Here is a 72,089-nt window from a genome sequence, read left to right on the forward strand (position 1 = left end):
GAAGTTGAGGGGTTGCATAAGTACACTATCATGTCATCAGCAAATACTGATGTTTTTACTTCTTCCTTTCCAATTTGTATCCTTTGATTTCCTTTTGCTGTCTAATTGCTCTGGCCAGGACTTCTATTACTATGTTGAATAGGTAGAGGGAGAGTGGGCAGCCTTGTCGAGTCCATGATTTTAGTGGGATTGCTTCAAGTTTCCGACCATTATGTTTGATGTTGGCTGTTGGTTTGCTCTATATTGCTTTTATTATATTTAGGTATGGGCCTTGGATTCCGGTTCTTTCCAAGACTTTTAACATGAAAAGGTGTTGGATTTTGTCAAATGCTTTCTCAGAATCTAGTGAGATAACCATGTGGTTTTTTTCTTTGAGTTTGTTTATATGGTGGATTACATTGATGGATTTCTTTATATTAAACCATCCCTGTATCCCAGGGAAGAAGCCTACTTGATCATTGTGAATGATCGTTTTGATGTATTCTTGGATTCGGTTTGCAAAGATTTTGTTACAGCTGATAAACAAGTTCAGCAAAGTGGCTGGATATAAAATTAACTCAAACAAATCACTAGCCTTTTTATATTCAAAGGAAAAATATGTGGAGAAAGAAATTAGGAAAAAGATACCCTTCACAATAGTCAGAAGAAACTATGAAATACCATGGTGTGATGCTAACTAAGCAAGTGAAGGACCTGTATGACAGGAACTTCAAACCTCTAAAGAAGAAAATTGAGGAGGATCTCAGAAAATGGAAAGCTCTCCCATGCTCATGAATTGGAAGGATCAACATTTTAAAATGGCCACCTTACCAAAAGCAATCTACAGATTCAATGCAATCCCAATCAACATTACAACCAAGTTCTTCATTGAGTTGGAAAAAGCAATGTGAAATTTCATTTGGAATAACAAAAGACTTAGAATAGCAAAATCCATCCTCAACAACAAGAAAAGATCTATGAAAATCACTATTCCTGACCTCAAGCTATATTACAAGGCATTTGGGCTGAAAACTGCATGGTTCTGGTAAAGAAATAGGCACGTGAATCAATGGAATAGAATAGAATATCCAGAAATGAGCCTTCACATGTATGGTCAACTGATTTTTGACATAGGAGCTGTAAACATTCAAAGGAAAAAAGGAAAGCCTATTCACCTAATGGTGTTGGTCCAACTGGCACTAAGAATGCAGAAGAATGAAAATAGACCCTTTCATATCTATTTGTACAAAGCTCAATGAAAGTGGATCAAAGATCACCACATTAAACCAGTACACTGAAACTATTAGAGAAGAAATTAGGGAAAACCTTAGGACTCATAGGCACAGGAGAAAATTTCCTGAACAAAACACTAATGGCTCCTGCTCTAAGATCAAAGTTTGACAAATAGGACTTAATGAGATTGCAAAGTTTCTGTAAGGCTAAGGACACAGTCAAGAAAACAAAACGGCAGCCAACACAGTGGGAAAAGATCTTTACCAACCCCACATCAGATAGAGGCCTAATATCCAAGGTATACAAAGAACTCTAAAAGCTAGACACCAGAGAATAAAACAACCCTATGAAAATATGGGGTACAGACTTAAACAAAAATTTCTCAATTGAGGAATATCGAATGGCTGAGAAACATCTAAGGAAGTGCTGAACATTCTTTGCCATCAGGGAAATGCATATTAAAACAACCCTGAGATTCCACATCACACCAGTCAGATTGGCCAAGATCCAAAACTCAGATGACAACAGATGTTGGTGAGGATGTGGAGAAAGAGGAGCACTTCTCCACTGTTGGTGGGGTTATAAACTGATACAACCACTCTGGAAATCAGTCTGGTAGTTCCTCAGAAAATTGGACTACCTTAAGGTCTAGCCATGCCACTCTTGGATATGTACCCAAAAGATGCTCCAATATCTTACAAGGACACATGTTCTATCATGTTCATAGCAACTTATTTATAGTACCCATAAGCTGGAAAAAGCCAGATGTCTTTCAGCAGAGTAATGGATACTGAAATTGTCAATTTACACAGTGGATTACTATTCAGCTATTAAAAACATCGACTTCATGAAATTCTTTGGTAAATAGAGGGAACTTGAAGTTATCATCCTGAATGAGGTAACCCAGTAACAAAAGAATACTCTTGTTATGTGTTCACTGATAGGTGGATACTAGCCCACCAAAAAAAGCTCAGAATTCCCAAAAAATAATTCCCATAACACTTGAAGCTCAAAGAGAAGGAAAGTCAGAAGATGGATGCTTCAGTTCTAAGAATGGAGAATAAAAGACTTATGGGAGGAAATAAAGGGACAAATAGGGGAGCAGGAAAAAAAACACAAAACCCACAAAAACCATGAAGTGAAGCCTGTACAATATGAAAACAGATAAAGTCCTTGAACACCATCACACACCAGCTCCAGCTCATGGATGTTTTTAGGAAGACATGTGCATGTTGAGTGAGTAGACTTTAGTATGTGTTCTGCACTGCATCTTGCCAAGAAAATCAAGTTAGATCTTGTGATTAAGCTTTCTATCTTTTTAGCTGTGCATAGCCACTGTGATGGGTACTTTTGCCCAGCAAGTTGTTACTCTAGATAGCAGAGACATTTTTGAAGTTATTGGAAAGCAGAAATCTCAGATATATATATATATATATATATATATATATATATATATATATATATATATATATATATATATATATATATATATATATATATATATGTATATATATATATATATGTCAATATAAAGATTATTTTTACTTATAGAAATGTTGTTGGTGATTACAAATTACTACTTGAGCTCAAAAGGATTGCTCTTAGTAGTAGAGGGAAACTAAAACATTGTAAACATCTAGCTATATATTTCAGTGCATATTAAGGTATATAGATAAAAATAACAACAATAAAAGATAACCAAAATATCAGTGTGTAGGTAGAATGAAAACATTGAATAAAGTTTATGCCTATACTTAAGACAACCAGTTCTTTATAGTTGTCTGGTTAAATATTCTTAGCTTTCAATGTTCCTGAATTAGAAAGCAACAAACTTTTGAGAGAAAAACTATGTATATTTGGATGTAGCTGTACATATTTACAATTGAGACATTTATCAAATTGTAGGTGAGTGAAAGTATAACCCAACACTGCTTTTTAAATAAATGATTCCAAAAACGATATTAATAAAATAAGACACCAAATAAAATGTTAATAAGTCTAGAGAGTGGAGCCTGGCCTATCTGCCACCCGGAACAGCAGCTCGTAGAGGCTGAGCAACTGGTGGGTGGGAGACCTGGGCTGCCGGGGAGCAGAGAGATCTCTGGGGAGTGCACACGGAAAGTGCACCCCTTGCCTTGCCCTGCCCTGCCCTGCCCGATCCAGCAACCAAGAACAGAAATTTCGAACTTCTGTTTCCACCCGGAGGCGACTTCAGGATGCAGAGCAGAGCCTGGCCCATCTGCCATCTGGAACTGCGGCTCGTAGAGGCTGAGCAACTGGTGGGTGGGAGACCTGGGCTGCCAGGGAGCAGAGAGGCCTCTGCGGAGTGCACACAGAAAGTGCACCCCCTGCCTTGTCCTGCCCCAACCTGTCTGATCCAGTGACCAGGAATAGAATTTTGGAACTTCTGTTCCCACCCGGCAACTCTGTGGCATAGAAAAGGGCTCTACCCATCTGCCAACTGGACCAGTGGAGATCCAGGGACACAGACCAGATACATGGGAAGGGCAAGAACATATCACTGACAACAAAATGGCAAGATGAAAGTGAAAGAGTATATCCCAAGGAAACCAAGACACCCTGGCAACAACAGAACCAAGCTTTCCCATAACAGCAAACATCAGAATTCCAAACACTCCAGAATAGAAAGACACAGACCTGAAATCATAGCTCAAGATGGTGATAGAGATACTTAAACAAGAACGGGAGGAAAAGCAAAAAAATTCACAAGCTTTTAAATAGGAAACAAGAAAAACACTCAAAGAACTCAAAGAACTAGAGGAAAACAGAATCAAAGAGATGAAGGAATGGAAGAGGGAATTTAAAACGGAAACTGACACCATAAAGAAACACAAAAAGAGATAACCCTAGAGGTAGAACACCTAAAAAAAAAAAAAAATCAGGAATCACAGAAGCAAGCATTTACAATAGATTACAAGAGATTGAAGAGAGAATCTCGGGGGCAGAAGACAACATTGTAAAAATAGACAAAACAGCCAGAGAAGATGCAAAAAACAAAAAGCTCCTAACCCAAAATGTTCAGGAAATCCAGGACACAATGAGAAGAGCGAACCTAAGGATAATAGGAATAGGAGAGAGAGAGAAGAGTATCAACTAAGAGGCACAGAAAATATCTTCAACAAAATCGTAGAAGAAAACTTCCCTACCCTCAAGAATGAGATGACCATGAGAATAAAAGAAGCCTTCAGAACTCCAAATAGGTTGGACCAGAAAAGAAATACCTCCCGACACATAATAGTAAAAACATCAAGTGCCCAAAGCAAAGAAAGAATACTAAAAGCAGTAAGGGAAAAAGGTCAGGTAACATATAAAGGCTGGCCAATCAGACTCATAACCAATTTCTCAACAGAGTCTATGAAAGCTAGAAGAGCCTGGACATACATCATGCACACCCTAAGAGAACACAAGTGCCAGCCCAAGCTGCTATACCCAGCAAAACTATTAAAAACCATCGATAGAGAGATGAAGATATTTCAAGACAAATCAAAATTTACACAATATCTGACCACAAACCCAGCACTACAATGAATTATAGGTGGAAAACCCAATACAATGAGGGAAAATACAGCCTAGTAAAAACAAGAAAACTCCTAAACTAGAAAACTAAAAGAAGAAAAAGACACAGACACAACTCAACCCACAAAAGCAATAATGACAGAAAACAGAAACCACTATTCCTTGATATCTATTAACATAAATGGACTCAACTCCCCAATAAAGAGACATAGGCTATCAGACTGGATACATTAACAAAATCCAGCCTTTTGCTGCATACAGGAAACTCATCTCAGAGACAAAGACAGACACTATCTCAGAGTTAAAGGTTGGGGAAAAAAAACTTCTAAGCAAACAGCTCCAAGAAGCAAGCTGGAGTGGCTATTCTAATATCGAATAAAGTAAATTTCCAACCAAAAGTTATCAAAAAAGATAAGGAAGGACACTTTTTACTCATTACCAGGGAAATCAGTCAGGAGAAACTCTCAATCCTTAACATATATGCTCCAAATAAAAATGGTCCCACATTCATAAAAGAAATCCTACTAAAGCTCAAAAAATACATTTCACCCCACACAATAATAGTGGGAGATTTTATACCCCACTCTCACCAATGGACAGAACATGGAAACAGAAACTGAACAAGGACACTGGAAAACAAGCAGAGACTTTGAACGAACTAGAATGAATAGATATATACAGAACATATTATCCTAAACTAAAAGAATACACCTTTTTCTCAGCACCCTATGGTAACTTCTCAAAAACTGACCACATAATTGGACACAGAGCGAAACTTAATTGATATAAGAAGATTGAGATACTCCAATGCATCCTCTCAGATCATCATGGTCTACAGCTGGACTTTAAAAACAACAAAGACAACAAAAAGCCCACATACACATGGAAACTAAACAATGCTCTGTTAAACGATAGCAGTGTCAAAGAAGAAATAAAAAAAGGAATTAAGGATTTTCTAGAATTCAAAAAAAACAAAAAACAAAACAAAAAAAATACCCAAACTTATGGGATGCAATGAAAGCAGTACTGAGAGGAAAACTCATAGCCCTAAGTGCTTCCAAAAAGAAACTGGAGAGAGCTTACATCAGCAACCTGACAGCACAGCTAAAAGGAATAGAACAGAAGGAAGTAGATATACCTAAAAAGAGTAGATGGCAATAAATAATCAAAATTAGGTCAGAAATAGACCAAATAGAATCAAAAAGAACCATTGAAAAAATCAACAAAACCAAAAGTTGGTTCTTTGAGAAAATCAACAAGATTGATAAACCCCTAGCAAGACTAACTAGAGGGCAAAGAGAGAGTATACAAATTAACAACATCAGAAAGGAAAGTGGGGACATAACAACTGAAACTGAGGAAATTCAAGAAATCATCAGATCATACTACAAAAACTTATACTCCAAAAGATTGGAAAATCTGGAGGAAATGGATGAAATGCTAGACAGATACAAGATCCCAAAGTTAAACCAGGACCAAATAAACCATCTAAATAACTCTATAACACCTAAAGATATAGAAGAAGTCATCAAAAGCCTCCCAACCAATAAAAGCCCAGGACAGAAGGGGTTCAGTGCAGAATTTTCTGACATTTATTGCGGACATAACACCAATACTCTCCAAACTATTCCAGAAGACGGAATCAGATGGAATACTATCTAACTCATTTTTTGAGGCTACAATAACCCTAGTACCTAAACCACACAAAGACCCTACAAGGAAATAGAACTTCAGACCAATCTCACTTATGAACATTGATGCAAAAATACTCAACAAAATCATTGCAAACCAAATCCAAGAACAAATTAAAACGATTATTCATCTTGACCAAGTAGGCTTCATCCCTGGGATTCAGGGATGGTTTAATATAAGAAAATCCATCAATGTAATTCACCATATAAACAAACTCAAAGATCAAAATCACATGGTTATGTCACTAGATGCTGAGAAAGCATTTGACAAAATCCAACACCCCTTCATGTTAAAAGTCCTGGAAAGAACAGGAATCGAAGGTCCATACCTAAACATAATAAAAGCAATATACAGCAAACCAACAGCAAACATCAAACTTAATGGCGAGAAACTTGAAGCAATCCCACTGAAATCAGGGACTCGACAAGGCTGCCCACTCTCCCTCTACCTATTCAACATAGTACTGGAAGTCCTGGCTGGAGCCATTAGACAGCAAAAGTAGATCAAGGGGATACAAATCAGAAAGAAAGACAAAAAAACATCACTCTTTGCTGATTACATGATAGTGTAATTGAGTGACCCCAAAAATTCCACCAGAGAACTTATACAGCTGATAAACAAGTTCACCAAAGTGGCTGGATACAAAATTACCTCAAACAAATCAGTAGCCTTCCTATACTAGAAGGACAAACATGTGGAGAAAGAAATTAGGGAAAAGGTACCCTTCACAATCATCACAAAAACTATGAAATACATTGGTGTGACTCTAACTAAGCAAGTGAAGGACCTGTATGACAAGAACTTCAAACCTCTAAAGAAAGAATATGAGTAAAATCTAAGAAAATGGAAAGATCTCCCATGCTCATGGATTGGAAAGATCAACATCTTAAAAATGGCCATTCTACCAAAAGCAATCTACAGATTCAATGCAATCCCCAACAAAATTCCAACTCATTTCTTCATGGAATTGGAAAGATCAATGTGCAATTTCATATAGAATAACAAAAGACTTAGAATAGCTAAATCCATCCTCAACAACAAAAAAACTTCTGCGGGAATCACTATCCATAACCTCAAGCTATATTAGAAGGCAACTGGGTTGAAAACTGCATGGTTCTGGTACAGAAATAGGCATGTGGATCAATGGAATAGAATAGAAGTTCCAGAAATGAGCCCTCATGTACATGGTCACCTGATTTTTGACAAAGGAGCAGTAAACATTCAATGGAAAGAGGACAGCCAATTCACCAAATGGTGTTGATCCAACTGGCACTCAGCATGCAAAAGAATGAAAATAGACCCTTTCTTATCTCCTTGTACAAAGCTCGAGTGTAAGTGGATCAAAGATCTCCACATTAAACCAGATACACTGAAACTATTAGATGAGAAAGTAGGGAAAACCTTAGAACACATAGGCACAGAAGAAAATTTTCTGAACAAAACACCTATGACTGAAGCTCTAAGGTCAAAGATTAACAAATGGGACTTAATGAAATTGCAAAGTTTCTGTAAGGCTAAGGAAATCATCAAGAAAACAAAACGGCAACGAACAGAATGGGAAAAGATCTTTACCAACACCACATCAGATAGAGGCCTAATATACAAGGTATACAAGGAACTCAAAAAGCTAGACACCAGAGAACCAAATAACCCTATTTAAAAAATGGGGTACAGAGCTAAACAAAACGTTCTCAGTTGAGGAACACTGAATGGCCTAGAAACATCTAAGGAAGTGCTCGACATTCTTAGCCATCAGGGAAATGCAAATCAAAACAACCCTGAGATTCCACCTCACACCAGTCAGATTGGCCAAGATCCAAAAATCAGATGACAGCAGATGTTGGCGAGGCTGCGGAGAAAGAGGAACACTTCTCCACTGTTGGTGGGTTTGCAAACTAATTCAACCACTCTGAAATCAGTCTGGCGATACCTCAGAAATTTGGATATAGTACTACCTGAAGACCCAGCTATTCCACTTCTGGACATATACCCCAGAGACACTTTAATACACAACAAAGATATATGCACCACAATGTTCATAGCAGCTCTATTCATAATAGCCCGAAGCTGGAAAGAACCCAGATGTCCTTCAGATGATGAATGTATACAAAAATTGTGGTACATTTACACAATGAAATACTACTCAGCCACCAGAAACAATGACTTGACCAAATTCTTAAGAAAATGGCTGCAATTAGAGAATATCATCCTGAGTGAGATAACCCAGTCACAAAAGAACAGACATAATATGCAGTCACTGATAGTGGGATGCTAACCCCAGAGGCTTGCACTCTCCCAGAAACAACTCACAGACTGTATGAAGTCCAATTAATAAAGAAAACAAAAAAAATATTTACAAAACAAGAAGACTTTTACTATTTCCATGTTGCATTTTGTTTTGCATGTACTTTACACTCATTGTAACTATTAGGTTTTCAATGCATACTGTCAAGCCCTTGAAAAAATCAAGTACTGACTAAAAATATATTCACATAGTTTTATGTAAAAATTATTTTAATATCTGAAAAAACAGTACTGACAAAAATGTATAATTTTAAGCAAAAAATGTTTAAAATCTGTACATTTATCTTTGTTTTGTAAAATAAAGTCATTTAAAAAAAAGTCTAAAGCATAGGTCAAGACAATTGTTAATAGAGGCAATTCTTTAGTTCCAGGGAAGAACATACTATCAGCCATTATCTACAATAGCCCTCGAATGTGTGGTATACATTCATGAAGACACAAATATACATGCATAGGAAATAAAATAAATCATAAAATAAATTAAGTCATAAAGTCAATTTATGATAAACATTGTGTATAAAATATAGTATGATAAATGGAGATACTCAGTGTAAGTACTAAACATCTGTGAAAATAAAGCCCACACACATTTACACATAAGTGTATAAACTTAGGAATAAAACCAAACAAAAGTTTCCTTCAAAACAATGATGTAGATGTCACGGGATATTGTCTAGATACCCAATGAAAGAGCAGCACATGTTTTAATAGTCTCCTATAAATTTACATCTTTTCTTTCACAGGATTACAGCAGCCTCCAACCCAGAGAAACAAGGTTGGAAAAACCACAACAATTCTTAGACATTTTTCTGCAACAGTCATCAGGTCTCCATGCCAGCCTTACATTCTTGTCTCATTTCACAGGCACATCCATACTACTTAAAGCATTCTTCCAAATGTTACCTTTTTTCCCTAAGAATCGAAGTAATCCCTGACAGTATTAGTGATGATGTGTTATGCTTGTACAATAAATCCTAACATTGTAGACCTCTCAGAGCCTCTACCTATCAGCTGACTGAGACAGAAGCAGATACTTAAAGATGGGCATTGGACAAAGGTTGTGGGTCCCTATGAAGAGTCAGGAGAAGAATTGAAGCCCCTGAATAAGATAGTAACGCCAAAGGAAGACTAACAGCATCAATTAACCTGGGCCACTAAAAGTTACCAGGGATTGAGCCATCAACCAGGGATCATACACTAACTGCTCCTAGGCCCCAAGGACATATCCCATGGAGGGTTGCCTTGCCTTCTCTCAGAGGAAAAGGATGTGCCAAATCCCCCAGAGACTTGATGCACCAGAGTGGGGATTTTCTGGGGGAATATACAGCCTTTAGAAGTGAATGGTGGTGGGAGGGAGAGGGAGGGAGAAATCCACTGAGAGAGTTACCTGGATGGGGGCAGCATTTGGAATGTAAATACTTAAATACATTTTAACAATATTTTTAAGGTTAATAAGCTACCAAAATCTTCTTGTTTACTAGATAAAGAATGTCATATATATATATATAATAAAGTTTATCCAATTTTTTAGACAAACTCTATTAGACCAACCACTTGAATAGTATGAAGTGTCCTTTTTTACATTTTTTGTTTTTCCTATCAACTTTTGGTTATATAAAATAAAAGTCAATTTCATTTATGGAATATATTTAATCTGGGTAATATATAAATAATATTTAATAGTTTTAAATGTACAATATTTCAAAATCTCAAGCAGAGCTGTTTGTAAAATAATTAGTGTAGTATGTTCTAGTTAGCCACTATGAAAGACACCGAATCCAGATATTATATTTATATGGTGTAATGAGCAGGTTTTGAATCTATTCTAATTTACATTCTAATCATATGTCCCTTGTTACTAATTGTTCCCCGGGCCACCTGCTCATGATCCATCCCTTGTTTTCAGTGGCAGCCTCCTTTCTTTGTCTCCTTGTTTTTCTTCTCCTTGGTCTCTTCTGAGACACCCTCACTAGATTACCAAGTCCCACCATTTTCTCCATACTGCACAATTACAGGTTGTAATGTTTATTAACTAAATAACTTTAAATTGGGAGCAGAGTTTACATAGCATCACTTGGTGTACAAGAGGACCGGCTTACCAGAGGCAACCAAATCTTGTAGAACATTATGTAATATATGAATAAATAACAGCACAAGACCAACCCCACTAGCTTTGTTGGCAAATTACTGTAATCCCAGCACTTGAAGCCAGAGCATGTGGACCTTTGTGAGATCATCAAAGTCTATAAAGCAAGTGTTAAGACAGCTAAGAACACACAGGGGTTCTATTTTAACCCCTTATCCAAAAAAGAAAATATCTGTTGAATCAGCTGATAAACTGAATCATGATGGGAAATATACAGAAGATATAATGACAAGGTTTCACATTTAATCAGCACTACCCAAAGGTTTAAAACATTAAAATATAAGTCAATTGCAGGTAGCCAGTGTTGGGATTCTGTAAACCCCACCTCTCAATTACCTGGCAGTAGCCAGGTATGCTCCGCCCCAGTGACCTGACACTATAAAAGGGGCTGCTTGCCCTCTCCCCTCTCTCTCTTGCCCTCTCTTGCCTCTTGGCTCTCTTGCTCTCCCAGCCCTAACCCTCCCATTCCCTTCCCCCCTCCCTCCACATGCTCATTGTGGCCTCTACTTCTCTCTCTCTGTCTTTCTCTCTCTGTCTCTCTCTCTCTCTCTCTCTCTCTCTCTCTCTCTCTCTCTCTCTCTGCTTCTACCACCCTCTTAACTCTCCCATGACCTGAATAAACTGTATTCTGTACTATAACATTGTGTGGCTGGTCCCTCAGGGGAAAGGGATTCCCAACATGGGCCACTCAGAGGCATCTCCCTTGCCCTCAGTCCTCGCTGCACCTCCATGGCCCACATGTCCCCATGCTCTTCATCCTTCCCCTAACATTGGTGCTGAAACCTGGAAGGTCATCTTTTCTTTACAGCCAGCACTGGCTGTTGTTCTTGCTTCTTGGTTCTTCTTGAAGCAGCAGAGAGCAAAGAGGGTCTCCAGGGGTCAGACTTGGTCTTATAAGATACTTAGGGTTGATGTATAATGATGTAATCTCTACCTGTCATAAGTCTGAACGACTATGCTTCAGTAGAAGAACTAACTGCCTTCTGAGTTTGTGTGAAGAGAGAAACTGTTTAGCACCTCATCAGAGGAATTGAGTAAAGTAGAGGATTGAATAAAGTAGCCTTTGTTTTATCTATGCTGCTAGTTGAAGTTGCAGGGAGGAAGATGGCTACTTTGAAAAGTGATTTTAGCCTTTATTTCTAAGTTTTCACTATAACGTTTTCTATAAAATTTCTCTAACAAAGGGGAGAAAAGGACTTTCAAGAAAAGGGGGATAAGAGATTTCTTCTGTCTTTGTCTTCACATACATATTTCTGAATACATGATCCCATGTTAAAAAGTTCATCACAACTTCACACATAGATTCAAATTATAAATCAAATAATAATTTTACAACAGAGAATATTTACATTCATATCCATTATGAGTAATTTTCTTGTTAAACATTCATCACCTGTCATAAGCTCAACAGGTTAGTGGAGGGTTAAAAACCATAACTTTTGTGAATAAGTAATTAGTGAGGTTTTGTATAAACAAACCCAGTCAATATTTTATCTTCTGTCTTTGCACTTATAATAATAAATCATTAGTTTATTTTTGTGACCTTTGGTTAATGGTTTTACAACCTCTTGGAATTTGCTCTGAGTTGTAGATGTCTACTTGCTATCTCAGGAAAAATTAAATAGAGCATTTAGTTAAATACATTATCATATCTAATTTCCAGATTCCCAGATATTAAATAGGTGACATATACCTATAGCTAAAGTGCATAATTTTTTATTTATTTATCTTCATTTTTAAATGTCTTAAAATGTTGTGGTTTTATGAGTTTGTTATAAATCATTACTAAAAACAAATTACAGTATTTCTTTTGGAAATAAGATGCAAGGATTCAGAAGAAAAAAAAAAGAATAGGCTTGGCAATTTATAGTATAATAGGCATTGTGGTACATTACATTTTACCAAGACTGTGATATCGCTAAAGATATGAATCATAATTAAAAAGTGATATTAGCAAAATATAATCATTTAAATAAGCCATTAAGTAGCTTACTAATCACAAAGATAGCTTTCAATCAAATCTATGCATGTATACCTCTATGCTCCAAGCATTAAAAATTAAATATTTTGTTTTATTATTGTGTGTTAACTTATAAATTGTGCATGTTAAATTTCAAGTATCTTTATTTAAACCAAAAGTTATTGTTACTTTTTTTTTCTTATAGCTTAATGCCCAAACTCAAGTTAAATTGATTTTGGATAATTAGCTAACTTGGAGTTAAAAAATCACTATTATTGTGGTTGGATGGTTTTAGTTTGTCAATCATTTTAAATAACTTAGAAATTCTGCATGACATTTCTGAATATAAAGTAATGAGCAAACCACGTAAACATGGGAATATTTGGCATTATAAACTTTTGGTCGCCAACTTACTGACTGACTCTTTGACATCTTTGTTTCTGAGACTATAAATCAAGGGATTTAACATAGGGATGAAGACCATATAGAACACTGAGGCTACCTTGACCATGAGCCAAGAGCTCTTAGTTTTAGGTACACAGTAAAGAAAAAGAATTGCTCCATGGAAAATAATAATGGCAGTCAGGTGTGAGGCACACGTAGAGGAGGCTTTACTATGTCTCCCAATGGAAGGCATCTTCATGACAGTGATGAAGATAAAAACATAGGAAGTAAGAATAATGACTCGGCTACTTATTTCATTAAATGTGGCAGAGACAAAAATAATATCCTGACTAATGTAAGGGTCACTGCAGGATACAGCCACAATAGCAGCATGCTCACATACAAAGTTATTTATGATAGTAATTCCTTGAAATGATAATCTCAGCAAAAAAAAAAGTGTCAGAGAACAGATTAAACCCCAAGAGTATGATGCACCCACTAAAAAGGAACACAGCTTTGGGGACATGGCAACAGTGTAGAGCAGAGGATTACACACTGCAACAAATCTGTCATAGTCCATCACTGCCAACATGTAGGTTTCAGTCATGACAAATGTACATGCAAAGAAGAACTGCAGAATGCAGCCTGAGAAAGAGATGGTTCTGTCTTCTGTGATCAAGTTTTCTAACAGTTTGGGTGTTACAACAGTAGAGTAACAGAAATCTACAAAGGAAAGGTGACTAAGGAAATAATACATGGGGGTATTTCGGAGCTTTGTACTGAGCCTGATGATGCCAATCATGCCCAGGTTTCCCAGCACAGTGATTGTGTATATGGTCAGGAACATGAGGAACAGGGGCACCTGTAGATCTGGGTATTCAGAGAAGCCCAAGAGAATGAAATCACTGAATAAGTCTGGTTTTCTTGATCTCTGAGTTAAAATAGAAAAATTGAAAGAGAGAAGCAATTAAATAAAATAGGGTAACAAAAAGTGTTTGGAGGTTTAAGGATTACTCACAAAAATCCGTATAATATTTTTTAACAGTAGTTACAATAATTTAAATGCAAATCACAAATTTGTAGGAAGCTGTTGTTGCCAATAGATGGCGCCAGCTTCCCGCCCATTGTTCAGCCTACAAAAACCTTTCCCCTCGTGTTGCTTGGCAACCACATAAGTCACAGCCCAATCTCGAGGCACGTGAATGAGCTAATGGAGGATGCACCAATCAGGTAGCAACACAAGTCTCTTAGGCATTTATAAGCAGTGCATTTCTCTCCCACGTGGGAGATAGTGGAGAGATTGCGGGAGACCCCATGTGGAGAGATGGCAGAGAGATCCCACGTGGAGAGAGACCCGATAAGAGAGATTGCAGAGAGATCCCATGTGGAGAGAGACTGGGCAGAGAGATCGCACGTGGGAGACTGCACGTGAGAGGTTGCCTATACAGTAGACCCCGGTAGGGAGTCCCCGGCTCAGAGAGAAGTTTCCTTCTCAAGAAGTCCCCTGCTCAGAGTGCTGTACAATAAAGGTTGTCCACAGAAGAATCTGTTTGTTGTTGCACGCCTGTTCCTACCGGTGGGAAGCATGGGTGCGCGACACAAATTGACATAAATTTTTTATCATTTTAAATTTACTATTATTCACTTTACAATAAAATACAGTTCACGAGATTGAAGTTGAATTACATAGGCATTAGATAAAATCATATCATAAAATTATAGGTTGTGGTAATGCCTGCTGTAAAAGATATATTGTAAACTAGTGGTATATTTAAAGTACAACTTAGTTATATCAAACATCAGTCACAGTGATACTTTATATCATCTAATTTACTAATTTTTCAAAGAAATTCTAAAATTGAAAGAATGGAATGAGTTATTTCTGAATGTGCTGTGTTCTTTCAAATTGTCTCAACTACTACTTTCTACTATCTAATTACAATTTTCTTAGATGTATATTAAAACTATTTACTGACCATAACTCAGTATAAAATTATAATATTACTTAACATAAAATTAACACTATTGCACTTGAGATAAAAATGACTTGTGTGTGTCCCAAGCCCTACAGTTTCATTATTTTGTGATTTTTTTTCTTTGAGATAATATTAGACTTGTGTCCTTGATATATGATATCATTAGCATATATGTACAACTTTTTTCTTCAAGTATTACTTTAGATTTCATTGATTCTATCTCCAGGACTTACTATATTTTGAATACAGTTTCACATTTCATACAAATTATATTTAGTCCAAATTCTATAATTAGACTTTTAAAAACTTTACCCAAATCTTTGTTCTTTCTTGTATCCTCTTCTAGTAAATTTTGAACATCATAGAGTTGATTTTTATTCTATCACCAACAAACATTGCTTCAGCTTTTCTGACACATTTTTTTCAACATATTTAGCTTTGGAGTTCACTTCTTATATTCTGTGTTTAACCTAATGAAGTTGGGACTAAATTTCAAAATTACTCATTTTGTCTTTGGAGGTATCTGTTACCTATGTTTAGTTGTTTGATGGTTCAATTGGTTATGTGCTTATGTAATTCTAATAAACTAATTCATTCCTTCCTTTCTGATAAGTCACATCTTGGTTATTCTCATTGCATTTCTTGTATGTGCTACATATAATACTGAATATTATGGAAACTACAAAATTATCAAATATAATTTGTATCCTTAGTTTTTCTATGAGTTGACATCAATATCATAATTTGTAATTATAACTGTCTGTATATATTAAAAAGACATATATGATGAATAAATCGATGTTCTCTATAAATATTGGTCACAAAAATAACAAATATAGTGGCACACATGATGATAAATTTGTTTAGTTAGAAAGACTATCATAAATGCTTATCATATAAGTTATAGTCATGCATAAATTTTAAAGCCTGAGAAAATTAGGGTTGTACATTATTTTTTTCTAAAATAAAATGAGAGTTAACTTACCACAAATCAGAACATTTTGATGTATTCATTTAAGACTTTATATAAAAATAATAGGTTCTAGGATTGCTTCTGCAAAGAATTCTATTTATTTTAAGGAATATAATATAAAATGTAAGAAAATATAGGTTTCACTATATGTCAAAGAATATCTTAGAAAAAAAAATGACTGCTATTACATAACTTTTACAAAAAATCTCAGTGGTGACTGAGAGAAAGGGAAATAATAGACCAGAATCTTAGCATCAAACTGTGCTCTATATGTATGTCACAGACACCTTGGGGATGTGAACCCTAGAGAATACAATTAAAGAATTGCTCTGGAGGCCTAAGTCAAACATTTAGATGAAAAAAATACACCATGTTACATTTTGTTTTTAATTTTATCTAAACTTAGTAATACTTATAAAGCCATGTTTAATGTTTTAAATATCTTATAAAATATTTATAAGTTAATATTCTTTAAACTTAAGTATATACAAATAGCTCTTTAAAACCCTATAAAACAATGTATAAAATGAGGACTTGGCTTCCATGGGACTAGATGGCACCATGTAAGTTTCCAAAGGATGAGAGAAGCCAGCAGTTCTATTTATCAATCCCTCTTGAACCACAACAATGACCAACATAGTATGTAACCCTAGGACTAGAATAGTAACATGCATACATTCCCAGTAACCAAAAGTTCTTTAAATAGACTTAAGATTGCCTGCTTCCTCCCCAGCATGAGGGAAATTATGTATAGTACTGTATACCTAACTTAAGTACTCAGTGCAAGTGTAGACACAAACCTTGGAGGAGAACCTACAATACAATTTTACTAAAACAGCATAATCTATGACATATAATTGTTCTTATACCCACAGATAAATATAGTCTTTACCTTTAATCAAACAAACTCTTTGCATCAGTCCAGAAACTACCACAGAAACTCACAACTAATCAATATGCATAGTTATGGAGATCAGCTTGCTTATCTCCCAAGGAAGTCTTCCCTAACTAAGGACATAAGCTGTTTTCTCTAACCAGTGACACAGCAGACCTGCTCTAACCAGAGACAGCACTGTCTGACTCCCAGGAGGCCTTCTGTAATGCAAGTCAAACAGCTGCATTTGCCTACAATAACTCCTACTTCACTCTAAAACACCTAGGTTAGTCAATACCAGAGATAACCAGCTGGTAAAACACAAGTGCAAGGATTTAAGTGACAGAAACCAATGTCATTTGGCACCATCATAACCCATTTATTCTACCACATATAACCCTGGATACCTTAACATACCCATCTAATAAAGATGATATAGGCCTTTAAGTAGGGTATATAAAATTTTTTAAAGAAATGGGGGAAAACACAAGCAAACAGAAGCTCTTAAAAAAGAAACATTTTAAAGAAGTATAGGAGAATAAAATTAAACAGGTGAAAGAATTGAACAAAATAATTCAAGACTTAAAAAAAAATAAAAACATTTTAAAAAATCATGAAAGAGGCAAACCTGGAAATAAAAAATGTAGGAAAAAGAATAGAAACTGCAAATGAACAAATCACCAATAGAATACAAGACATGAAAGACAGAATATCAAGTGTGAAAGATAACATAGAAGAAATTGATACATTAGTCAAAGAAAATGCCAAATATAAAATGTTCCTGACTCTAACATCCAGGAAACTTGGCCCACTATGAGAACACCAAACATCTGAATAATAGGAATAGAAAAGGGTGAAGATTCCAAGTTGAAAGGCCTGGAAGAGGACAGCTTGCTGGAGTTGGTTATCACCTTCTACCATTTTCATCCCACGGAACAATTCAGGCCTTCAGCTCAATGACAGTAGTGTTTACCCTCTGAGACATAGAGAGGGCCTCATATAGTCAAAAATGGCAAGGCATTTATTATGGATAAAAGGCAGTAGGTGGCGATCAAGCTCCACTAATACCAGGCACCCTGGCCTATCCTTTTTGCTACACTTCTGCTTCTACTTCTGCTTCAGAGAACTGAAGGAACTCAGCATGGACCTTATTTATGCTGGGTTCTCCTTTGTGTCTGAGTTATCAGGCCCCACCAAGCTGAGTCTGGCATTGAACATGCAGGAAGACTCACAGTTTGAGAAGGATCTGATGCAAATTGGTGGGAAAACACAAAAGAAGAAAGAAAAACTTAAAAACCTGGAGTAATTTATCTGGGCCATCTACTTTCAACACTTCCTGAAAGACATATCTATGACTACTGTGCCCAGTTTGGCCATATTAAAAGATTCAGATTTTCCAGAAGTAAGCAGACTGGAAATATCAAAGGCTATGCCTTTGTAGATTTTGAGTCTGCAGATGTTGCCAAGATAGTTGCAGAAACAATGGATAACTACCTTTTTGGTGAACAATTTCTAAGAAAAAGTCTGTAAAGACCTTTTTAGCCAGTGGAATGTTTCATTTCATCTGCCATCTTTTCCAGTAATAAAATGCTATAATCATAAAAAAGGATGTTTGCAGATGTTGAAGATAAACTATCAGTTTAAGAAGAACAAAAGGCGGCTCGTACAGGCTGAGCAACTGTGACCGGGAACAGATCTTAGGAACTTCTGTTCCCACCCGGAGACGACTTCAGGACACAGAGCGGAGCCTGGCCCAACTGCCAGCCAGAAAGGCGGCTCGTACAGGCTGAGCAACTGTGACCGGGAACAGATCTTAGGAACTTCTGTTCCCACCCGGAGACGACTTCAGGACACAGAGCAGAGCCTGGCCCAACTGCCAGCTGGAAAGGCGGCTTGTACAAGCTGAGCAATTGGTGAGTGGGAGACCTAGGCTGCTGGGAAGCAGAGGGATCTCTGCGGAGTGCACACGGAAAGGGCACCCCCTGCCCTGACCTGCCCTGTCCTCCTCAATCCAGTGATCGGGAACAGATCTTAGGAACTTATGTTCCCACCAGGAGACAACTTCAGGACGCAGAACAGAGCCTGGCCCACCTTCCAGCCGGAAAGGTGGCTCGGAGAGGCTGAGCATCTGTGACCAGGAACAGATCTTAGGAACGTCTGTTCCCACCCGGAGGCAACTTCAGGACTCAGAGCGGAGCCTGGCCCAGCTGCCACCCGGAACCTGGGCTGCCGGGGAGTAGAGAGATCTCTGCAGAGTGCACACGGAAAGTGTACCAGGAACACAGACCAGATACAAGGGAAAGGCAAGAACATATCACTGAAAACAAAATGGCAAGAGAAAAGAGAAAGAGTATATCCCAAGGAAACCAAGACAATCTAGCAACACCAGAACCCAGCTCTCCGATAGTAGCAAACATCGGAATTCCAAACACTCCAGAGAAAGAAGACACAGACCTGAAATCATGCCTCAAGACGCTGATAGAGTTACTTAAACAAGAAAGGGAGGAAAAACCAAAAAGATTCAGAAGCTTTTAAAGAAGAAACAAGAAAAACACTCAAAGAACTCAAAGAACGAGAGGAAAACAGAACCAAAGAAATAAAGGAATGGAAGAGGGAAATTAAAACAGAAATTGACACAATAAAGAAAGCGCTAAAAGAGATAACCCTAGAGTCAGAACACCAAAAAAAGAAATCAGGAGTCACAGAAGCAAGCATTTCCAATAGATTACAAGAGATCGAGGAGAGAATCTCAGGAGCAGAAGACAACATTGCAAACATAGACAAAACAGCCAGAGAAGATGCAAAAAACAAAAAGCTCCTAACCCAAAATGTCCAGGAAATACAAGACACAATGAGAAGACTGAACCTAAGGATAATAGGAATAGAAGAGGGAGAAGAGTATCAACTAAGAGGCACAGTAAATATCTTCAACAAAATCATAGAAGAAAACTTCCCTACCCTCAAGAATGAGATGACCACGAGCATAAAAGAAGCCTTCAGAACTCCAAATAGGTTGGACCAGAAAAGAAATACCTCCCGACACATAATAGTAAAAACATCAAGTGCCCAAAGTAAAGAAAGAATACTAAAAGCAGTAAGGGAAAAAGGTCAGGTAACATATAAAGGCAGACCAATCAGTCTCACACAGGATTTCTCAACAGAGACTATGAAAGCTAGAAGAGCCTGGACAGACATCATGCACTCCTTAAGAGAGCACAAGTGCCAGCCCAAGCTGCTATACCCAGCAAAACTGTCAATCACCATCGATGGAGAGACAAAGATATTTCAAGACAAATCAAAATTCACACAATATCTGACCACAAACCCAGCACTACAACGAATTATAGGTGGAAAACCCAATACAATGAGGGAAAATACAGCCTAGTAAAAACAAGAAAAGTCCTTAACAAGAAAACTAAAGAAGAAAAAAACACAGACACAACTCAACCCAAAAAAGCAAAAGTGGCAGGAAACAGAAACAATTATTCCTTGATATCTATTAACATAAATGGTGTCAACTCCCCAATAAAGGGACATAGACTATCAGACTGGATACATAAACAAAATCCAGCCTTTTGCTGCATACAGGAAACTCATCTCAGAGACAGAGACAGACACTATCTAAGAGTAAAAGGGTGGGAAAAAAACTTCCAAGCAAACAGCTCCAAGAAGCAAGCTGGAGTGGCTATTCTAATATCGAATAAAGTAAATTTCCAACCAAAAGTTATCAAAAAAGATAAAGAAGGACACTTTTTACTCATTACCAGGGAAATCTGTCAGGAGGAACTCTCAATCCTTAACATATATGCTGCAAATAAAAAATCACCCACATTCCTAAAAGAAACTCTACTAAAGCTCAAAAAATACATTTCACCCAACACAATAATAGTGGGAGACTTTAATACCCCACTCTCAACAATGGACAGATCAGGGAAACAGAAACTGAACAAGGACAATGCAAAACTAGCAGAGACTTTGAAACAACTAGAATTAACAGATATATACAGAACATACTATCCTAAAGTAAAAGAATACACCTTCTTCTCACCACCCCATGGCACCTTCTCGAAAATTGACCACATAATTGGACACAGAACGAGTCTTCATCGATATAAGAAGATTGAAATACTCCCATGCATCCTCTCAGATCACCATGGTCTATGGCTGGTCTTTAACAACAACAAAGACAACAAAATGCCCACATACACATGGAAACTAAACAATGCTCTGTTAAAGTATAGCAGGGTCACAGAAGGAATAAAGAAAGAAATTAAGGACTTTCTAGAATTCAACGAAAACGATAACACAACATACCCAAACCTATGGGATGCAATGAAAGCAGTATTGAGAGGAAAACTCATAGCCCTAAGTGCTTCCAAAAAGAAACTGGAGAGAGCTCACATCAGCAACCTTACAGCACAGCTAAAAGCCCTAGAACAAAAGGAAGCAGATATACCCAAAAAGAGTAGACGGCAAGAAATAATCAAAATTAGGGCAGAAATAGACCAAATAGAAACAAAAAGAACCATTGAAAAAATCAACAAAACAAAGAGTTGGTTCTTTGAGAAAATCAACAAGATTGATAAACCCCTAGCCAGACTAACTAAAGGGCAAAGAGAGAGTATCCAAATTAACAAAATCAGAAAGGAAAGTGGTAACATGACAACTGAAATTAAGGAAATTCAATAAATCATCAGATCCTACTACAAAAACTTATACTCCACAAAATTGGAAAATCTGGAGGAAATGGACGAATTCCTAGACAGATACAAGGTCCCAAAGTTTAACCAGGACCAAGTAAACCATCTAATAACCCTATAACACCTAAAGAAATAGAAGAAGTCACCAAAAGCCTCCCAACCAAAAAAAGCCCAGGTCCAGACGGGTTCAGTGCAGAATTTTATCAGACATTTATTGGGGATATAACACCAATATTCGCCAAACTATTCCAAAAGATAGAATCAGATGGAATATTACCCAACTCATTTTTTGAGGCTACAATAACCCTCGTACCTAAGCCACACAAAGACCCTACAAGGAAAGAGAACTTCAGACCAATCTCACTTATGAACATTGATGCAAAAATACTCAACAAAATCCTTGCAAACCGAATCCAAGAACACATCAAAACCATCATTCATCATGACCAAGTAGGCTTCATCCCTGGGATGCAGGGATGGTTTAACATAAGGAAATCCATCAATGTAATCCACCATATAAACAAACTTAAAAACCAAAATCACATGGTCATCTCACTAGACACTGAGAAAGCATTCTACAAAATCCAACACCCCTTCATGTTAAAAGTCCTGGAAAGAACAGGATTCCAAGGCCCATATTTAAACATAATAAAAGCAATATACAGCAAACCAACAGCCAACATCAAACTTAATGGCGAGAAACTTGAAGCAATCCCACTAAAATCAGGGACTCGACAAGGCTGCCCACTCTCCCCCTACCTATTCAACATAGTACTGGAAGTCCTGGCTGGAGCAATTACACAGCAAAAGGAGATCAAGGGGATACAAATCGGAAAGGAAGAGATAAAAACATCACTCTTTGCCAATGACATGATAGTGTACTTGAGTGACCCCAAAAATTCCACCAGAGAACACCTACAGCTGATAAACAGGTTCAGCAAAGTGGCCAGATACAAAATTAACTCAAACAAATCAGTAGCCTTCCTATACTCAAAAGACAAACATGTGGAGAAAGAAATTAGGGAAAAGGTACCCTTCACAATCGTTACAAAAACTATGAAATACCTTGGTGTGACTCTAACTAAGGAAGTGAAGGACCTGTATGACAAGAACTTCAAACCTCTAAAGAAAGAAATTGAGGAGGATCTCAGAAAATGGAAAGATCTCCCATGCTCATGGATTGGAAAGATCAACATCTTAAAAATGGCCATCCTACCAAAAGCAATCTACAGATTCAATGCAATCCCCATCAAAATTCCAACCCAGTTCTTCATGGAATTGGAAAGATCAATGTGCAATTTCATATGGAATAACAAAAGATCTAGAATAGCAAAATCCATCCTCAACAACGAAAAAACATCTGTGGGAATCACTATCCCTGACCTCAAGGTATATTACAAGGCAACTGTGCTGAAAACTGCATGGTACTGGACAGAAATAGGCAAGTGGATCAATGGAATAGAATAGAAGATCCAGAAATGAGCCCTCATGTATATGGTCACCTGATTTTTGACAACGGAGCAGTAAATATTCAATGGAAATAGGACAGCCTATTCAACAAATGGACTGGTCCAACTGGCACTCAACATGCAAAAGAATGAAAATAGACCCGTTCTTATCTCCTTGTACAAAGCTCAAGTTTATGTGGATTAAAGATCTCCACATTAAACCAGATACACTAAAACTATTAGATGAGAAAGTAGGGAAAACCTTAGAACACACAGGCACAGGAGAAAATTTCCTGAACAAAACACCAATGGCTCAAGCTCTAAGGTCAAAGATTAACAAATGGGACTTAATGAGATTGCAAAGTTTCTGTAAGGCTAAGGACATCATCAAGAAAACAAAACGGCAACCAACAGAATGGGAAAAGATCTTTACCAACACCACATCAGATAGAGGCCTAATATCCAAGGTGTACAAGGAACTCAAAAAGCTAGACACCAGAGAATCAAATAACCCTGTTAAAAAATGGGGTACAGAGCTAAACAAATCATTTTCAGTTGAGGAACACTGAATGGCGGAGAAACATCTGAGCAAGTGCTCGACATCCTTAGCCATCAGGGAAATGCAAATCAAAACAACCCTAAGATTCCACCTCACACCAGTCAGATTGGCCAAGATCCAAAACTCAGATGACAGCAGATGCTGGTGAGGCTGCGGAGAAAGAGGAACACTTCTCCACTGTTGGTGGGGTTGCAAGCTAATTCAACCACTCTGGAAATCTGTCTGGCGATACCTCAGAAAATTGGATATAGTACTACCTGAAGACCCAGCTATTCCACTTCTGGGCATATACCCCAGAGACACTTTAATACACAACAAAGATATATGCACCACAATGTTCATAGCGGCTCTATTTATAATAGCCAGAAGCTGGAAGGAACCCAGATGTCCTTCAGAAGACCAATGGATACAAAAATTGTGGTACATATACACAATGGAATACTACTCAGCCACCAGAAACAATGACTTAACCAAATTCTTAAGAAAATGCTTGCATCTAGAGAAGATCATCCTGAGTGAGATAACCCAGTCACAAAAGAACAGACATAATATGCAGTCACTGATAGTGGGATGCTAACCCCAGAGGCTTGCACTCCCCCAGAAACAACTCACAGACTGTATGAAGTCCAAGAAATAAAGAAAACAAAAAATATACATATATTCACAAAACAAGAAGACTTTGACTATTTCCATGTCGTGTTTTGTTTTGCATGTACTTTACGCTTATTGCAACTAGTAGGTTTTCAATGCATACTGTCAAGCCCTTGAAAAAAATCAATTACTGACTAAAAAACATATTCACATGGTTTTATGTAAAATTTTTTTAATGTCTGAAAAAACAGTACTGACAAAAATGTATAATTTTAAGCAAAAAATGTTTAAAATCTGTACATTTATCTTTGTTTTGCAAAATAAAGTCATTTAAAAAAAAAAGAAGAACAAAAGATTACTCCAGAAGAAACTAGCTGAGAGGGGATTGATTATAATTTTCTTTCACTTTCCTACCTAAGTCAAAGAAAATGATGTCCAACACTGATAACTCTCACAGGGATTCTGAGGTTAATCCGGTTTTACCTGACCCAAAAGGAAAGGCTTTTACTCATACCTAGGAGAAAGGAGATAATAATGATGGGGGGTTTCCATTACATGCCTAAGAAGTGTAAAGTCTAGAAGGAAGAGGTCGTCATCTGTGGAAAGTCAGGATCCCAGGCCACTTTGTTCACCAATACTTTTTGGAGAGATAAAAATCACAGTTAATGAAAATCAATAATGATAAAGATAAGAAATCATTTTCAAACTTCCTGTGCTCCCAGTGAAAGAAGATGGGCAAAAGATTCCAGCACCTACAAGCTTTGGGAAGAAAGACTGTAAAAATGAAGAGCGAGCAATGATCTTGAATGTGTTCTGTGTGCATAGTTCTAGGCATATTTGATCTTGTGGCAAAGGCCTACTTCTGTATTTTACTAGGTGTGGTGACATGCAAGCACAGACAAGACTGTTGGACTAAGAATACATATTTGTTTTTCCAGTGAGGAAAGCCACCAGGAACCTGGTTGTTTTGCTGTTTCCTGTCCTGGATTTGTCTTTAGGCTTCATAGCTCTTTTAGTTTAACTATCTTTATAACATTCAGGCTTAACTAAAACAAGGAGACTTTGTGGCCACTGGTTGTTCTTTGGACTGTGTGTGCTTGTGTTTATAAAAATCCTCAAAAATATTTCAGGCTCCAAACTCAGGCATCTGAAACTGGAAGTTAAATCCAGAGAGTGAGAGTGCAGTCCAAGTGTGAATAGATTTGCACATGTGCCCAGGAGCTGAGGAGGAATCCGAAATGACTTGTTTACACCCATAGTTAACTGCAGCGAAGCTAGCATGTAGGATTCACAAATAGGTTTCAGCAGTTGTATTGAAGATTCAAACTCTGACCAAACTTTCTGCAGTTTATTTGAGTACAAGAGAACCTAAATACTTTTGGGGAGGGGCAAGAAATGTTTTCATCTCCTATTTTAAGTTTCTGTGCCCTTTTTATGCTTTTGTTTTGCTAATTCTGGTTTGTTGAATATACCTATCGATCACTTAAAAAAATCACAGAAGGAAACTCTCCTAAACTAAAGAAGAATATGGCCATAAACATACAAAAAGCCAACAGAACACCAAATAGATTGCACCAGAAAATACTTTCAGAAGATAATAATCAAAATATTAAATTTATAGAACAAAGAAAGAATATTAAAAACAGTAAGAGTAAAAGGCTAAGTAACATATAAAGGCAGGCCTATTAGAATTATACCAGACTTTTAAATAGATTCTAAAAGACAGAAGATCCTGGACAGATGTCATATAAACTCTAAGAGACTACAGACGTCAGACTAGGCTATTATATCTTGTAAAACTCTCAATTAACATAGATGAGGAGTCCAATATATTCTATGACAGATTCAAATTTAAACAATATCTTTCTACTAATGCAGAGGATAATGAAAGGAAAACTCCAACACCAGGAGGCTAACTATGCCCAAGGGGGGAATATAATCATCTTTCAATAAACCCAAAAGAAGAGAATAACATATCATTTATCTTCAGTATCTCTTAACACCATGGCCTGAATTCATGAATAAAAAGACACAGGCAAACAGAAAGAATAACAAAACAGAAAGTATCATTTTGCTGCATACAAGAAATACACTTCAGTTATAAAAACAGTTACTACCTTAGAGTAAAAGGATGATAGAAAAAGGAATTCCAAGAAAATAGTCCCAAGATACAAGTTGAAGTTGTTATTCTCATAACCAATAAAATATATTTATCAAGAAAAGTAAACAAAAGAGGTGAAGGTCACTTCATTCTAATCAAAGGAAAACTCCACCAAGATGAAGTCTCAATTCTGAATATCTATGTCCCAAATGCAAGGGTACCAAGATTCATAACAGAAACTTTAATAAAGCTCAAAACATATTAATTCTCACACAATAATAGTGGGATACTTTAATAATATCTCACTCTTCCCAAAGAACAGGTAAAGAAATAGAAACTAAACAGACACTGTGAAAATAACAGAAGTTACAAAAAGTATGAATTTAAAAGATATCTTGAGAACATTTCACCCCAGAACAAAAGAATATACTTTCTTCTCAGCACCTCAGGGAACCTTTTCGAATTGATCATATAAATAAAAAAAAAAGTGTCAACAGGTACAGAGAATGACATCACCCCATGCACACTATCAGATCACTGCATAGTGAGGCTGGACTTCAATAACAGCGAAAACAGAAAGCCCACATACTCAAGGAAAATGAGCAACTCAATGATAACTTAGCTAGAAAGAACATAAAGAAATTGAAGACTATTTAGAATTCAACAAAAATAAAGGTACAGCATACCCAAACTTATGGGACATAATAAAAATAGGGTGAAGAGAAAAACTCATAGCACTAAAAGCCTTCATAAAGAAAGCAAAGATACCCTACTTTACTAACTGAACAGCACACTTGAAAGCTCTAGAACAAAATGAAGCAAACATATGTATAAGGAGTAGTAGACAGAAAGCAAACTCAGGACTGAAGTCAATTAACTAGAAACAGATAAAAAAGGTACAAATAATCAACAGATCTAGCACAGAGACTGTATCCAAATTAACAAAATCATAAAACCAAAAATTTCATCAAAAAAACAAACTGATGAAATTCACAAAATCATCTTATCTTTACTACAAAAAACCTATACTTGACAAAACTGAAGAATCTATACAAAATTAGATGGTATTCAAGACAGATACAATGTACCAAAGTTAAATCAAGGTCAGGTAAACTATCTGAATAGTACCATAATCCCTAAGGAAATAGAAATAGGAGAGAGAGGTGGGGGGATTGAGAGAACCCAGGTCAAGATGATTTAAGTGCAGAATTTTTCTAGACCTTATAAAAAAGCTAATTCAAATACTCCTCAAACTAAACCACAAAATAGAAACAGCAGGAACACTACCATATTCATTCTCTGAAGTCACATATACTCTGATACCTAACTCATACAATGACCCAACAAAGACAGAAGACTTCTGCTGACCAGTTTCACATATGGGTATCAATGCAAAAATACTCAATAAAATTCCCATATACTGAATCCAAGAACACATCAAAAACAACATACATTACAATCTACTAGGCTTCATCTCAGGGATGCAAGAATGGTTCAATATACAACAATCCAAAAACAAAATTGGCAATATAAACAAACTCAAAGGGAAAAGCACATAATCATCTCATTAGATACTGAAAAATATTTGACACATTACAAACACTCTTTAGGTTAAAAGTCTTGAGGAGAGAAAGCATTTGTCTGTTAACTGGTCTACTCCCTTGAAGAGGCTATAATCTGAGACAAACCAGAGGATCCACTGCACTCAGAACATTTGGTAAGAACCCTCCCAAAGTCCCACAGCTGCCACTGGTAGTGCAGTGGATCCTGGGACCAAACATCACCACTCCACCCCTAACCACTGTGCTGGCCAAATACCACTAGCCTTCTGCCTGATCCCTTTCTGCTAGAGAGACTGCTAGCTAGTCTGCTCCCTCAAAGAATTAAATCCTGAGGCATACCAGAGTCTCCACTGCACTCAAACCATTTGAAACCACATTGTGAGGCATCTCAGGAGATCTGCTGTACCAAGGACATCTAACACCACAGCTTGAGGCACTGCAGGAGTACTACTGTACACAGGGTAACTGGGTAACTTTCACCATAGTCTGATGAACTCCCAGGCTCTTTGGCATACAAGGCAACTGACCCAAAGGACTGAAGGCCTCACTGTAGTTCTACTGCAAGTAGGGAAACAGAAACCACAGTCTATAGCACACACACACACACACACACACACACACACACACACACACACAGACACACACACACACACACCCTACTCTATACAACAGCTTTACACAGAACAACTGATTGGCTCTGGAGACCCAACAGTCTGAATCCCTTCCAGGAGATCTACTATATCAAGGTCAGCAAATCAGAAGCTTCTTGGCCGTCTGAAGACCTACCAACTAGAAAGCCCCACAGTAGATCTGCTACAGCCAGTACAGCAGGCCAGCTAGGAGACCTGTAGTAACCCAGGGACAAAAGAGGCAGAATCCAGAGTCACACAGAACTGTAAACACCAAAAAAAAAAAAAAAAAAAAAAAAGATGGCAAGAGGCAAGAGGCAAGCACTAGAGCATAATCAATAAAAGCATAAGAGATCTCATTAAGTCCAATTTGTTAATCTTTGACCTTAGAGCTTGAGCCATTGGTGTTTTGTTCAGAAAATTTTCTCCTGTGCCTATATGTTCTAAAGTTTTCCCTATTTTCTCATCTAATAGTTTCAGTGTATCTGGCTTAATATGGAGATCTTTGATCCACTTCCACTTGAGCTTTGTACAAGGAGATAAGAAAGGGTGTATTTTCATTCTTTTGCATGCTGAGTGCAAGTTGGACCAGCACCATTTGTTGAATAGGCTGTCTTTTTTCCATTGAATGTTTACAGGTTCTTTGTTAAAAATCAGGTGACCATATATGTGAGGGCTCATTTCTGGATCTTCTATTCTATTCCATTGATCCACATGCCTATTTCTGTACCAGTACCATGGAGTTTTCAGCACAATTGCCTTGAAATATAGCTTGAGGTCAGGGACAGTGATTCCTGCAGATGTTTTCTTGTTGTTGAGGATGGATTTCGCTATTCTGGGTCTTTTGTTGTTCCTATGAAATTACACATTGATCTTTCCAATTCCATGAAGAACTGGGTTGGAATTTTTATGGGGATTGCATTGAATCTGTAGATTGCTTTTGGTAGGATGGCCATTTTTAGAATGTTGATCTTTCCAATTCATGAGCATGGGAGATCTTTCCATTTTCTGATATCCTCCTCAATTTCTTTCTTTAGAGGTTTGAAGTTCTTATCATACAGGTCCTTCACTTGCTTAGTTAGAGTCACACCAAGGTATTTCATAGTCTTTGTAATGATTGTGAAGGGTACCTTTTCCCTAATTTCTTTCTCCACATGTTTGTCCTTTGAGTATAGGAAGGCTACTGATTTGTTTGAGTTAATTTTGTATCCAGCCACTTTGCTGAAATTGTTTATCAGCTGTAGAAGTTCTCTGGTGGAATTTTTTGGGTCACTTAAGTACACTATCATGTCATCGGCAAAGAGTGATGTTTTTATCTCTTCCTTTCTGATTTGTATCCCCTTGATCTCCTTTTGCTGTCTAATTGCTTCAGTCAGGACTTCCAGTACTATGTTGAATAGGTAGGGGGAGAGTGGGCAGCCTTGTCGAGTCCCTGATTTTAGTGGGATTGCTTCAAGTTTCCCACCATTAAGTTTGATGTTGGCTGTTGGTTTCCTGTATATTGCTTTTATTATGTTTAGGTATGGACCTTCGATTCCTGTTCTTTTCAGGACTTTTAAAAGAAGGGGTGTTGAATTTTGTCAAATGCTTTCTCAGCATCTAGTGAGGTGATCATGTGGTTTTGTTATTTGAGTTTGTTTATATGGTGGATTATATTGATGGATTTCCTTATATTAAACCATCCCTGCATCCCAAGGATGAAGTCTACTTGGTCATGATGAATGATCCTTTTGATGTGTTCTTGGATTCAGTTTGCAAGGATTTTGTTGAGTATTTTTGCATCAATGTTCATAAGTGAGATTGGTCTGAAGTTTTATTTCCTTGTAGGGTCTTTGTGTGGTTTAGGTACTAGAGTTATTGTAGCCTCAAAAAATGAGTTAGGTAGTATTCCATCTGATTCTATCTTCTGGAATGGTTTGGAGAGTATTGGTGTTATGTCAGCAACAAATGTCAGAAAATTATGCACTGAACCCGTCTGGATGTGGGCTTTTTTTGGTTGGGAGGCTTTTAATGACTTCTTCTATTTCTTTAGATGTTATAGGGTTATTTAGATGGTTTACTTGGTCCTGGTTTAACTTTGGGTTCTTGTATCTGTCTAGAAATTCATCCATTTCCTCCAGATTTTCCAATTTTGTGGAGTACAAGTTTTTGTAGTAGGATCTGATTATTTCTTGAATTTCCTCACTTTCAGTTGTTATGTCTCCACTTTCCTTTCTTATTTTGTTAATTTGTATACTCTCTCTTTGCCCTCTAGTTAGTCTGGCTAGGGGTTTATCAATATTGTTGATTTTCTCAAAGAACCAACTCTTGGTTTTCTTGATTTTTTCAATGGTTCTTTTTGTTTCTATTTGGTCTATTTCTGCCCTAATATTGATTATTTCTTGCCGTCCACTCTTCTTGGATATATTTGCTTCCTTTTGTTCTAGGGCTTTTAGCTGTGCTGTCCGGTTGCTGATGTAAGCTCTCTCCAGTTTCTTGCTGGAAGCACTTAGGTCTATGAGTTTTCCTCTCAGTACTGCTTTCATTGCATCCCATAGGTTTTGGTATGTTGTGTTTTCATTTTTGTTGAATTCTAGAAAATCCTCAGTTTCTTTATTTCTTTTTTGACCCTGCTATCGTTTAACATAGAGTTGTTTAGTTTCCATGTGTATGTGGGCTTTTTGTTGCCTTTGTTGTTGTTAAACTACCAGCCATAGACCATGGTGATCTGAGAGGATGCATGGGATTATTTCAGTCCTCTTATATTGATTGAGGCTCGTTCTGTGTCCAATTATGTGGTCAATTTTCGAGAAGTTGCCATGGGGTTGTGAGAAGGTGTATTCTGTTACTTTAGGATGATACGTTCGGTATATATCTATTAATTCTAGTTGGTTCAAAGTCTCTGCTAGCTTTGCAGTGTCCTTGTTCAGTTTCTGTTTCCATGATCTGTCCATTGGTCAGAGTAGAATATTAAAGTCTCCCACTATTATTTTGTGGGGTGAAATGTATTTTTTGAGCTTTTGTAGTGTTTTTTTATGAATGTGAGTACTTTTTTATTTGGAGCATATATGTTAAAGATTGAGACTTCCTCCTGACAGATTTCCCCGGTAATGTGTAAAAAGTGTCCTTCCTTATACTTTTTGATAAGTTTTGGTTGGAAATTTACTTTATTTGATATTAGAATAGCCACTCCAGCTAGCTTCTTTGGGCTGTTTCCTTGAAAGTTTTTTTTTCCCACCCTTTTACTCTGAGATAGTGTCTGTCTTTGTCTCTGAGATGAGTTTCTTGTATGCAGCAAAAGACTGGATTTTGTTTATGTATCCAGTCTGATAGCCTATGTCTCTTATGAGATTGCAAAGTTTCTGTAAGGCGAAGGATATTGTCAAAAAAACAAAATGGCAGCCAACAGAATGGAAAAAGATCTTTACCAACTCCACATCAGATAGAGGCCTAATATATAAGGTATACAAAGAACTCAAAAAGCTTGACACCAGAGAATCAAATAACCGTATTAAAAAATTGTGTACAGAACTAAACAAAATATTCTCAGTTGAAGAATATCCAATGGCTGAGAAATGTCTGAGGAAGTGCTCAACATCCTTAGCCATCAGGGAAATGCAAATCAAAACAACCCTGAAATTCCAACTCACACCAGTCAGATTGGCCAAGATCCAAAACTCAGATGACAACAGATGCTGGCAAGGTTGCTGAGAAAGAGGAACACTTCTCCATTGTTGGTGGGGTTGCAAACTAATACAACCACTATGGAAATCAGTCTGGAGATACCTCACAAAATTGGACATAATACTACCTGAAGACCCAGCTATTCCACTTCTGGGCATATACCCCAGAGACACCTTAGTACACAACAAAGATATATGCACCAAAATGTTCATAGTAGTTCTATTTATAATAGCCAGAAGTTGGAAAGAACCCAGATGCCCTTCAGAAGATGAATGGATACAAAAATTGTGGTACATTTACACAATGGAATACTACTCAGCCACCAGAAACAATGACTTGACCAAATTCTTAAGAAAATGGCTGCATCTAGAGAATATAATTCTGAGTGAGATAACCCAGTGCCAAAGAACAGACTTAATATGCAGTCACTGATAGTCGGATGCTAATCCCAGAGGCTCGCACTGCTCCAGAAACAACTCACAGACTGTAGGAAGTCCAAGAAATAAAGAAAACAAAACAAAACAAAAAAATATTTGCACAACAAGAAAAGTTTGACTATTTTCATGTTGCATTTTCTTTTATGTACTTTGTGCTCATTGTAACTATTGGGGTTTTGATCCATACTGTCAAACCTTTGAAAAGATCAAGTTCTGACTATTCATATAGATTTATGTAAAAATTATTTTAAAATCTGAAAAAAAGTACTGACAAAAATGTATTGTATAATTTTACTCAAAAAATGCTTGAAATCTGTACATTTATTTTTGTTTTGTAAAGTAAAGGTGTTAATAAAAAAATAATTCAAATGTTAAAACTAAATAAAATGGTTAATGAAATGCTCACTATTTTTAACTTCAAAGGGATAAAATATATTTTCTACAATTTACTGCAATTGTGTATCTCCATAAAATATAATAATGCTTGTGAAAAATATAATATCATCTTAATATCTTATTATCCAAGGATGATTTTTGTTAAGTTGTGCCCATAGGCACAGTATATATTCAATAGCATTTACAGCTTCCCTCACTGTTCTATCAAAGATTTTGTCTCTTAATGAATTTAGCATCATTATTCTTTAATATTATTATGTGAGCATAATACTTTTTCCTATTAGACTGAACTTCTTTAGGATATAGTTTTTATAACTGTATTGTAAGCATCATACTTATGAACATCTACAGTAAATACGTAGAAGCTATACCAACACACACACACACACACACACACACACACACACTTGACTTAATGACTTAATTGTTATGAAAGGGCAAGATTCATTGCTAGATATGATGAAGACATTTCTGCAAATTTTAATCAATGCATGGCACTAGGATTTTTCTTTTCTCTTTTTATCTTTCCAAATGTAGTAAAGGAAGCCAGAATATTTTTTGATGTTATTTATCCCTTAGTTATATCTCTGTGTTTGTGGTATGCTAAGAGTATGAACATAAACTGTATGAATAATTACTGTAAATATGTGTTATATCTTTAGATGTTACTATTCTAAACAGTACCTGTTCCATTACAACTTATTAACTTAAGTATTTTGCTATGGTATTTAATGAATATCTTTCCTAGTTCTCTAATTATTCACAAGCAACTTTCGATATATTTCACCTGAGTATGACTTGATCATCCAGTCACTTAGGAAAATCATTTTCTCTCATAAAAATTAATGACCTTTAGTTTGGCGAAATAACAAGCATGGGTTCCAAAATCATCAATTATCTGCAGCTAATATTGTGCCATATAGTGGAGTAAGAATTGGATGTTGGAACAAAGACAAAAATTGATTATTTATATGTTTTTAACTCTTATCCACAAATAAAGATTTCTACAAAAAAAAAAAACATATGAGAGGCCATCATCAGAACCCAGTTCTCCCATCATAGTAATCTCTGTATATACCTATCTACATGAAAATCAGGAAGCTGACCTAAAATCGTATCTCATGAAGATAATAGTGTCCTTTAAGGAGGATATAAATAACTCACTGAAAGAAATACATGAAAACATAGGTAAATAGGCAGAAGCCGTTTAAGAAGAAACAAGTCAATCCCTTAAATACAGGAAAAAAAAAATCTAACAGTCAAATGAATTGCATAAAGTATTCCAAGACTTAAACATGGAAGTAGAAACAATAAAGATAGCACAAATGGAGACAAACCTAGAAATTAAAAAAATAGCAAAGAGGACAAAAATTACAGATATAAGCATCACCAACAGAATATGAGTGATAGAGGAGATAATCTCAGGTGTAAAAGATACCTTAGAAGAAATTAAAACAACATCCAAAGAAAATTAGAAACATAATTGAAATAGAGGAAAATGTAGATTCTCAGCTCAAAGGACCTGAAAGTATCTTCAACAAAATCACAGATGAAAATTTCCCCAGCTTAAAGAAGGAGATGGACATGAAGGTACAGGAAACTTATAGATTAATAAACAACTGGGACCAGAAAAGAAAATACTCTCATCATACACACACACACACACACACACACACACACACACACACACACACACACACACAGAGAGAGAGAGAGAGAGAGAGAGAGAATATTAAAAGCTGCAAGGCAAAAGGGCCAAGTAACATACAAAGATAGACCTATTAAAATTATACCAGACTTCTCAACAGAGAATATGAAAGCCAGATAAGCCTTGTCAGAAGTCATACAGACTCTAAGAGAACACAAATACCAGCCCAGGCTACAATATCCAGCAAAATTCTGAATTTATGTTGATGGAGAAACCAAAATATTCTAGAACAAAACCAAATTCAAACAGTATCTATCTACAGCATTACAGAGAATCCTAGAAGAAAAACTCCAACACAAGGAAGATTGCTACAACAAAGAAAAACAAGATATTAAACATCTCACAGAAAAAAAGCAAAAAGGAGAAAACCATAAGCACATACAGCTACCTACACAAACAATTATAACAGAAAGCAACAGTCATCTGACTTTAATATCTCTCAATATTAATGGACTCAATTCACCAATATAAAGATATAAGCTAACAGACTATATACAAAAACAAGATCTAGTGTTTGCTGCATATAAGAAATACACCTCAATCACATAGACAGAAATTATTTTAGAGTACATAGATGGAAAAGGGTCTTTCAAGCAAATAGTGCAAAGAAACAAGCTAGAGCTGCCATCTTAAAACCTAACAAAATAAACTTTCAACCAAAAGTTATCAAACATGATGAGGAAAGACACTTCATATACATCTAAGGGAAACTTTCACCAAAAGAAATTCTCAATTCTGAATATTTTTGCCCCAAATTTAAGGGTACCCACATTCATATAAGAAACATTACTAAAGCTCAAACACACATTGAAACCCACAAGATAATAGTGGGAGAATATAAAACCCCACTGTAACAAATGGACAGGTCATTGATAAAAACTAAAGAGAGACAAAATGAAACTAATAAAAGTTATGAACCAGTTAGATTTAACAAATATCTATAGAACATGTCATTCTAAAACAAACGAACACATCTTCTTCTCAGTACCACAAGGTACCTTCTCCAAGATTGACCATATAATTTGTCAAAATATAACCCTCAACCAAAACAAGAAGCTTGAAATAACCCCATTCACCCTATCAGACCAACATGACTAAGGCTGGTTTTCAAAAATAGCAAAAACATTTTGCACTGAACCCGTCTGGACTTGGGCTTTTTTTGGTTGGGAGGCTTTTGATGACTTCTTCTATTTTTTTTAGGTGTTATAGGATTATTTAGATGATTTACCCGGTCCTGGTTTAACTTAAGGATCTTGTGTCTGTCTAGAAATACATCCATTTCTGCAAGATTTTCCAACTTTGTGGAGTATAGGCTTTTACAGTAGGATCTGATGATTTTTTGTATTTCCTCAGTTTCAGTTGTTATGTCTCCAATTTCCATTCTGATTTTGTTAACTTGTATAATCTCTCTTTGCCCTCTAGTTAGTCTGGCTAGGGTTTATCAATCTTGTTGATTTTCTAAAATAACCAGCCATTGGTTTTGTTGATTGTTTTGATGGTTCTTTTTGTTTCTATTTGGTCTTTTTCTGCCCTAATTTTGATTATTTCTTGCTGTCTACTCCTCTTGGGTGTATCTGCTTCCTTTTGTTCTAGAAGATAGAATAAGATGGAATACTACCTAACTCACTTTTTGAGGCTACAATAACCCTTGTTCCTAAACCACACAAAGACCCAACAAGGAAAGAGAACTTCAGACCAATCTCATTTATGGAAATTGATGCAAAAATACTCAACAAAATCATTGCAAACTGAATCCAAGGACATATCAAAATGATCATTCACCATGACCAAGTAGGATTCATACCTGGGATGGTTTAATATAAAGAAATGCTGCAATGTAATCCACCATATAAACAAACTCAAATAGCAAAATCACATGGTCATCTCACTAGATGCTGAGAAAGCATTTGAAAATATTAAACAACCCTTCATGTTAAAAGTCCTGGAAAGAACAGTTATCCAGTGTCCATACCTAAACATAATAAAAGAAATATACAGCAAACTAACAGCCAACATCAAACTTAACCATGGGAAACTTGAAGCAATCAAGCTAAAATCAGGGACTCCATAAGGCTGCCCACTCTCCCCCTACCTATTCAACATAGTACTGGAAGTCCTGGCTGGAGCAATTAGACAGCAAAAGGAGACCAAAGGGATACAAATCAGAAAGGAAGAAGTAAAAACATCACTCTGCAGATGACATGATAGTGTACTTCAGTGACCCCACAAATTCCACCGGAGAACTCCTACAGCTGATAAACAACTTCAGCAAAGTGGCTGGATATAACATTAACTCAAACATATCAGTAGCCTTCCTATACTCAAAGGACAAACATGTGGAGAAAGAAATTAGGGAAAAGATACCCTTCACAACAGTCACAAAATCTATGAAATACCTTGGTGTGACTCTAACTAAGCAAGTGAAGGACCTGTTTGATAAGAACTTCAAATCTCTAAAGAAGAAAATCGAGAAAGATCTCAGAAAATGAAAAGATCTCCCATGTTCATGGATTGGAAAGGTCAACATTTTTAAACTGGTGCTCCTACCAAAAGCAATCTACAGATTCAATGCAATAACCATCAAAATTCTAACCCAGTTCTTCATTAAGTTGGAAAGATCAATGTGCAATTTTATCTGGAATAACAAAAGACCTAGAATATCGAAAGCCTTCCTCAACAACAGGAAAACATCTGGGGGAATCAATATCCCAGACCTCAAGCTATAAAACAAGGAAATTGTGCTGAAAACTACATGGTACTGGTACAGAAATAGGCATGTGGATCAAAGGAATAAAATAGAAGATCCAGAAATGAGCACTCACATATATGGTCACCTTATTTTTGACAAAGAAGCTGTAAACATTCAATGGAATGAGGACAGTATATTCAACAAATGGTGTTGGTCCAACTGGCACTCAGCATGCAAACAATAAAAATAGACCCTTTCTTATCTCCTTGTACAAAGTTCAAGTGTAAGTGGATCAAAGATCTCCACATTAAAACAGATACACTGAAACTAATAGATGAGAAAGTAGGGAAACCCTTAGAACACACAGGCACAGGAGAAAATTTTCTGAACAAAACACCAATGGCTCAAGCTCGAAGGTCAAAGATTAACAAATGGGACTTAATGATATTGCAAAGTTTCTGTAAGGCTAAGGACATTGTCAAAAAAACAAAACGGCAACCAACAGAATGGGAAAAGATCTTTACCGACTCCACATCAGAATGAGGCCTAATATCCAAAGTATACAAAGAACTCAAAAAGCTAGACACCAGAGAATCAAACAACCATATTAAAAAATGGGGTACAGAGCTAAACAAAACATTCTCATTTGAGAAATATCGAATGGCTGAGAAACATCTAAGGAAGTGCTCTACATTCTTAGTTATCAGGGAAAAGCAAATCAAAACAACCCTGAGATTCCATCTCACACCAGTCAGATTGGCCAAGATCCAAAACTCAGATGACAGCAGATACTGGGAGGTTGTGGGGAAAGAGGAACACTTCTCCACTGTTGGTGTGGTTGTAAACGCATACAACTACTCTGGAAATCAGTCTGGCTATTCCTCAGAAAATTGGACATTGTTCTACCTGAAGATCAAGCTATTCCACTTCTGAGCATATACCCCAGAGACACTCCAATATACAACAAAGATACATGCATCACAATGTTCATAGCAGCTCTATTTATAATAGACAGAAGCTAGAAAGAACCCAGATGTTCTACAGTAGATGAATGGATACAAAAATTGTGGTACATTTTCACAATGGAGTACTATTCAGCTATCAGAAACAATTACTTAAGCAAATTCTTAAGAAAATGGTTGCATCTAGAAAATATCATCCTGAGTGAGATAACCCAGTCACAAAAGAAGAGACATAATATGCAGTCACTGATAGTGGGATGCTAACCTCAGATTCTCAGACTGCCCCAGAAACAACTCACAGACTGTTTTAAGTTCAAGAAAAAAAAATACAAAAAACAAAAAACAAAAAACAAAACAAAACAAAAAAAAACCAATAAGGTCAAAAAAAATGTTATGCTCAATTTTTACACCCCAAGAAAACGTTGAATAATTCCAGATCACATCCTGTTTTACATGTACTTTTTGCTCATTGTAACTAGTAAGACCTTACTGCAGAGTATGAAACCTTAAAAAGGAAAAAAATATGGCCAAGCCATGACACAATTGTATTTGCATACATTTATGCAAAAATTTTTAATTTTTTTCTTTAATTTTTTTAAATAAAGTTTAAAAAAATTAAGAAAAAATAGCAAAAACAATATAAAACCTACATACCCATGGAAATTTACAGCTTTCTACTCAATGATAATTTGGCCAGGGAAGAAATAAAGGAGAAAATTAAAGGCTTTCTAAAATTTATCAAAAATGTTGTCACATCATACACAAATTTATGGGACACAATGAAAGTAGTGCTCAGAGGAAAATTGATAGCACTAAGTGCCCTGGTAAAAAAAAAAAAAACTGGAGAGATTTCACACTAACTAGTTGGCTACACACTTGAGAACTCTAGAACAAAAAGAAACAAGTACAACCTAGAAGATTAGAAAGCAGGAAATAGTCAAACTCAGGGCTGAAATCAACCAAAGAGAAACAGAGAGAACAATACAAAGAATCATGAAAACTAGAAACTGGTTTATTGAGAGAATCAACAAGATAGATAAACCCCTAGGCAACTTAACTAAAGAGCCCAGAGGCAGTATTCAAATTTTAAAAAAATAAAAATGAAAATGGAGACATAACAACAGAAACTGAGTTATTTCCAAAATTTCTCAGATCCTACTACAAAAGACTATATTCAGCAAAACTGGAAAATCAAGATGAAATGTTTGGTTTGCTAGACAGAAACCACATACCAAAGATAAATGAAGAGCAGGAAAACTATCTAAACGGGCCCATATCTCATAAGGAAATAGAAGAAGCCATTAAAAACCTCTCAACCAAAAGAAAGAAAGAAAAAACAAAACAAAACCAAAAAAACAAAACAAAACAAAACAAAAAAACAAAAAACAAAAAATGCCCAGGGCTAAATGGATTTAGTTCAGAATTTTACCAGACTTTCAAAAAAGACCCAATACCCACATTTCTCAAAATATTCCATAGAATAGAAGCAGAAGAAACATTACTTAATTCATTCTACAAAGCTACAATTACTCTGATACCTTAGTCACACAAGGACCCAAACCAAAAAGTGAACTTTAGACCAATCTTGCTTATGAATATCAATGCAAAAATACTCAATAAAATTCTTGCTAATCAATGCCAAGAACACACCAAAACCATTATTTACCATGATAAGTAGGGCTTATCCCAGGGATGCAAGATTTACTCACTATACAAAATCAATTAACATAAACCACACCATAACTCACCCCCCCAAAAAAAACACATTATCATCTCCTTAGATGCAGAAAAAGCATTTGACAAAATACAACACCCCTTCATGTTATAATTATTCAAGGTCTATACCTAAACATAATAAAAGCAATTTACTGTAAACTAACAGACAATATCAAATTAAATGTAGAGATATCAGAAAATAGAGACTTCTCATCCTCAAGGATTGGGAGAATTAACATAGTAAACATTGCCCTCTTAACAAAGGTGATCTACAGAATGAATACAATCTGCTTCAAAATCCCAATACAATTCTTCAAATACCTCAAACAAAACAAACAAACAAACAAACAAACAACAGCAACAACAACAACAACAACAACAAAACAAACTCACAATCCTCAAGTTCATCTGGAAAGGCAAAAAAACTCAGAATATCAAAAACAGTTATCAGCAATAAAAGAACAGGTGGTGAAATCATCATCTCTGACCTCAATCTCTATTGCAGAGCAATGTTAATAAAAACTGTATGGTATTGGTGCAGAGCTGCTGGGGACAGCATACCATGACAGGGACTACCAGCAGTAGGCCAGGATGGAGACAGCTCAGAAGTCTGTGGCAGCTTCTTATAAAAAAAGATGGTATCCAGGATCCTGAGAAGCAGGAGACACATCTATCCCAGAGATCCCCCATCTGAAAAAATAGACTGCTTTTAGTAGGCCTGGATGGAGACATCTCAGTAGCCTGTGGCAACTCTTTGTAAAAAAAGAAGAAAAAGAAAAGAAAAGAAAAACAAAACCCAGTTGTTTCCATTTCTCCTAACCTTAGTTCTGAACAAGAGCTGTATAGATTTCATTTGTGTGTGATTTCTTTTGGCCTTGGTGTGCATAATTATATCTTACTTTTCTATTTCTTACTCCTTCTGCTTTGTTGGATTCTATGAAGCTAAATGTTCCTTGGTATAATAATTCTTAAACAATTGAGCCACATGGGCACAGCACAGTCCTAATTGCCCAGGTGCATGCTGTGTGTTCTTATCTTGGAAATGATGTAATAATTGCACAATGGTAGGTTCAGATTAATGCTTGACATGCAAATAAAATGTTAAGCACTTATTAGAAAATGAATTAGAGCCAACATTGGGAGCCCAAGAAAGGAAAAAGTTATTGAGTTATGAATTAAGTCTGGCACATTTGATAGTGATTCCTGGATAAGAATGTATAGAATGTTTGAAATACACTAGTAACATGAAGTCAAAATACTGAGATTCTTAGAAGAGTAATTATGTGCAATGTACAGGAACAGAAAGATATAGAAACTACTGAGTTAAGGGGTAATTTGATTCTTTCTGGCTACTACCTGGCAGATTTGCCCATGTCATTTATTATTAGAGTTTCACAGGAAAATGCAAGTAGCTGACCTCTGAGCCTTGAGCTTTGAAGTACAATAAATTAAAAGTTAAAGTGTAAACAATATGTTTGCAATTATTACTGTTTTGGCCACAGGCCTGAGAATAGGGGAAGCTTGAAACATTGGAGAACAATTGCAATTCTTTGTTTTTCATGGGATATGGTTATTCTTTTGAATTTGGTTTGGCAATGATTATAGGCTGTCTTTTTTTTTTTTTTCTACCTGCCTTCAGAATATCAATAAAAGACTCAGGCAATAGAAAGACTAGTAAGTGATTGAGCAAGTGAGAAAACAAGCAAGTGACTTAGTATGAGAGCATGTATGAGTATGTGTGCATTTGTGTGTATGTGTGTGTGTAAGGTAGAGAGAGAGAGAGAGAGAGAGAGAGAGAGAGAGAGAGAGAGAGAGAGAGAGAGAGAGAGAAGAGAGAGAGAGAGAGAGAGAGAGAGAGAGAGAGAGAGAGAGAGTATGAGAAGATCATGTAAAGAGTGAGTAAATAGAGAACATGAGGTGTGTAAGGAGAGTGTATGTGTGTGTGTGAGTGAGTGAGTAAGTGAAAGCAGAGTGCATGTGGTATGTGTGAAATATGTGAAAGGTGTGTATAAAGAGTGTGAAAGTGAATGAACAGACATGTGTATGATTGTGAGGAGAGTTTAAGAAAGGAAAAGCGCAAAGAAGAAAAGTAGAGTGTGCTAGAGAATTCAGAGTAAGTGCAGCCTCAATCTCTGAGAGGAAGGGAGAAAGAGAGAGGGGGGAGAAGAAGAAAAAGAACAACAACAAGAAGAAGAATAAGAACAAGAAGAAGAAAAGGAGAAAATAAGGGAGAGGAGAAAGAGGAGAGAGTAACTTTAAGCATTGGAAAATTGACTATCAGCTTGTACCCAAAAGTAGTTTGTTCATTAAGTATGTGCCTTGCAGATATCTCTGCCTTCAGTCCTGTGCTGAGGCTTGACCCAGTCACAGAGAAAGGCATGTTGATCAATGGAATAGAATTGAAAAACCAGCAATAAAGCCACACACTTATGCACACTTGATCTTTGACAAAAAAGCAAAATATACAATAGAAGAAAAAAAGCATCTTCAATAAATGATGCTCGTCTAACAACCTGTCTGTATGTAGAAAAATTAAAATAGATCCATATTTGTTGCCCTGCGCAAAGCTCTAGTCCAAGTCAAACAATTACCTGAACATAAAACCAGACACACTGAATCTAAAAGAAGAGCAAGTGGGAAAGAGCCTTGAATTCTTTGGCACCTGGCAATTCTTCTAGACAGAACTCCGATAACTCATGCTCTAAGATCAAGAATAGGCAATGGGACCTCATGAAACTGGAAAGCTTCTGTGAGGCAGAGGACATAGTCAATAAGATAAATCAACCCACTGACTGAGAAAACATCTTCACTAACTCCACATTTGATAGAGGTTTAGTAACCAAAATATATAATGAACTCAAGAAGCCAACCATCAAAAGACTAAATAACCCAATCAAAAAATGAGATATAGAACTAAACCAAGAATTCACAACAGAGGAATCTTGAATGGCTCAGTAGCAACTAAAGAATTGCTCAACGTGCTAAGTGATCAGAGAAATGGAAATCAAAATGACCCTGAGATTCTACCTTATACCAAATTGGCTAAGAACAAAACCTCAGGTGACAGCACATGTGGAGGAGGAAATGGACACAAAAGAACACTTCTCCATTGCTGGTGAGATTGCAAGCTGGTACAACCGCTATGGAAATCAATTTTCTTCAGAGAATTGGAAATATGTCTACCTAAAGACTCAGCAATACCACTCTTGTAAATAGTCCCAAATTATGCTCCACGATGACACAGGGTTATTGTTCTACTGTGTTCATAGTGACCTTATTTGTGAAATCCAGAAGCTGGATAAAGAAAATGTGGTTCATTTACACAACTAAATACTACGCAGCCATTAAGAACAAGGACATCCTGAATTTTGCATGAAATGGGTGGAACTAGAAAATATAATCCTGTGTGAGTTAACTCCGACCCAAAAGAACATGCAAGGTCTGTTTCCATTAATATATAAATATTTGTCAGAAAAAGTACATAATACCCAAGATACATTCCATAGAACTCAAAACGATCAACAAGATGAGTTGCCCAAGTGAGGATTCCTTAATCTCACTTGGGATGGAAAAGAAAGTAATCACAAGGTGGGGGGGGGAGGGAACTGGGAGAGAAAGGGGTAAAGGGGGTAAGAAGGGAACATGATCTGGTAATAGGTGGGGAAAAAGACTAAAGCTCTAAGGGCCAACAGAAAGAATTAAAACAGGAAAACTCAGGAGATAGGATGCTGGGAGAACCCTCCAATATGTACCAGAGACTTGAGAAATAAGAGATTCTCAGGACTCAAAGGTAGAAACCCTAGATGTAATACCGTATGGTGAGGAGAGGGAATTTATAGAGCCAACCTTCAGCAGAAAGACAGGAATCAAGTGAGGGTCTGAAAAAATTGCAGGGATGGAAATGGAGAAGAGCCTGAGGAAAAGAATGTCCAGTGACAGGCCCAAAAGAGGTTCCAGCTCCAGGGGAGGAGGCCCTTAGGTCTGACATCATTACTGAGGCTATGAAATGTTCACCAAAAGTGACCTTTCATGACTGTCCTCTGATAGACACATCAAGCAGCTGAAAAAGTAAGATGCAGATATTTGCACCCAAGAAACCAAGAGAAGCTGCTAACCCCTGTGGTTGAATTAGGGAAAAGATGCAGGAAGCTGAGGAGTAGTGTGACCCTGTAAGAGGACCACCAGTCTCAATTTAACTGGACGACTGAGATCTCTCAGACACTGGATCACCAACCAGGCAGCATAGGCCAGCTGATATGAGTCCCCCAAAACTTACAAAGCAGAGTACTCTTGGGACTGGGTTCAGTCACAGAGGATGCAATTAACCCTCAAGAGACAGGAGGCCCCATAGAGTAGAGTTTAGAAGTCTGTTGGAGTGGGTGAGTTTGGGACATTCTTATGGAGACAGGTGTTGGGGAGGAAGAGATATAAGATGTGGAATAGTAGAAGGGAAGAAAATATTGGGTGTAAATATTAAATTAAATTAAAAAATAATTAGTAATATAAAATTTTTCTTGCTGCTGTCAATAATGTACATTCCAACACTAAATTTGCAACCTTTGTAAAATGTAAAATAGATAAATAAATAAATAAATAAATAAATAAATAAATAAATAAAAGAATTCTCTGAGGGAAATCCAAATGGGGGCAAAATTTGGAATGGAAATAATTAACATAATTATTAGAAAATCGTATGAACCCATTTGTGGACAAAAAATTCTGAACTCTCTCAAGTGTTGTTTGCTAAATTTATATGCAGAGTTAAAATAAGGTGTTAAATGTTTAAGAAACCACAAAAGGAAGAAAGTAACTCATGTAGAGAAAAAATAGAGAAAAGATAGCCTTCACAATGCTCACAAACACTATGAAATACCTTCGTGTCACTCTAAGCAAGTGAAGGACCTGTATGATAAGAACTTCAAATCTCTGAAGAAGGAAATCAAGGAAGATCTCTGACGTTGGAAAGATCTCCCATGCTCATGGGTTGGAAGGTTCAATATTGTAAAAATGGCCATCATACCAAAAGCAATCTACTGATTCAATGCAATCCCCATCAAACTTCCAACCCAATTCTCGATAGAGCAGAACAATGTGCAAATTCATCTGGAATAAAAAAAAAAGAACCTAGAATATTGAACTCCATCGTCAACAACAAGAAAACATCTTGGGGAATCATCATCACTGACCTCAAGCTATAATACAAGGAAATTGTGTTAAAAACCACAATATGCTGGTACAGAGATAAGCATATTGATCAATGGAATAGAATAGAAGATTCAGAAATGAACACTCATATATATGGTTACTTGGTTAATGACAAGGAACTGTAAACATTCAATAGAAAAAGGACAGCCTCTTCAACAAATGGTGTTGGTTCAACTGGCACTCAACATGCAGAAGAATGAAAATAGACCCTTTCTTATTCCCTGTACAAAGCTCAAGTGCAAGTGAATCAAAGATCTCCACATTAAACCAGGTACACTGAAACTATTAGAACAAAAAGTAGGGAACACCTTAGAACACATAGGCACAGGGAAAATTTTCCTGAACAGAACAACAATGGCTTGTTCTCTAAGGCCAAAGATCAACAAATGGCACTTAATGAGATTCCAAAGTTTTTGTAAGGGTAAGGACACTGTCAAGAAAACAAAATGATAGCCAACAGATTAGAAAAAAGTTCTTTACCAACCCCACATCTGATAGAGGTATAATATCCAAGCTATACAAAGAACTCAAGAAGTTAGACACCAGAGAATTAAACAATCCTATTAAAAATGGGGTACAGAGTTAAACAAAAAATTCTCAGTTGAGTATATAATGGTTGAGAAGCATCTAAGAAAGTACTTGACATCCTTAGTGATCAGGGAAATGAAAATCAAAACAAGATGGGGATTCCACCTCACACCAGTCAGAATGACTAAGATCAAAATCTCAGATGACAGCAGATGCTGACAAGGATGCAGAAAATGAGGAACACTCTTCCACTGTTGGTGGGATTGTAAACTGGTACAACCACTCTGGATATCAGTCTGGCAATTCCTCAGAAAATTGGACATACTACTACCTGAAATCCCAGTTAATCCACTTCTGGGCATATACCCCAGAGAAATTCCAACATACAGTAAAAACACATGCACCACAATGTTCATAGAAGCCCTATTTATAATAGACAGAAACTGGAAAGAACCCAGATGTCCTTCAGTAGATGAATGAATACAAAAATTATGGTATATTTACACAATGGAATACTACTGAGCTATCAGAAACAATGAGTTTACGAAATTCCTAAGAAAATGGATGCATCTAGAGAATATCCTGAGTGAGTTAACCTAGTCACAGAAAAACAGACATAATATGCAGTCACTGATAATTGGATACTAACCCTATTATGCTCTGAACACCCTAGAAACAACTCACAGGCTATATGAACCTCAAGAAAGACAAATGCCAAAAAAATATGAAAGCCTCAGTCCTTCTTAGTGAAAAAATAAATGTATAGCACCCTCTCAGAGACTTGTACATCTGGACCTTAAATCATTAATAATCCAAGAGCTAAGATAATAGCCTTTTGGTAATTTTTGGTATCCACAGATCATTATGCTTAATCTATACTCAACAAAAAAATCTATTTCCATGTTAGGTTCTGTCCTACATGTACTTTATGATTATGGTAACTAGTCGGATTTCAATTCATGCTCTCAATCCTCTAAAAGAATTAAGTACTGACAAAAATATTCATATAGTATTATGCCAAAATACCTTTTAAAGTCTGTATATTTATCCCACTTTATAAAAAAATAAAGTTGTAAGAAAAAAATTAACTGGTAAATATCAAATTGCTAATAATGATGAAATAATGACCATGGGGTGAATTTAACTTAATCCTTACTGAGACTAGCTTAAAGTATCCATTTTGAACAAGGATGAGGTGCATCTATCACAGGAGGGGTTTATAGTTTTGTTTGAGAGATTAGCCTTTAACAGCTGAGCCATATCCCCAATTTCAGGCAGGTTTACATAATTATCCCAAGTATTGAAGTAAACTGTTAGAACTGCATGCTAAATTAGTACATATTTAATCTCAAGGTTTGAAACTCATAGTGATTCTAGTGTTATACACGTACATTAGAAATCTTATTTCATTTTCAGGAGTCAAAGTTAACACTTATCTGATTCTCCTTTCCCATGCTTATTAAATAAATAAAATTAACACTATACTGACCAATCTATAGCTTATGACTACAGTCATCATTTTCCTGATGTTTGGGGGAGGATAATTCAATTTGTTTATTTATGATTTGAAATTGACAGAGGGATTACAAGCTTTCTCCATGTATAAATATACTCTAGGACTGAGAGATACATGTATGCATTGCCTATATATATATATTTATATATAATATATATATATATGTATATATATATATTTAACATGGAGCTTAAGTCTTATTTTTTGTGTTTATACTTCAAATCTTGTAAATTGTTATGTGTTTTTTCTCGCTATATAATCTGTATATATATGTATATATTTTTGTATATAATCATTGTACAAAACCTCTTCAGAACAAAAGTTTTTTATTACAAATGTCATGCACTAGGTGGCAGAATTACAACATAATTCTAATTAAAAGGAAAAAAAATATTGTTTTAAGGAAAAATACATAGTACTAAAACATAATGTCATTTATACTTTAATACAGGTTTATTTTCCATTCCACTGTTTTCTCAGTTAAAAGATGATAAATCTTCAGGGCTAAAAAAAGATATGACTGATTCCAAATGTTCATATACATTATTACTTTTTTTTCTAACTTTCTTAATTTTGAATAAAACAATTATTTGGCTCCTTCTTATTCAACTAGCAGTAATTTTAATAAGAAAAGGTGGAGTAGTCTATAAAATAACTATGACATGACCAAAATCTTAATTTGAAGCTACAATATTTATTAGATTTACTATCAGTGTTAAACACATAAGGGTACTATACATAAGAGCTGTTTCTTAAAAAAAGGTTCCTTCAAGGTTAAAAACAAAACAAATAACAACAAACAAACAAACAAACAAAAAAACACCCTGAGTTATAAACGTGTTTTACTGCTACCACAGCATTACTAGAGTCCCTTCAGAATCATCACTAAAATGCATAAGAGGAAATGACAACATCACTATGCAATTCTAGTTATAAATGGCCTTTAAAACATATAGCACACATTATGATTTACATGAATGTTTGTACAATAGTCATGATAATCCTATTTCAGCTGTAAAAGCTTTAGTATCTGCCTTTTGCTGAAGTAAGTACTACAAAGGACTCTCCAATTTAAAGAAAAAAAAAAAAACTGAACTACTTTAAAGAACTTAAAAACCAACAAAACAAAATACCGGTATTTTCTAGATGTTAGAAAGGCAAGAAATCAGCTGGGACATAATGAAAGACTGGAAAACACCATTTCAGGAAAGTATAGTATAAAAGCAAATGCAGGTTGCAACACAGCAATATAAGTTAGCAATTTTCACACAAAAGTGGTGAGAAGAGATAAAGAAAGCCACTACTGACCAACAATGGGCATAATAGAGCAATATACTATTGTATATAATATATGAATATTGATTTATCTAATTTCAGAAAAGAAACCTGACTAGACACACAAATGGATGATTGATCTGAAAATATGTTAATATGTATAATGGGTAGTCTTCATGGTGGTGTGACTAAAGCCCTGACATGAAAAATTTAAAATATCTAAGTGTGGTTTTACTCACTTCTTGTTGTACTAAAAAGCAAGGTGAAGGGATCCTGCTTTCTTAGCAAATCAGAAAGGAAAGAAAGAGAAGTACACTGTGTTTTCTCCCTCCTTCTCCCTTTCCCTCCCCATGCTCTTCCCCTCTGCTGCCCCCAGTTCTTTCTCTGCTACCCCCCTGTTCTCCTCCAGCTCTCCCCCTCTCCTTCTGCCCCCCCCCCCTCACATACACAGAATTTCTTTTTTTTTCTTTTTTTTCAAACCAGAAATTGGATGGGAATAGAGATCATTCTAATAAGTAAAGTAAGAAAAATTTGAAAGAAATATTGCTTGTTTTATAGCTCATTTTCAGCATTAAGATTCTAACTACAGACCATCTTTGTAAAGCTAGAGAAGAGGAGACAAAGGGCAGGACTACACAAAAGCAGACATAGCAAAGAGAGCTATATACTGTAAGGATATGATAACCAACCTCAACTTTGTACCACTGTTTTTGTCTTCCAAAAACTGAACTGCTATATGCAAATAACTGGGTACTCATACCTATGTAATAATTTACACATGCCCAAAGTGATAACAAAAGAAACTTACTATGGAGGCAGGAATCCATTAAAGGTTGTTAATATTTTCCCCAGAAATGTCTGGGAAATGCAAATGGCCTGTAAGTCAGATTAAGAATGGTATTAACAGATGCCTCTGTTTTTGCAGAACTCCCTATCACTATGAAAACAAATATTTTATTACTATATGACAACAAAATAATAAACAACTGAGGGAAGTAAAACAACTTTTCTGCCAAGTGTGGATACCATTTATAGTTTTCATATATACATCTCAGATGTCTGTATTAAAAACCCCGTCTTAACCCCATGTTCACATGGAATGTAGTATTGGCTATAAAGCTAATATCTTGCTAGCAGTAAGAATAAATTAATTTAATCTAAATTTGAATTGAGTCTAAATTTTATCCTGTGCACTAAATGATCATTAACATAGAGATTAGCAATGACACAATGAGCAGTAAGAGATTTTAGAATACTCAATTCTAAATGGGAAGTCACCAAGCCCTTCTCCTTAATGCTTAGAAATTTATGCAGAAGAGGAGTAGAAAGTTGTAAGAACAAGAAAACAAAACAATGGTTTTTTTCAAAAAAAAAAAAAAAAAGAAAACAAAACAAAAAAACAAAAGACAAACAAACAAACAATCAAACCCCTCTAAGTTTTTCTTCAAGATAGAGCAGGACTGATGTAAATACTAACTCAGTTACTATGATGTCATGCACAGGATCTTCAAAGATTCAAGTCAGACATGCTCCAAGCACATACTGGTAGACTTTGCAATGCATTTCCAATCCTGAACAAGCAACTAACTGTAGTTGATATCCACGAACCAAGAAAATAAATACCAATCTTATTTGATAGAATTTCAATTAGAACAAGAACTATACTTCAGCAAAATGCATTCACTGCTATATTTTCAACAATTTTTCATTTGACTTATTTGTGCAATTTTTCTTGGGCTTTGGTTTGATTAAGTTTTCATTTTGTGAATTTGTGTGTGGGGATATTTTGCTATTGTATCTTTACCAATTTGTTTTGTGGAAGTGAGGATAATGGTGGATGTGTAGAGAGATATGGAATAAGTGAGTATAGAGTATGAACAAATGAATCAAAAAACTAAGAGGACTGGTATGATGGCTCAGCAGTTAACAGCATTGACTGTTCTTCCAGAGGTCCTGAGTTAATTTTCAGCAACCATATGGTGGCTTACAACCATCTGTAATGGGATCCAATGACTTTTTTTGGTGTGTCCGAAGACAGCTACAACATATTCATATACATAAAATAAATACATCTTTAAAAAATATGTATTAAAAAATAAAAAAATGATGTGGTAAGTCAATTTTTGCTAAGTATAAATCATAACTAACTTAGTTTCAGCATTTACAAATATGTATTAGATGTATGCTATTTGTGTCAATATCATTGTGAAGAAAATCCTTGCATAAAATATTTAAGTACTGATAGTACTTACTAATAAATATTATAAATCACTCAAAAGTTTGATTAAATAAAATTATAAAAAGCAGACAGTCAGACAGACAAAACTGAAGGAGAAAAAGAAGAAGAATAGAGACAGACAGACATACAGAATAAGAGATGGAATTTTGCCTACTGTTTTATGTGGGATATCTGGCCTTGTGAAAGTGTAAATTGCCTATTGGAAGAATACAATTTACAAAAAATAGCAAAATAACTGATATCCCACCAAATTAAAACTGTGTCATATATATATATATATACTTCATTATATTCTCATTAGATGACTCAGCAACAAAAAATGAGAAATTTAGACATTGTTGAGTTGGCTCCTCACCTAGACCCATTTGCAGATACAGTGTCTAGCTTATCAAATAAAAACCATTCATTTTAAAACTATTATTTCTTTCAGACTGTCATACATGAACTTGATTTTATATAAACTTGGTATTATTTTCTGTTCCTGTGATAAAACACAATACTGGCAGGACCCCAGTAGTTCCCTCCTTCGTGATGGTGATCTCTGGGGACTTCAATACTTACCAGCTTGGCACCCCACTCCACTAGTCATATCCCAGTCCATATGTCTGGGATACAGCTTTCAGATACAAGTACCAAGCATGGCTGTGTCCTGAGAGGCTCTACCCAGCATCCAACACAGATAAATGCAGAGATCCACAGTATACATTAGATGGAGCTTGGGGATTCAGACCAACAAAGTCAACTAACCAGTACCCTTGAAGGCTCTCAGAGACTGAAACACAAACCCTTCTGCACAAATGTAGCAGATGTGCAGCTTGGTCTTCATGTGGGTCCTGAAAATCTAGAGCAGAGATTATCCCTACAGCTGTCCCTTGTCTGTGGAATCTACTCCCCTAACTTGATGGTCTTCTCTTGCTTCAGCTGGAGAAAACACTAATGAATGATGTCTACTTAACCCTGCATATTTGATGTTCCAGGGTGGAAATACTGAGGGGTGCATCCATTCTCTCAGAGGAGAAGGGGGCAAGGAATGGTAAGAGGCATTGTGGTAGGGAAAATTGAAATGGAGAGACAGCAATCAGGATGCAATGTAAATAAACAACCAAGTCAAACAACAACAACAACACAAAAAGGAAAACTCCAATGTTAACTTAAAACAGAGTTTATTTTGCCTTAATATAAGACTACACTATGGCAGTGGTAGCACACCCCATTAATATTGCCTCTTGGGAGTTCAAATGTCTTAGTCAGGGTTTCTATTCTTGAACAAACATCATGACCAAGAAGCAAGTTGTAGAGGAAAGGGTTTATTTAGCTTATACTTCCACATAGCTGTTTATCAAGAAAGGTAGTCAGGATCAAAGCCAAGAAAATCAGGAAGCAGGAGCTGACACAGAGGCCATAGAAGGATGTTACTTACTGGCTTGCTTCCCTTGGCTAGCTCAGCTTGCTTACTTATAGAATTGAGGTCTACCAGCCCAGGAATGGCACCACCCACTTTGAGTTGGGCCCTTCCCCCTTGATCACTAGTTGAGAAAATGCCTTACAGCTGAATCTCATGGAGGGATTTCCTCAACTGAGGCTCCTTTCTTTTTGATAACTCCAGCTTGTGTCAAGTTGACACAAAACAGGCCAGTACAGCTTCTCAACTTGAGACTCATTATTAGCCCTTAACCCTTACTTTCTTGTTTATCCCCAAGATCTAAGGAACCTAAAGAGTCCCACAGTATTTACAAATTCTTACATATTAAAATAGTAATACCCTTAAAATAGCCAGTATCTTTTAAAAATCAAAGTTTTTTTTTTTTTTTTTTACAATTCAGAGTCTTCACTGTGGGCTCCACTTCTTCCATCAAGAGGGAAAAATATCATGGCATAGTCACAATCAAAAGCAAAATCAATCTCTAACCATCCAATGTCTGGAAATCCACTTCAAAAATTCTGGGCTCCTACAAGAGCTTGGGTCACATCTCCAGCACTTCTCACCCCTTGTCTTTTAGACTCAATGTACCTGTTCTGCACTGCTACTGCTGTTCTAGGTTGTCATCTCATTTTACTGGCATCTCCAAAACACTACTGTCAGACCTGCAGCAGTAATTGCAACTGAGGCTGCACCTTCACCAATACCCTTTCATGGACTCTCACAGTACTGAGCCTCAGCTGCTCTATATGGCCCCTTCATTCCTAAAAAGCAGTATCACCTGGGGACTCTTACACATTATGAAGTTTAGCCACTGCACAAGATACAACCTTGGCTATCTCTGTAACTGCCTCTTTGTGCTCTCAGAAAACAATTTCCAGAAGATTTCACCTCAATGATGCTGGGCTCTTTTTTTCATTACAACTTTATTTTTTAAAAAAAGCAGAGATACATGTATATATTATTAAAAGAATTTAGCATAAAATTTATGAATATATTTATTCAGTATTTGATTTTTTAAGGTTTGATAGTATGCACTGAAGACTTACTATTTACAATGATCATAAAGTGTATGTAAAACAAAACGTAACATGGAAATAGAAACGTTTTCTTTTTTTATTTGTCAGTACTTGATTTTTTTAAAGGTTTGATAGTATGAACTAAAATCTTAACAGTTACAATGAGCAGAAAGTACATGTAAAACAAGATGTAACCTGGAAATAGTCAAAGATTTCTTTGTGTGTAAAGATTAAGCATAATGCTTTTTTTTTTCATTTTCTTTTCTTTTTCTTTTTTTTTTTTTTTTTTTTTTTTTTTTTTTTTTTTTTTTTTGGCCTTTATTTTCCTTGAACTTCGTATAGTCTGTGGGTTGTTTCTGAGATGTTCAGGGATTTCTGGGGTTAGTATCTGATTATCAGTGACCACATTAATATGTCTGTTCTTTTGTGACTGGGTTACCTCACTCAGGATGATATTCTCTAGATACATCGATTTTCTTAAGAATCTCATAAAGTCTTTGCTTCTGATAGCTGAGTAGTACTCCATTGTGTAAATATACCACAATTTTTGTATCCATTCATCTACTGAAAGACACCTAGGTTCTTTCCAGCTTCTGACTATTATAGATAGGGCAGCTATGAACATTGTGGTGCATGTGTCTTTGTTGTATGTTGGAGTTTACCTGGGGTATATGCCCAGAAGTGGAATAACTGGGTCTTCAGGTAGTACTATGTCCAGTTTTCTGAGGAATTGCCAGATTGATTTGCAGAATGGTTGTACCAGTTAAAAATTCCACCAGCAGTAGAGAAGTGTTGCTCTTTCTCTGCATCCTCACCAGCATATGCTGTGATCTGAATTTTTGATCTTAGACATTCTCACTAGTTTGAGGTGGAATCTCAAGGTTGATTTGATTTGAATTTCCCTGATGGCTAATGATGTCGAGCACTTCCCTAGATGTGAAGGAAAGGGTTTATTTAGCTTACACTTCTACATGGTTGTTTATCATCAGAGGAAGTAGGGACTGGAACCCAAGTAGATCAGGAAGCAGGAGCAGATACGGGGTCATGGAGGGATTTTTCTTACTGGCTTGCTTCCCTTGGATTTCTCTGCTGGCTTTATTATAGAACCCAGGTCTACCAGCCCAGGAATGGAACTACTCAAAATGGGATGAGACCTTTCCCCTTGATCACTAGGTGAGAAAAATGCCTTACAGCTGCATCTCATGGAGGCATTTCTCAACTGAGTCTCCTTTCTTTTTGATAACTTCAGCTTCTGTCAAGTTGACACAAAACTGGCCAGTCACCAGGGCAGGAAGATCTCTTTGTTTAAGAACAAACTAGGCTATGGAATGAGTTCCTGGAGACCCAAGTCTATACAGAGAAACCCTGTTTCAAATACAGGACAAAACAAAAACAAACACAAACAACAGATTAATGAATGAATCAATGATAGTTAATCAGAACTTCATTTTCCTCATTATTTTTAGACTTCATTAGGATCACATTTTTATATTGTAGAAAATTTCTATAGCATTAGATTTCCAAAACTTCTCTTTTTGCAATGCCCAATGCCAAACAATTCTAGATTTCTTTCTCCACGTTTCCTCCCTAAACGACTCCTATCCCTCTTTCCAAATGATCCCCCCACTTCAGTCCCATTTACTTCAGCCTATGCAGAATATATATTTCCCCTCACAGGGAGATATTGTGTTCTCCTCTAGCACCTTCATTTATACCTATCCTCTCTGAATCTATAGATTGTAGGTTGTTTATAATAATTTAATAATGCCTAATATTCACATGAAAGAGGATACACATTATATTTATCTTTCTTGGTATATATGCTACCTCACTTATGATGTTTTTTCTAACTTCATGTGTCACGCGACCATGCTTCCCGCCGCTAGGAACAGGCGTGCAAGAAACAAACAGACTCTTCTGCGGATAACCTTTATTGTCCAGCACTTTGAGCAGGGGGCTTCTTGATCAGGAAACTTCTCTCTGAGCTGGGGACTCCCTACCGGGTTCTACTGTCTAAGACGACCTCTCACGCGCAGTCCCCCACGAGCGATCTCTCTGTTCAGTCTCTGTCCACGTGGGGTCCTCCACAATCTCTCCACTCTCTTCCTCTCCACGTCTTTCTCTCTCCTCTACCTTCCTCTCCACGTGGGGGAGAAATGCACTGCTATATATGCCTAGGAGACTCGTGTCGCTACCTGATTGGTGCGCCCTCCAGTAACTCAATAGTATGCCCCGAGAGCAGGCTATGACATATGTGGCGCATGCGCATTAAGTCTCTTGGCTGGGCAACAGCTCTGTTTGCTGAGTTCTCCGCTGGAAGCCGGCGCCATGTTTGGATGCAGCACAAACGGCTCCCTACATCACCCCCTACTTTCTTAAATAAAAACATGGCCGATCAACCATCAGGCTCTTGTTGGACCTTTAAGCCAAACAGAGGGAGAGGTGCCCATTTTGAGTGCAGCAAGTGCTATGACCACTTTGTCACATTATTGTTGAGTACGGAGTTTTCACACCATCTAGAGCAGAAACACAGTCTCTCTGCACAAAAGCATGTCAAAATTACTTGATCAGGCAAGAGTTCTAATCCCTATAACCCTGCTATCTCTGTGTCTAAGGGCAAGTACAGTACATCAAAGGTTACAATGGTGACAAACAAACAAGAAAATAGTTATGCATTAAGGCAAAAGGGCATCGGTTTTGGAAACACCAACAGAATCGCCCATCTCGCCTCTCCTCTGACTCTCTGGTTCCAAAGCATCAGGAGCAGGGCTGTCATCACCCCAAACTATCTAGCCCATCCCCTTATATAGGAATCTGTCCTCGCTTTGGACATGGAGCCCCCTGATGGTTGAAACTCATTAGGCCCTATGATGCCACGGGAGAGGCAGAGCTCAAGGAGTGGAAAGTTACCCAGCACGTGAGCACATGACTTGTTTACTGCTAACTCCAGCCGGATGTCAGCACCATCTTGTAATGGAGAATGTGCAGGCAGCGCCCCACATCTCTCCCTATCTTTTATTCTTTAAGCAAAGTAGGACACCCATATTAGGAGGGTGGAGATAGAAGTCAAATCCTCATTAAGGTGTATAAAGACCATGTACAGGAGTAACCGCTAGACTTTTTGTAGCCCGTAGTACTCTTGACCTGTCACTCTGCCATTTTTCTGAGGGAGGGACACTGGGGCAGGCAACCCTCATGCAAAATGACATACCTCCCAGAGATACCCCACAACAAGGGGCTCTCAGTGCGATGCTTTGCTCGGCATCCCTCATGGGCTGCTCAAACCAGACACTCTAATCCTGTGCAATGAACCGAAGTTCTAGGAGTGCAAGAGCTGTCTGGCCGGCGACCTACTGCTTAAGCATAGACAACCAGATATCGGCTGATGCTCTATGTTTTAGAGCGACAAGCGCTTGGGCAATAACCACCTTGTCTCTTTTTGTTTGGGCCTTGAGCTTACAAACCAGCCAGAGAAGCAACGCAAGTCCGCAGCAAAGGATTGCTCCAAAGAGTCCCACCCCAACCCAAGTTGATATTGGTGGTGAAAAACTTAGGGAAGACTGTAGCATCATGTTCCACTGGAATTGGTTTTGGAAACACCGGGTAGCACTCGACGTGTTAGACATTCTGGGATCCAAATCGGGCTTTTTTCTTCCTGTGGAAAAACACAAATAGCTCCCCTGGATCGTATTAAGATAGGATCCGGGCCTTTCCAATTACCAGTGAGGACATCTTTCCATTTCACTAGCTCTTTAGGTGGCACAGGCCATTGTCCATGGCGCTCGGCAGCCGAATGGCCATGAGCATCCAAATTTAAAAAATTTAAAGTAAGAAGTATAGTAGAAATGGCCATTTTAGGCGCAGGGGGTACCTCTTTAATTTCCCGTTTTTGTTTGTTTAAATAAACCTTTAGGGTTCGATGAGCACATTCAATGATGCCTTGACCCTGAGGATTATAAGGCAATCCTGTCAGGAGTGAAACTCCCATGTGATGGCAAAATTCAAGCAATTTTGCTGAGGTAAATGCAGGAGCATTGTCCATTTTTAACACTTTAGGAATGCCCCATGCACTCCACGCTTCAAGACAATGAGTAATAACATGAGAAGCCTTTTCTCCTGATAAAGGGGAAGCAAAAATAACTCTTGAAGAAGTATCAATGGACACATGTAAAAGATACTGAGATAATGGTTTAGAATAATTTGCAGATTTAGTAAAATTTTTATACTAAATAGTGGTCACACATAATCTTGAGAACTTTCATTGGCAGCTCAGCTGGGCAACCTGCCACAATATATCCATCCGTTTTTGAACCAGATCAATTCTCTAAGGTATTATTATAAACAGTTTTTATATTAGAAGAAAAGGTAAAGAGGCCCTTAACTGCCCAATGTACTCTCCGAGATTTACAGCCAGTCTAAGGATTCAGGGCTGAATCTCTTTTACTTATACAAAAATGTGACCACTTAGGTTGGGCTGGAATAAACAAATTACCCTTTGGCTGGAAAATAGGCCAGTGACCAGCAATCCAGGTGGCATTAGCCTATCCAGGTTTATTGTATAATTAGCAGTAACTCTATAAACTCTATTACCTTCTCTCTTTATATGACCGGGCTTTCCGCATTGAAAGCAATTGACACCTTTTTAAAAAAGACCTAGCTGCTTTTGCCCCTGTAGTATGGCGGTAGCCAAACCTGCCTTAGTTAATGGTCCTCCTATCTCTCTGCAGGCTTTAATCCAGGCTTGTAATCCTTTAGCCTTGCAGGGGGTGATGGCACTACGACATTCTTTAGTACATTGTTCAAAAATTAGTTGCTCTATCAAGGGCATAGCCTGTTCTTGGTCTCCAAATATTTTTCCAGCTGTCTCTATCATTCTGGCCACAAAATCTGAAAAAGGTTCACTTGGACTCTGAATAATTTTTGTTAGATTTCCTGAAACTTCCCCCTTATTAGTGAGCGCTTTCCATGCCTTTATGGCACAAAGTGCTATTTGGCCATAGACTTCTACGGGATAGGCAGTTTGATTTACCACACACTGCCCCTGTCCAGATAACATATCAAAATCCCAAGATGGCTGTCCTGTGGCTGCATTGGCGCGAGCCTGGACCTGACAAGCATCCTGCCACAAGGCTTTCCACTCAATGTATTGTCCCATACTTGGGAGATAAGCTTTAGTAACAAACTGCCAATCAGCAGGTGTCATGGCTATAGAGCTTAATCTTTCAATTAACGACATAGTAAAATTAGCAGTGACTCCATAAATTCTGACTGCCTCTGCCAACTCTTTGACTTGTTTACATTCTAGAGGCTGATAACTGCGTATGTTATTCTCCTCAAACACCGGAAACATTTGCCTGAGGGCATGGAATGTCTCTGGCGGACAAATGGAAAATTCACACTTCCTCTCTGCATGAGGTGAAAAAGCAGAGGCTGCCTCTTGTTTTGCTAAAGTCTTTTGTTTCCCCTGAGACTGCTCTGCCCCAAATTCTTTTGTCTCTTGTTTTTCTAAAATTTCCTCAAATTGAAATTTGGTTTGTGATCCTCTTTCAGCCAGCTCTGTGGCCCTCCATTCCTTTAACGGATACAATGTATTGGACTCTGGCGCAGTCCTCTCTTTTCCAGGCGGTTCTTCCGCCTGGACCTCTCCGATTCTGACTTGTTCTGAACATGTCTTTCGGAGACTATCTCCTTTAATTCTTTCTGGCAACTCTCCGTTTCTGACTTGTTTTGAACATGTCTCTCGGATACCATCTCCTTTAATTCTTTCTGGCAACTCTCCGTTCCTGACTTGTTTTGAACATGTCTCTCAGAGACCATCTTCCTTGTCCTTTTCTTTATCACGTTCTGTTTCTGACCCACTCTCTAGGTGCTGCCTGCTAACTTTCCATCTAGATAACTTTCACAACAGTAATGTTATAACAATTACCACAAATGCAAGCAATACTCCTTCTACTGCCGGAGAAAATCCAAGAAGAGACATGCCTAAGTTTTTGGCATGTTCTTTTGGCACCCCGTAAAAACTAAAGAGTGAAATGTTTCTCAGAACTTACCTCTTAACTTCTTCCGCAGTTCTGAACCTAGTTCAACGGCTTCAAGGTTCCCCTCAGCACTCCCGGGTTTCGGCACCACTTGTCACGCGCCCACGCTTCCCACTGCTAGGAACAGGCGTGCAACAAACAAACAGACTCTTCTGCGGATAACCCTTATTGTCCAGCACTTTGAGCAGGGGGCTTCTTGAGCAGGAAACTTCTCTCTGAGCCGGGGACTCCCTACCGGGTTCTACTGTCTAGACGACGACCTCTCACGCACAGTCCCCCACGAGCAATCTCTCTGTCCAGTCTCTGTCCATGTGGGGTCTCCCGCAATCTCTCCACTCTCTTCCTCTCCACGTCTTCCTTTCTTCTCTACCTTCCTCTCCACGTGGGAGAGAAATGCACTGCTATATATGCCTAGTAGACTCGTGTCGCTACCTGATTGGTGCGCCCTCCAGTAACTCAATAGTATGCCCCGAGAGCAGGCTATGACGTATGTGGCACATGCGCATTAAGTCTCTTGGCTGGGCAACAGCTCTGTTTGCTGAGTTCTCCACTGGAAGCCGGCGCCATGTTTGGATGCATCACAAACGGCTCCCTACATTCATGAATTTGCCTGCAAATTTCATATAATTTTTCAAACTATTTTAGTAATACTTCAGTGTGTAATTGGACCACATTTTGTTTGATCATTCCTCTATTGAGGGATATCTATATCACTTCAAGATTCTGGTTATTATGAACAGAATAGCAATGAACATAGTTGAGCAAGTTCAGAAAACAAGTCATTTTGAGTATGGACTCACAGTGTGGAAGATAGTTGATAATGAGATTATTTCAGAAAAGTTATCAAAACAGGTGAATCTTTTTTTTTCCTCAGGTTGTTTTCTTTTAAACATAAATCTGATGAATTTTATTTTTCTCTTATTTATTTACATCTCAAATGCTGTCCCCTTCAAGTCCCCCTCCCAGAATCCTTTTCCATACCCCCATCCTCATATTCTTTGTCCCACCCCTCGGCCCAGATATTCTTACAACCTGAGGTATAGTGTCTCTGCAGGATTAGGCTCCCTTGAGGCCAGACAAGGGAGCTCTTTTGAGGAGCAGATATAACAGTTAGACTACAATTTTAGAAAAGAATCCCTACTCCAGTTCTTGGAGACCACATGGAGAATGAACTGCAAGTCGGCTACATATATGCATTGGGATGGGGTGGGAGTTGTTCCAAACCAGTGCATGATCTTTGGTCAGTGGCTCAGTCTCTGAGTCACCAGTGATCAAAATTAGTTTATGCTGTTGGAATTCTGGTGAGGTTTCCATTCACTTTAGGCCATCAGTCCTCCCCTCAACTCTTCTACAGGTATCCAACCTAATTCCAATGTTTGACTGTGGTTATCTGCATCTGTTTCAGTCAGCTACTGGATGGAGCCTCTCAGAGGACAGTTATGGTAGGTTCTAATCAGTAAGCATAATAGAGTATCATTAATAGTGTCAGGAATTGGTGCTCACTCATGGGATAGGCTTCAAATTGGGTCAGTTTTTGGTTGGCCATTTTCTCTGACTCTACTCCTTCTATGTTGTTGTCCTTCTTTTAGTCTGGACAAAGTTTAGGTAGAAAGATCTTGGGTAGGACAACTGGGAGTCTGCCTGGCTACAGGAGATAGCCTCTTTAGGTTTCATACTCCCACTGTTAAGCAACTTCTAAGTTCACCTGCATTGACTTCAGGGATCCTCCCCAATTCCATGACAATGGGAGTTCCTAGACATTCCCTCTATCCCTCAGTACCCTACAGCTACAGATTTCCCTTCCTTCACCTGGCTCTCTGGGCCTCCCTCCTGTCTCTCTCTACTCCTGGCTATTATGAAAAAAGTTGCGATGAAGATATTGGAGCATGTGTCATTGTCAGATGGATGAATATCTTTTGGGTATTTGCTCAGAAGTTGTATAGCTGGGTCTTTAGATAGAACTATTCTTAGTTTTCTAAGAAATCATAAAATTTATTTCTAAAGTGACTTTATGGTTTTTATTCCCACCTGAAATGGAAGAGTATTCCCCTTGCTTACACATCTTTGTCAGCATGTGCTGTCACTGAGTTTTTGGTCTTAGCCATTCTGATGGGCAGTCTTGATTTGCATTTTCCTGAATAACCTGAATGGTGAACATTCTTTTAAGTGATTCTTGGCATTTTAGATTCCTCTTTTGGAAATTCTCTGTTCAGCTTTGTACACAAGTTCTTTGTCATATTTTCTTTAAAATGTAAAAATAATTCCCATTTTTTATTCAAATTTAAAAAGGTTAGTCAGTCTATGTTAACAATGAAATATTGTCAGGATACTGCAGTTTTTCCTGAAAAAAATTATAAATTTAAATTTTAGCCTACATAATTGTCAGGCTGCTACCATTTAGAAAAGTACTGTTTCTTTATAGATTGATACAGGGTGGTTCAATTAATTCCTTCAGTCAAACATTTTCCTGCTAAAGATGCTCTGGGAACTTTGGCTTTAAACATGATTCTTTGTACTAGGATTAAGAAAATGAGGGTACAGTGTCGATTATTTCTTTCCATTTCCATGGACAAGACCAAAAGAGATATAGTTAAAGAATGAGTTAAGATTGCCCTGTGGAAGATGTCAGGTGCTTTGGTACTATATGGGAAGGCAGCTAACCCACACATTAGATTTAAGAACCAAGTTAGGAAATGGCAAACAAGTAAAAGTCTAATGAATGCAGAGATGTTTGCATTAGGAAAAGTTATTGACAGTCTGAAGGCCAAGGTATAAGAAGTCTTTGGGTATTAAACAAAGTTTCATACCTGGATCACATCAGGGAAAAGAAAGATGAGTGTCAAGAGCAGGTAGCAAGAGATGGAACAGAAATTATTATCAGACAGAAAACTGTCCAAACTATGTAAAAGTTAGACCTGATCCTGAGAGTGACCTTGACTTGGGGGTATCATTTTAAACAGGAGTAGCAGTTATTGGTGTAAAAATATGTTCTGTGCCAGACTCCAAACCAGGCAGATCTATTTGATCTGGGTCATTAGAATCTTTAAATGCCATTAATCTCCCAGAAGCACTAAAATCTGGTTGAAGTAGATCCTTGACTTAGCCCAGCTCTTACTCTAGGTCATGATCTGCCTTAAAGACTTGTTCAAAGAACCCTTCCAAGAGTTTCTATTAAGGGTCAGGGCTCCCCTGTTTCCATCCTCCCTCCCTCTCCTGCTATGGCTGCACTCTCATTCATAGTCAAACACTGTCTCAAGGAGTTAGTCCTGGGTATAAAATACTTGTCATAGCCTGAGGGGATTTGAGTTCTGCTTTAGATTCTGCACTGAAGTTTCTGCTTCTGATAACAACATTTCCTCTGACTTACCTCATTTCAGTCTGTATTCAAGCATCCCTTTAAAATGACTATATATTCTTCAACTTGAGTTTACCTCGATTTTTACAATTGCATGTCAACATATGATATTCTTGATATAGTTTTAATTTTTAATTTTTTTAATGCAATTGTTTTTTACCTATTCAATTTACAATCTTTGCACTGCCCCCTTCTTGGTAACTCCCTCCGCCAACTCTCCCTCTAAATCCCATTCCCTTCTTCTCCAAGTGGGTAAGGACCATTAGGGAATCCCACCCACCCTGGCACTTCACATCTGTGAGAGGCTAGGCATTTCATCTCCCACTGAGGCCAGACAAAACACCCTAGCTAGTAGAACATATCCACCCATAGGCAATAGCTTTTGTTTGGGATATCCCTATTTCAATTTTTTTAGGATCCACATGAAGTTCAAGCTGTACATCTGTTCCATGAGCAGGGTTAAGTAGGTTCAACCCATATATGTTTTTTAGTTGGTGGTTCGGACTCTTAGAGCCCAAGGGTCCAGGTTATTGGACTGTACTGGTTTTCCTGTGGAGTTCCTATCCCCTTAAGAATCAGCAATCATTCCTCATATTGTTCCAGAAAAGTCCCCAAGTTCTATCTACTGTTTGACTATAGGCATCTGTATTTGTCTGAGTCAGCTGATAGATGGAGCCTTTCAAAGTACAACATGTTCCTGCTTGCAATCATAAAAGTATGCCATTAATAGTGTTATAGACTGGTTTTGCACATGAAATGAGTTTCCAGTGGGGCAAGAATTAGAATATTTGGTTTGTTGCAGTATAACTTCTTGAGTTCTTAATGTTTTGAAATGTTAGCCTTCTGTCAGATGAAGGAATAGTGAAGACATTTCTCAATCTGTAGGCAGCCCTTTTGTTCTATTTGCAGTGTTTTTTGCATGTTTAATTACATGAGGTGCTATGTATCAATTATTCATCTTAGAACATGTGTATATTTTTTCTTTACTTTTGGCAGTATTTTTTTCATAAATCTTTATTTAAAAAACAGAGATACATATACAGATTTTTAAAGGCATTTTGGCATAAAACTATATGAATATATTTTTGTCAGTACTTGATTTTTTAAAGCATTGATATGACACATTGAAATCTTACAATAAGCAAAAAGTACAGGTTTAAGAAAGTAACATTGAAAAGGTCAAATTTTCTTGGTGTGTATAGATTAAACATAATGATTTTTTTAAAAATACAACTGTTTATTTTGTTCAAACATTGAATGTTGAAACAGTTTATCATATATGGCCTGTAGGAGAGTTGCATGCTTTATATTATTCTTTCCTAGGATAGCATTACATATTTTTAATTAACATTTGTAGCCTTCTTTGAGAAGATATGGTTTGGGTCCCAGAAAAGACCAAGTTATATGAATTTCCCTGGGCCTATATAACATCTCTAAATGACCTGATAAAACCTTCCCTATCATAAAGGACACTGTCTCAGTTACTGTGTATTGCTGTAAGGAGACACTGTGACCAAGGTAGCTTATAACAGAAATCATTTAATTGGGAGTTTGCTTAGAATTTTAGAGGGTTAGTCCATGATCATCATGGCAGGGAGCATGTGGCAGACAGGCAGGCATAGTGCTAGAGCAATGAAGAAGCTGAAGGGCTTGCAACCCTATGGGAAGAACAAAATTATCAACCAGCCAAACCCACTGCAGCTCCCAGGGTCTAAAACACCAACCAATGAGCACACATGGAGAGACCCATGGCCCCAGGTGCATATGTAGCAGAGGATAGCACTGTCTGACATCAATGTGAGGAGAGGCCTTTGGTCCAGTGAAGGCTTATTTTCCTAGTGTAGGGGAATGCCAAGGTGCTGAGGTGGGAGAGGGTATTTGGGAGAGGGAGCACCTTCATGGAGGCAATGGGAGGGGGAGGGGAGATGGGATTGTGGGAAAGGGATAACATCTGAAATGTAAATGCAGAGAAATTCCAATAAAAATTGGGAAAAAAGAAAGCATAGTTGGTAAAGTATTTGTATTACAAGCACGATGAACCTAATTTTAAGATCCCACATGAAACAATCCAGATGTGATTAGTGTATGCTTATAATACCAGATCTGGGAAGGAAAAGAAAACTGTATCCCTGAGGCTTGCTCTTCACCCACTGTGGTTTTGTGAGTTTGAGGACAGTGAATGATTGTGTGGAAAATGTGCTTGGGCTGAGGACATGCCTTTATTGTTAAAGTGCCTTGCCTGCCTTGCAAACAAGAGAACTCACATAAAAAGTTGGGGTAAGATGGCCTCATTGAACTCAGCACTGGGCAGGGAGAAGTGGAGACAGGGAGAACATTGAAGTCCACTGACTAGGCAGCTTAGTTGAAGTGATCAACTTCAGATTGAGATATTAAAACATAAAGGTGAGGATTGACAGGAGATAGTCATATACACAGATACCCACAAATACACATATATATACCCACAGTAATAAGCAAACATACCACACACACACCTCATGTACACACAAAAATGGAAGATGGCAACTGGAAATGAATAACCAGATTGTCTTCTGACCTCTACATGCACACACACACACACACACACACACACACACACACACACATGCATGTGCGCGGGATGAAGGGAGGGAGGAAGAGAGAGAGAGGGAGAGGGAGAGAGAGGGAAAGAGGGAGAGGGAGGGAGAGAGGAAAGGAGAGAGAGACACAGAGAGAGAGAGAGAGAGAGAGAGAGAGAGAGAGAGAGAGAAATAAAACATTTTAAGTAGTTTAAGTAGTGCCCCAGTGTGTTGTTTTCACTCACTTTCCCTTGGCGTGTTGTTGCCAAGGCTTGCACACACACATCCCAACTTCATGGCAGGTTTTATGACACCTGCCACTTCGAACTCAATTAAGTTTCCACATCAAAGAACACACTAAAATACTGGTATTCAATTGGTATAATATAACTTGTACACCTAGATAAGTCAAATGGTCCTATACAATTCCATCCTTTATAAAATATTCATAACAACCTCATCCATATAGAAATGCACAGAGAGAAACATCCATGTCTGCTTCCATGTTTCCCCCACCTGAATCTCACACTGCTTTCTCCTCCTATTCTGCCTTACAACTTTTTTTTGTTTGTTTGTTCATAGCAGCCTTATTTATCATAGCCAGAAGCTTGAAAGAACCCAGATGTGCCTCAACAGAGGAATGGATATTGAAAATGTGATACATTTACACAATTGAGTACCCCCCAGCTATTTAAGACAATGACTTAATGAAATTCTTTTTTTAAAGAAGTAAAAAATAATAATTTTAATATTAAAAAATAAAAAAAAAACATAACAAAATCTACACTGGACAAGAACAAAATTATGCGGCAGGAACATGATTGGATAATTTACAAAATTATAAATTTTGTTTTATAGAATCAGGTAAACCTATTAAGGAGAAAGAACTCACAGGTAGAGCAGTTGAATAGCCTGGAGGGTCAAACAGCCACTGCTTACAAGCCATTTAAATTGAACTTGTTGCCACAGAAATCCTCGTTTCATAGGCGGCTTTGGGTTCAAAACTTATGTGATGTCATTCCAACTGAGGGTTTATCCTTGGCATTTCCGGTGAGTAGACCCAATAGCAATGAATTAAATCTTTGATTATCTGAGGATGTACTAATTTCTTTAAAGTCTTTTACTTTAACCATGATATAATAACCTTTAATGAATGAATGCTGCAAAGAAGAAACAAATAAATAGAATAAGATTACAACTAATGAATTAAAAATACACATTTCTACAGATGACCAAAATTATTATAGGTTTACTAATTCAACTATTTTTTTGTTTTGTTTTGTTTTCTTTTTTTCTTGGACTTCACACAGTCTGTGAGTTGTTTCTGGGGCAATCCGAGCCTCTGGAGTTAGCACCCCACTATCAGTGACTGCATATTATTATGTTCTTTTGTGACTGGGTTATCTCACCCAGGATGTTATTCTCTAGATGCAGCCATACTGGAAGTCCTGGCTGGACCATCTAGACAGCAAAAAAAGATCAAGGGGATACAAATCGAAAAGGAAGAGATAAAAACATCACTCTTTGCCGATGACATGATAGTGTACTTAAATGACCCCAAAAATTCCACCAGAGAACTCCTACAGCTGATAAACAAGGTCAGCAAAGTGGCTGGATACAAAATTAACTCAAACAAATCAGTAGCCTTCCTATACTGAAAGGACAAACATGTGGAGAAAGAAATTAGGGTACCCTTCACAATAGTCACAAATATTATGAAATACCTTGGTGTGACTCTAAGGAAGTGAAGGACCTGTACAACAAGAACTTCAAACCTCTAAAGAAGGAAGTTGAGGAGGATCTCAGAAAATGGAAAGATCTCCCTTGCTCATGGATCAGAAAGATCAACATTTAAAAAATGGCCATCCTACCAAAAGCAATCTACAGATTCAATGCAATCCCCATCAAAATTCCAACACAGTTCTTCATGGAATTGGAAACATCAATGTGCAATTTCATATGCAACAACAAAACACCTAGAATAGTGAAATCCATCCTCAACAAGAAAACATCTGCAGGAATCACTATCCCTGACCTCAAGCTATATTACAAGGCAATTGTGCTGAAAACTGCATGGTACTGGTACAGAAATAGGCATGTGGATCAATGGAATGGAATAGAAGATCCAGAAATGAGCCCTCACGTATATGGTCACCTGATTTTTGACAAAGGAGCAGAAAACATTCAATGGAAAAAGGACAGCCTAGTCAACAAATGGTGCTGGTCCAACTGGCACTCAGCATGCAAAGGAATGAAAATAAACCCTTTCTTATCTCCTTGTAGAAAGCTCAAGTGTAAGTGGATCAAAGATCTCCACATTAAACCAGATACACTGAAACTATTAGATGAGAAAGTAGGGAAAACTTTAGAACATATAGGCACAGGAGAAATTTTTCTGAACAAAACACCAATTGCTCAAGCTCTAAGGTCAAAGATTAACAAATGGGACTTAATGAGATTGCAAAGTTTCTGTAAGGCTAAGGATATTGTCAAGAAAACAAAAAGGCAGCCAACAGAATGGAAAAAGATCTTTACCAACTCCACATCAGATAGAGGGTAATATCTAAGGTATACAAAGAACTCAAAAAGCTAGACACCAGAGAATCAAATAATCCTATTAAAAATGGGGTACAGAGCTAAACAAAATGTTCTTAGTTGAGGAATATCGAATGGCTGAGAAATATCTGAGGAAGTGCTTAACATTCTTAGCCATCAGGGAAATGCAAATCAAAACAACCCTGAGATTCCACCTCACACCAGTCAGATTGGCCAAGATCCAAAACTCAGATGACAACAAATGCTGGCGAGGTTGCAGAAAAAGAGGAACACTTCTCCACTGTTGGTGTGGTTTCAAACTAATACAACCACTCTGCAAATCAGTCTGGCGATACCTCACAAAATTGGACATAATACTACCTGAAGAACCAGCTATTGCACTTCTGGGCATATACCCTAGAGACATCTTAGTACACAACAAAGATATATGCACCACAATGATCTTAGAAGCTCTATTTATAATAGCCAGGAGCTGGAAAGAACCCAGATGTCCTTCAGAAGATGAATGGATACAAAAATTGTGGTACATTTACACAATGGAATACTACTCAGCCACCAGAAACAATGACTTGACCAAATTCTTAAGAAAATGGCTGCATCTAGAGAATATAATTCTGATTGAGATAACCTAGTCACAAAAGAACAGACTTAATATGCAGTCACTGATAGTGGGATGCTAACCCCAGAGGCTCACACTCCCCCAGAAACAACTCACAAACTGTATGAAGTCCAAGAAATACAGAAAACAAACCAAAACAAAACAAAAAAATCTTTACACAACAAGAAAACTTTGACTATTTCCATGTTATTTTGTTTTACATGTACTTTATGCTCATTGTAACTCTTAAGTTTTCAATACATACTATCAGACCTTTAAAAAAAGTCAAGTACTTACTAGAAAATATATTCGTATTGTTTTATATAAAAATTATTTTACAATAAAAAAAATACTGACAAAAATATATTGTATAATTTTATGCAAGATATGTTAATATCTGTACATTTATCTTTGTTTTGTAAAATAAAGTTGTTAAAAAAAATAACTTAAAACCCTAGTAAATTTTTGTCATACTGCAGAGTATCTGGAACATTTAAAAACACAGATTTACAGAAGCACAGAATGACTGATTTCATTGGCTTCAACGGTTGCCACTGTGTTTCCAACCAAATTCTATAGCAACTCTAATGCAGTCCTAGTTATAAAGTACTTTTACTTTTTCTCTTATTTTCAGGAGTAGGTACTAATCCTAAAACAGATACAAGTGAGGCAGTCCTCTACTACCCAGCTACATCTAGACTTTCAGAGTTATTTCCAATGGTATATCCCCAAGGATGTGCTATAAGCCTCACGTTCCTAGTCTCCCCATCTTTCATATTGAATACATTGTCTTCATTCTTGTTGAGTTTTAAGTGGTTTTGTATATATGGCAATACTATTATGCTATTAGCTATATGTTATGCAAGCATTTTTTTTATATAACCTGAAGGTGTTGTTTAATAATTCCTCTTCAGAAGAGAGAAATGTGAAATTTTAATGAGTTACAGCTTTGCAATCACTCCATAGAGCAAGAATGTTCTTGGCATCATTTTGGAATGGTCGTCCCAGAACCCAGAGGCATCTTTACCTCCTCAGATGCTGTCATATAGTATTTAGCAGTTTTCAAATCTCATTAAATTGTGACTCGATGTAATGTTAAATTTAATTGCTTCTTTTTTCTAAAAATCAAGGTGTTAGGTTTGTGTCTAGCTTCAGTTTGTACTTATAATAATCCTCAGTTTCCAGTTTCATTTTTGAAATTTTGTTTTGCCTCAATTTTACAACCTTTTGTCATTAATGAAATATTAATTGACTCTTTAAAGTGGACTTCTGTTTCACTGCCTTGTTTGCGTGTGTTCTAACAGAACATGAGTGTTACATATATTAACATCACAGTGTATTCTGAAGTCTAGTATGAGTCCTTCCGGCATGAATACTCTTCTTCAGTACTGCATTTGATTTTCTGTATCTTTTTAATTTCTATATATACTTTCAAATTAATGTGCTGTTATTTAAAAATAATTTCCTAATGTATTAATGAGATCATTTTAAATATACAAGAAAAAAAGATGTACCAACATCTCACAGCGTTGAATTATTTTTTATTCATGAATATGAAACATCACAATTAAATGCCTTTATCTAATCTAAAAAAAAAGAAAAGAAAAGAAAAAAAAGAATTTAGTTAAGTCATTATTTCTGGTGGCTGAGTAGTATTCCATTGCGCAAATGTACCACAATTTTTGTATCCATTCATCTACTGAAGGACATCTGGGTCCCCTCCAGCCTCTGGCTATTACAAATAGAGCTGTTATGAACATTGTGGTGCATGTATCTTTGTTGTATATTAAATATCTCTGGGGTATATGCCCGGAAGTGGAATAGCTGGGTCTTCAGGTAGTACTATGTCCAATTTTCTGAGGTATCACCAGACTGATTTCCAGAGTGGTTGTATCAGTTTACTACCCCACCAACAGTGGAGAAGTATTCCTCTTTCTTAGCAACCTCGCCAGCATCTGCTGTCATCTGAGTTTTGGATCTTAGCCAATCTTACTGGTGTGAGGTGGAATCTCAGGGTTGCTTTGATTTTCATTTCCCTGATGGCTAAGGATGTCGAGCACTTCCTTAAATGTTTCTCAGCTATTCGATATTTCTCAATTGAGAACGTTTTGTTTAGCTCTGTACCCCATTTTTTAATAGGGTTGTTTGATTCTCTGGTGTCTAGCTTTTTGAGTTCTTTGTATACCTTGGATATTAGGCCTCTATCTGATGTTGAGTTCGTAAAGATTTTTTCCCATTCTGTTGGCTGCCTTTTTGTTTTCTTGACAATGTCCTTAGCCTTACAGAAACTTTGCAATCTCATTAAGTCCCATTTGTTAATCTTTGACCTTAGAGCTTGAGCCCTTGCTTATTTTTTCAGAAAAATTTCTCCTGTGCCTATGTGTTCTAAGGTTTTCCCTACTTTCTCATCTAATAGTTTCAGTGTATCTGGTTTAATGTGGAGAACTTTGATCCACTTACACTTGAGCTTTGTACAAGGAGATAAGAAAGGGTTTATTTTCATTCTTTTGCATGCTGAGTGCCAGTTGGTCCAGCACCAGTTGTTGAATTGGCTGTCCTTTTTCCATTTTATGTTACTGCTCCTTTGTCAAAAATCAGGTGACCATATATGTGAGGGCTCATTTCTGGATCTTCTATTCTATTCCATTGATCCACATGCCTATATCTGTACCAGTACCATGCAGTTTTCAGCTTAGTTGCCTTGTAATATAGCTTGAGTTCAGGTATAGTGATTCCTGCAGATATTTTATTGTTGTTGAGGATGGCTTTCACCATTCTAGGTCTTTTGTTATTCCATATGAAATTGCACATTGATCTTTCCAATTCTATGATGAACTGGGTTGGAATTTTGATGGGGATTGCATTGAATCTGTAGATTGCTTTTGGTAGGATGGCCATTTTTAAGATGTTTATTTTTCCAATCCATGAGCATGGGAGATCTTTCCATTTTCGAGATCCTCCTCAATTTCTTTCTTTAGAGGTTTGAAGTTCTTGTCATACAGGTCCTTCACTTGCTTAGTTAGAGTCACACCAAGGTATTTCATAGTTTTTGTGACGATTGTGAAGGGTACCTTTTCCCTTATTTCTTTCTCCACATGTTTGTCCTTTGAGTATAGGAAGGCTACTGATTTGTTTGAGTTAATTTTGTATCCAGCCCCTTTGCTGAACTTGTTTATCAGCTGTAGGAGTTCTCTGGTAGAATTTTTGGGGTCACTCAAGTACACTATCATGTCATTGCAAAGAGTGTTGTTTTTACCTCTTCCTTTCCAATTTTTATCCCCTTGATCTCCTTTTGCCATCTAATTTCTCCAGCCACGACTTCCAGTACTATGTTGAATAGTTAGGGGGGGAATGGGCAGCCTTGTAGAGTCCCTGATTTTAGTCGGATTGCTTCAAATTTCCCACTGTTAAGTTTTATGCTGGCTTTTGGTTTGCTGTATATTGCTTTTATTGTGTTTAGGTATGGGCCTTGGATTCCCGTTCTTTCCAGGACTTTTAACATGAAGGGGTGTTGAATTTTGTCAAATGCTTTCTCAGCATCTAGTGAGATGACCATGTGATTT

General features: G+C 37.1%; 1 protein-coding gene across 1 annotated transcript; it reads right to left on the reverse strand.

The window, feature by feature from the left end:
* Positions 1-13,239: 13,239 nt before the first annotated feature.
* Positions 13,240-58,043, reverse strand: LOC308429249 (olfactory receptor 5D13-like; the record flags this gene model as incomplete). Its single annotated transcript, XM_080927977.1, is given in 3 exon segments — positions 13,240-14,138; positions 14,141-14,166; positions 58,012-58,043. Coding segments are annotated over 3 exon segments (957 nt in total).
* Between the last annotated feature and the right edge of the window lie 14,046 nt (positions 58,044-72,089).

Source organism: Micromys minutus (assembly GCF_963924665.1).
Source record: "Micromys minutus genome assembly, chromosome: 13".
Taxonomy (NCBI): domain Eukaryota; kingdom Metazoa; phylum Chordata; class Mammalia; order Rodentia; family Muridae; genus Micromys; species Micromys minutus.